Source organism: Aythya marila (genome assembly GCF_965140915.1).
Source record: "Aythya marila genome assembly, chromosome: 12".
In the NCBI taxonomy this organism is placed as follows: Eukaryota; Metazoa; Chordata; class Aves; order Anseriformes; family Anatidae; genus Aythya; species Aythya marila.
In genome coordinates this window covers 9,765,614-9,818,205 of record NC_139053.1, presented here as the reverse complement: position 1 = coordinate 9,818,205, position 52,592 = coordinate 9,765,614, and the positions used below count along the sequence as shown (strand labels likewise).

General features: G+C 59.6%; 4 protein-coding genes across 9 annotated transcripts; 2 read left to right on the top strand and 2 right to left on the bottom strand.

The window, feature by feature from the left end:
* Nucleotides 1-1,289: 1,289 nt before the first annotated feature.
* Nucleotides 1,290-3,556, bottom strand: LOC309882626 (C-signal-like). The gene is made up of 6 exons (XM_082769888.1): nt 3,371-3,556; nt 2,973-3,024; nt 2,642-2,829; nt 2,192-2,350; nt 1,788-1,907; nt 1,290-1,495 (listed from the first exon to the last, which is right to left on the bottom strand). The coding sequence occupies exons 1-6, from the start codon at nt 3,515-3,517 to the stop codon at nt 1,382-1,384; spliced, it is 780 nt and encodes a 259-aa protein (XP_082626014.1). The 5' UTR covers nt 3,518-3,556; the 3' UTR covers nt 1,290-1,381.
* Nucleotides 3,557-3,915: 359 nt separating this feature from the next.
* Nucleotides 3,916-11,327, bottom strand: LOC309882628 (C-signal-like). 2 transcript variants are annotated; one of them, XM_082769891.1, is made up of 7 exons: nt 11,207-11,327; nt 9,272-10,678; nt 8,812-8,863; nt 8,443-8,630; nt 7,648-7,806; nt 7,237-7,356; nt 3,916-4,033 (listed from the first exon to the last, which is right to left on the bottom strand). In XM_082769891.1, exons 2-7 carry the CDS (start codon nt 9,416-9,418, stop codon nt 4,010-4,012), a joined length of 690 nt encoding a protein of 229 aa, XP_082626017.1. In that variant the 5' UTR covers nt 9,419-10,678; nt 11,207-11,327; the 3' UTR covers nt 3,916-4,009. The 2 variants fall into 2 exon arrangements, with proteins under 2 accessions (XP_082626017.1, XP_082626016.1); XM_082769890.1 differs by lacking the exon at nt 3,916-4,033 and adding an exon at nt 6,948-7,136.
* A 6,015-nt stretch (nt 11,328-17,342) lies between these two features.
* LOC309882629 (C-signal-like) lies at nt 17,343-22,593 on the top strand. The gene is made up of 6 exons (XM_082769892.1): nt 17,343-17,602; nt 19,826-19,877; nt 20,768-20,955; nt 21,241-21,399; nt 21,686-21,796; nt 22,346-22,593. The coding sequence occupies exons 1-6, from the start codon at nt 17,456-17,458 to the stop codon at nt 22,457-22,459; spliced, it is 771 nt and encodes a 256-aa protein (XP_082626018.1). The 5' UTR covers nt 17,343-17,455; the 3' UTR covers nt 22,460-22,593.
* Nucleotides 22,594-25,050: 2,457 nt separating this feature from the next.
* On the top strand, nt 25,051-50,946 carry RIPOR1 (RHO family interacting cell polarization regulator 1). 5 transcript variants are annotated; one of them, XM_082769861.1, is made up of 23 exons: nt 25,051-25,198; nt 26,168-26,275; nt 39,280-39,406; nt 41,675-41,824; nt 42,198-42,276; nt 42,563-42,586; nt 42,879-42,932; nt 43,074-43,226; nt 43,310-43,373; nt 43,448-43,491; nt 43,628-43,753; nt 43,939-44,087; nt 44,316-44,445; nt 45,282-46,103; nt 46,256-46,395; nt 46,761-46,935; nt 47,086-47,221; nt 47,301-47,462; nt 47,551-47,709; nt 48,072-48,268; nt 48,351-48,434; nt 48,846-48,936; nt 49,981-50,946. In XM_082769861.1, the coding sequence occupies exons 3-23, from the start codon at nt 39,306-39,308 to the stop codon at nt 50,076-50,078; spliced, it is 3,138 nt and encodes a 1,045-aa protein (XP_082625987.1). In that variant the 5' UTR covers nt 25,051-25,198; nt 26,168-26,275; nt 39,280-39,305; the 3' UTR covers nt 50,079-50,946. The 5 variants fall into 5 exon arrangements, with proteins under 5 accessions (XP_082625987.1, XP_082625986.1, XP_082625984.1 ...); XM_082769860.1 differs by lacking the exons at nt 25,051-25,198; nt 26,168-26,275 and adding exons at nt 31,458-31,653; nt 49,180-49,243; XM_082769858.1 differs by lacking the exons at nt 25,051-25,198; nt 26,168-26,275 and adding an exon at nt 31,459-31,653.
* Nucleotides 50,947-52,592: the final 1,646 nt, after the last annotated feature.

Below are 52,592 nucleotides of genomic sequence, written 5' to 3'. Positions count from 1 at the left end.
TCAAGCTAGTGGACAGTGACAATAAAAGAGTCCTTGAAGGTTTGTGTATAAGCGTGATGAATCCATGTAACATCATCACAAATCAATGATTATTTAAATTAAGCTACTTTTGCAAGCAGGTTTTGTTGCTTAATTCCTTGCTTCTACTCTCATCTTCCATGAGAATCACTGCTCTGCTGTTACTGCAAAAGAAACTCATAATCTAGTGGTGCTTCTCCTTGGGGAGGCAGACTGGTGTTACACAAAACACAAGCCTCTGTTTTCATGGCACACCTGGTATAGATGTATTATAAAGATGCACTCTTGCTAATGTACAGACTGGGCGATGAGACGCTGGAGAGCAGCCTAGAAGAGAGGGATCTGGGGGTCATGGTAGACAGCAAGTTGAATATGAGCCAGCAGTGTGCCCTGGCAGCCAGGAGGGCCAATCGTATCCTGGGGTGCATCAAGAACGGCATCGCTAGTAGGTCAAGGGAGGTGATTGTCCCGCTCTACTCTGCGCTGGTGCGGCCTCACCTCGAGTACTGTGTGCAGTTCTGGGCACCACAGTATAAAAAGGACATGAAACTGTTGGAGAGTGTCCAGAGGAGGGCTACGAAGATGGTGAAAGGCCTTGAGGGGAAGACGTACGAGGAACGGCTGAGGTCACTGGGCCTGTTCAGCCTGGAGAAGAGGAGGCTGAGGGGAGACCTCATCGCAGTCTACAACTTCCTCGTAAGGGGTTGTCAAGAGGCAGGAGACCTTTTCTCCATTAACACTAGTGACAGGACCCGCGGGAACGGGGTTAAGCTGAGGCAGGGGAAATTTAGGCTGGACGTCAGGAGGGGGTTCTTCACAGAGAGGGTGGTTGCACACTGGAACAGGCTCCCCAGGGAAGTGGTCACTGCACCGAGCCTGTCTGAATTTAAGAAGAGATTGGACTGTGAACTTAGGCACATGGTCTGAACTTTTGGGTAGACCCGTGCGGTGTCGAGAGTTGGACTTGATGATCCTTAAGGGTCCCTTCCAACTCAGGATATTCTATGATTCTATGATTCTATAATGTTCCTGCAAGACACCTGGGAGATGAGGGACTATAGAGAACCGAGGGGTAGGACCCTCTGTGTCCAGGCACAAAGCCCTACCAGGATGATGGCCAGGTCCCTAGTAAGAAATCAGCCAATCTGACCAACTGAGCTCAATTAGTTGCAAAATAACTCTGAGGAATTCTCCCAAAGCATTAGTGAAGACTATCGCAATGGTAGTTAAAAGGCAAGCAACAAGAAGGCTCACACAGTGCTGTTATTTCTTACAGATATGAGTTTATTAAGACACAGGCACAACTCAGTGTAGCAGCAAAGGGACCACTGCCAGGATCCGGGCACGAGGCTGTGCCAGCGCCTCACCAGGGCAGAACTTTCCCTTCCCAGTCCAGGAAGGTCCCGGTGTCCTTCTCAGAGAGGGAGGACATCACCTTCAGCATCCCTCGCACACTCACATCCACTGTCACACGGGTCTGTGGGGACAGAAACACAACTGTGTGTGCCCAAGGAGTGGCCAGGGTCTGCCCTGGTGCCTGCTTGGATCACTGCCTCCCTGCACAAGGGCTTGGGGCTCTCTAGGGTGAAGAAGGAAAGGCCAGCACAAAGCAAGAAGAGTCCTTGTCTTGTTATCTCATCCCCTCATATGCCTCAGGGCATCTTCCAAAGAGTTATCCCACAGCCCAGCATGTATGGGAGTGCTGTGGAGCAGGCTCTACATTCCCAAAACAAGAGGTTCTTCCAAACCTTGGTCAGAAACTCTCCTACCTTATCTTCTATTGTGCCTCCCATGTCTGTTATCACCCAGCCAGGATGGAAAGCAGCACAGAGGATGCCGTGTTCCCGGTAGCCCAAGGACTGGCACTTGGTGAGCATGTTCAGAGCAGCCTGCGGGGAGACACCTCAGGGATCAGGGTGGAGAAGAAGACAGGGACACATGCAGACCCCACAGCACTCTCCCCATGCAGATGCCCAGCCCAGGCAAGAACCTGTCCTGACAAGGCTTTCTGTGGCCTGGACAGGGACCAGGCACAGGAATGTGCCATGGCAGGAAAAAGGTGACTGACTGGAGCTCAGCCACAGCGGTGAGAGTTGCAGAGACTGAGGGGAAGGCTGGGAGGTGTGCAAGATCCTTCGGAAGGGAAAACATCCCGGTTCGTGCCCAGCAGTACCTTGCTGCAGCGATATGAAATAGCTTGTCCGTACTCCCAGACATAGACGTCCTGAATGGAGCCAGCATAGCTGGACATGTTGATGATGGCTGCCTTACTGCAGCTCAGCCCCGAGCCTGGGCTCCCCTGGGCAGCCTTCTTCAGCAGGGGCAGGAACGCCTGCGAGGAGAGGAGAAGCGGGGGGTCCACACAGAGGTGATGCAGGGGAGAGGACCGGCTCCTTCTGCAGCGGGCAGCGCTGCCACCAGCACCGCCAGCAGCCGCCTTCCTCTTCCCCCTGCCCCTCAGCACCAGCCCCAGTCGGTTCCACCAGCTTCTTGTGGCAGCTCGGGAGTGCCGGGCCCGTCACCAGCACAAGAGCGGAGCTGGGCCCTGTCCCACCGGCCCTTTCCGTCCCCCTGGGAGATCCAAGGGGCAGGGATGTTCCTGGAGCTGTGGTGGGGGCCTCACCTGGCTCAGCAGCAGGGGCCCAATGGTGTTGGTGGCGTACATCTGGGTCAAGTCCTCCTGTGTCACGTTGTCAAGAGAACTGTTATTTCCAATCCCGGCATTGTTGATGAGGAGGTTGAGACCCGAGTCCTTGAGGCGCTCCCCGACGCTGGCTGCAGCCGCCTTGATGCTGGCGGGATCGGTGACTTCTGTGGGGCCAAGACGGGGAGGTGAGCACCCGATCCCATCAGGGACTGCCACCACACATGGTGCTGGGGGCCACAGTGGTGTGGGCAGAGCAGGGAGCACAGGCAAGGGACCCTCATCTGCAGGGCATAGCTGGAGCATTTACCAAGCGGGACGATGACCAGGTTGGGATGCTTGGAAGCCAAGTTCTGCAGCTCCTGAAAGAGACAGGATGATGTGGGCATGGAGAGGCAGGACCGGCTGCACAGAGGCTCAGCCTTGTCCCAGCACTGCCTCACACCCAGCGTTCTGTTCCCTCCACACACCACATGTTTCTCCCTGCCCACCATGGCCATCACCTGCCCCAGCAGCAGAAGCTCCCCGTCTGGCTCCGAGGAGCCCTGGGCACCCCAGGCACAGCTCATCCCATGGCCATCCTACCCCAGCTTTCTGTGCCCCTGGACTGGGCTCAGGGCTGCAGCCCCATGATGGAGACCCTCACACAATCCTGCCTTGCACCAGGCGCTGCCCTGCCCTGCTGTCCCCCACCGCCACCAGCCTCACCTGTGCTCGCTGTCCCTTGGGGTCCCGGCAGGCTGCAAAGACCCACTCGGGGGGGTTTGGCAGCCCCAGCAGGTGCTGGACTAACCCCAGGCCAATTCCTCGGTTGGCTCCAGTCACCAGAACGGAGCGGACACGAAGCTCTCCCATACTGCTTCTCCTGCCTCTGCTCCAACTTTCATTGTTTGTTCACTTCCCTAATGCTTCTTATAGTGTGTCGAGCTGCCACCCCACCCATACAGGGCTTGCACAAACCTTTGGCTGTGGGTGCAATCTCTCCAGCTCTTTGAACTCTCTAGGACACAGTTTCTGGCTGGGAGCCATCTCTCCTTACTAACAAACAAAAATCGCTTTGCTTTTTATGGCAAACTCTGCTTGTAAGGTGTGCAGAAGGTCAGTGTTTGCTCCAGAGGTATCTGTTCAAGGCCATTTTCCAGTGCAAAACCACATATGGAGAAAGTGAAGAAGCCATGAAGAACACACAGGGACACAGAACTTACCTAAAAAGGATAAGGGTGGGTGACAGAAGACTCAGATGGTGAGGGAGCCAATTGGGGAAGGTGCCCCACTTGACCTGTGGTTCGCAAACAGGCAAGGACTTGTTGGTGATGGGATGGTTGGAGGCTATCTTGGGCACAGTGATCAAAATGACAGTGTCTTTGATCCCTAGTGAAGTTAGGAAGGCAGTTAGAAGAACATAAAATCAGAATGGTTTGGGTTGGAAGGGACCTTAATGATCATTTGATTTCAACCCCCCTGCCATGGGCAGGGACACCTCCCACTAGAACAGGTTGCTCATTTCCAGAAATGGGGCATCCATAGCTTCTCTGGGCAACCTGTTCCAGTGCCTTACCACCCTCATAGTAAAGAATTTCTTCCTTATATCTAATCTAAACCTGTCCTCTTTTAGTTTAAAGCAATTACTCCTTGTCCCATTAAGAGTCCCTCCCCAGCTTTCCTGTAGACCCCTTTTAGGTACTGAAGGCCTCTATAAGGTCTCCTCAGAGCCTTCTCTTCTCTGGGCTGAACAACCCCAACTCCTTCAGCCTGTCTTCATAGGAGAGGTGCCCCAGCTCCTTAATCATCTTTGTGGCCCACCTCTGGACTCGATCTAATACTTCCATGCCCTTCTTGTGCTGGGGGCTCCAGACCTGAATGCAGGGCTCCAGGTGGGGTCTTCACAAGAACAGAATAGAGAGGGAGAATCACCTCCATCTCCCTGCTGGCCATTCTTCTTTTGGTGCAGCCCAGGATATGGTTGGCTTTCTGGGCTGCAAGCGCACATTGCTGGCTCTTGTCACCTGTATTTGTGCTTGGGATTGCTCTTTGATTTCCAGAGGGCAGAATTTGGCCAATTTAGAGACCTGGCTGACAGAGTCCCCTGGGAGGTGGTTCTGAAAGGCAAAGGGGTCCAGGGAGGTTGGACATTCTTCAAGAGTGTAACGTTAAATGCACAGGAGCAGGACATCCCAAAGCACCAACGGTGGAGCCACTGGGGGAGAAGGCCACCCTTGCTGACCAGAGAGCTTCTTCTGGAACTTAGGAAGGAAAAGAGAGTCTATGGACTTCGGAAAAAGGGGCAGGCAACACAGGAGGACTGTCAAACTGTGGTCAGTCTGTGCAGGGAGAAAAATAGCTGATGAGGGCAAAGTTGTGGATGTTGTTTACCTGGATTTTAGTCATGTATTTGCCACCATCTCCCACAGTATTCTCCTGGAGAAGCTGGTGGCTCAGGGCTCAGACAGGTGTATGGCTCGCTGGCTGCAGAACTGGCTCAAAGGCTCCCAGGGAATGGGGTTAAAACTAGCCGGTGGCCGGTCACCACTGGCGTTCCCCAGGGCTCAGTCTTGGGGCCAGTTTTGTTCCACAATTTTAGCAGTGATCAGGAGGAGGGGATGGAGTGCACCCTCACTAAGTTCACCGGTGACACCAAGGTAGGTGGCACTGTCAAACTCCTTGAGGGCAGGAAGGCTCTGCAGAGGGATCCGGACAGGCTGGGTTGATGGACCAAGTCCAACCTCAAGACATCCAACAAGAGCAAGTGCTGGGTGCTGCGTGTGGGTCCCAAAAACCCTGTGCAGTGGTACAGGCCCGGGGAGGAGTGGCTGGGAAGTTGCCCAAGGTTTGAAATGGGCTTCCCAGGGAAGTGGTAGATTTCCCATCCCAGGAGGTATTTAAGAGACATAGGGTCGTGGCATTAAGGATCATGTTTTAGTGATGGGACTTGAATCAGTCAGGTTGTGTCTGGTTGACAGTTGGATGTGATGATCCTGAAGGTCTTTTCCAACCCAGATGACTCCTGGATTGCATGTCCTGAGTCAAAACTCCACTCCACCTCTGATTCTAGGGTGGTAAAACGTGCACAGAAGACAGGGCTGAGCTGCAGCAGGGCCGCGATCGTCAACGTGTCCTCCAAAGTGGGCTCCATTGGGCTGTGCCTCGGGGTGCTGGAGGCCCCCATGTACCCGTACCGTGCCAGCAAGGTGAGGAGCCAGGGGAGATGCTGGGGATGCTTCACCATGGAGGGGAGCTCATGGGACCCCCACAACCTGGTCCTCCAAGGGTGAGCATGCAGAGTGCCAGCCCAGGTTGTGCCCATGCTCCACAGCAGGGCAAAGCCCATTTCCCACTTGCACAGCCCTTCAGCTGCAAAATGTCCCCCTCCCACCCACGTGTACCCAGCTCCCTGAGCCCAGTGTGGTGCTGGCATGGCCGTGCCTCTTCCAGGCTGCCCAGAACATGGTGACCAGGTGTCTGGCTGCAGAGCTCAGGGACAAGGGGATCTTGTGCACGGCGATCCATCCCTGGATCAACAAGGCCTGGAGAACAAGTCCTACGAGGAGCGGCTGAGGGAGCTGGGCTTGTTCAGCCTGGAGAAGAGGAGGCTCAGGGGCGACCTTATCGCTCTTTTTAGGTACCTCAAGGGAGGCTGTAGCGAGGTGGGGGTTGGCCTGTTCTCCCACGTGCCTGGTGACAGGACGAGGGGGAATGGGTTTAAGTTGAGCCAGGGGAGTTTTAGGCTAGATGTTAGGAAGAACTTCTTCACTGAAAGGGTTGTGAGGCATTGGAACAGGCTGCCCAGGGAAGTGGTGGAGTCACCATCCTTGGAAGTCTTCAAAAGACGTTTAGATGTAGAGCTTAGGGATATGGTTTAGTGGAGGGCTGTTAGCGTTAGGTTGGAGGTTGGACTCGATGACCTTGAGGTCTCTTCCAACCTAGAAAATTCTGTGATTCTGTGATCCCGGCTGGGTGAAGACCAAAGTGGGGATAGGGCAGGTACCACCATGCTGTGCAGGGAAGGGGCAGCAATGCTGGGTCCTCTGCTGCTGCGGGCCCCCATCCGATGTGTGGCTGCACAGTGCCCTGCACCCCAACTGCCTGCACTGACCACCAGAATCTCTGTGCCCTCAGCTGCCTGGGCACCCACTGGGACCTTTCGGTGGATGAATCTTGTGCTCCCAAATCACCCATGTGGCCCCCAGCTCTGGGGAGCCCAACTCCACAGACTCGCAATGTGTGGCAGAGCCCATCGAGTGCACAGACAGATACAGCAACACTGCTGTTTTAAGAAAAGGGTTTATTGAGGATGTGGTGGAGGTCGGGCAGCAGCAGAGGGGCCGCTGCCAGGATCTGGGCATGAGGCTGGGCCAGCGTCTCACCAGGGCACTACTTTCCCTTCCCAGTCCAAGAAGGTCCCGGTGTCCTTCTCAGAGAGGGAGGAGATCACCTTCAGCATCCCTCCTACGCTCTCATCTACTGTCACAGGGGGCTGCAGGGGCAGAGAAAAACATGTAGCTCGGGGTGACAACAACCTCCCATGGAAAACCAGCACAGGGGCTTGGATGGACCTGCTGTGGTAAAGCTCCTACCTTGTCTCCAGCTGTGTTCCCCATGTCCGTCTGTACCCAGCCAGGATGAAAAACAGCACAGAGGATGCCGTGTTCCCGATAGCCCAAGGACTGGCACTTGGTGAGCATGTTCAGAGCAGCCTGCAAGGAGACACCACAGGGATCAGGAGAAGGTTCCTGCACAGGGACACGTGCAGACCCCACAGCCGGGGCAGGCAGGACCAGTTCCCTGCAGCAGCTCTGTCCTGTGAAGATCCTCTCGATTAGGTCTGGGACCAGGGACAGGGATGTGCCTTGAGAGGGAACCAGTGACTGACTGTAGCTCAGCCATTCTGGAGGCTGTTGCAGGGACTGCCAGAGATGACTCTGGAGAGCTTATGCAGGCTTTGGTTAAAAAAAGAAGGTTGGGTTCATGCCCAGCACTGCACATACCTTGCTGCAGCGATACGAGACACATTGTGCAGCTTTCCACATATGGACTTCCTTGATAGAGCCGCCAATGCTGGAAATGTTGATGATGGCTGCCTTGCTGCAGCTCAGCCCGGAGCCTGGGCTCCCTTGGGCAGCCTTCTTCAGCAGGGGTAGGAATTCCTGTGAGAAGGGGAAGGAGGAGCATGCACAAAAGAGGTTCATTGAGAGAATTAGTTCCTTACATAGAAGGTCACATCAGAACCCCAGAATCACAGTATTGTTTTGGGAGGCAGAGATCTTTGGAGATCATCTGGACGAATCCTACTACTCAGGCCACCTAAAGCCAGTAGCCCAGGACCATGTCCAAGTGACTTCTGAATATTTCCATGGAGGGATACTCCATAACCTCTTTGGGCAGACCACAATAGCACTTAGTCTCCCATCAGTGCTCAGTACCAAGTCAATGAGTAAATTCTGCTTCCCTCTGGCTCAAAACGTGAGGTTCTGCTCTTTAACATGGTCCCACACCTCTGCACTCTGATCATTCCCAGTGGAGAGGCCTCAGGCTCCAAAGTGCCAGAGCCCTCAGCCTGCTGCCCACCATAGTCAAACCAGAAAGCGTTCACTGTGCTCAGCATTTCCAGGACTACTTTGGGCAGCTGCTTCTTGCATCAGGAGGCCAGAGTAAGACCTGAAGTGTGTTGGGCTTGTCATGAGGTCAAAGACACAGCAGGGACCCTGTCCCACCGGCCCTTTCCATGCTCCTGGGAGATCCAAGGGGCAGGGATGTTCCTGGAGCTGTGGTGAGGGCCTCACCTGGCTCAGCAGCAGGGGCCCAATGGTGTTGGTGGCGTACACCTGGGCCATGTCCTCCTGTGTCTCGGTGTCAAGTGTCTTGTAAACCAGCATGCCAGCATTGTTGATGAGGAGGTTGAGACCCGAGTCCTTGAGGCGCTCCCCGATGCTGGCTGCAGCCGCCTTGATGCTGGCAGGCTTGGTGACTTCTGCAGGGCCAAGGCGGGGAGGTGAGCATCCGATCACCTCGGCAACTGCCACCACACGTGGTGCTGGGAGATGGAGCCCCCACCCCAGGGATGTGGTGGAGAGGGAGAGCAGAGAGCCCAGGCACGAGCATGGAGCCCAGGCAAGGAACCCTCAGCCTCGGGGCACAGCCTGGGCACCTACCGAGTGGGATGATGACCAGGTTGGGGTGCTTGGAAGCCAAGTTCTGCAGCTCCTGCAAGAGACAGCACAACGTGGGCACAAAGAGGCAGGGCTGGCTGCACAGAGGCTCGGCTTTGATCCAGCACTGCCTCACACCCAGCACCCTGCTCTGCCAACCCGCTCCCTGTGGACAGGTCTCTGCGCATCCTGCACACCCCACAAGCCACGCGTCTCGCCCTGCCCACCATGGCCATCACCTGCCCCAGCAGCAGAAGCTCCCCGTCTGGCTCCAAGGAGCCCTGGGCACCCCAGGCACAGCTCATCCCATGGCCATCCTACCCCAGCTTTCTGTGCCCCTGGACTGGGCCCTGGGCTGCAGCCCCATGAAGGAGGCCCCCACACATCCCCAATTCACACCACGGGGCTGCTCCTGCACCGGGCGCTGCCCTGCCCTGCTGTCCCCCACCGCCACCAGCCTCACCTGTGCTCGCTGTCCCTTGGGGTCCCGGCAGGCTGCAAAGACCCACTCGGGGGGGTTTGGCAGCCCCAGCAGGTGCTGGACTAACCCCAGGCCAATTCCTCGGTTGGCTCCAGTCACCAGAACGGAGCGGACACGAAGCTCTCCCATATTGCTTCTCCTGCCTCTACTCCAACGTTCATTGTTTGTTCAGTTCCCTAATGCTTCTTATAGTGTGTTGAGCTGCCACCCCACCCACACGGCGCTTGCACAAACCCTTGGCTCTAGGTGCAATCTCTCCAGCTCTTTGAACTCTATAGGACACAGTTTCTGGCTGGGAGCCATCTCTCCTTACTGAAGGGCAAAAATCACTCAGCTTTTTATGGCAAACTGGTTTTCTGGTGATACGTGGCCCCATAACCCAGTAACTCATGGCCACCCTTTCCAGAAGGGTGGGTGCTGGGTGAGGAGAGAGGAAACAAGTGGGAGGGATACAGGATGGATACCCCACGGGTCAGGTACAGATCATCTTCACGAGCATCCTTCAGGCTAGATGGACTTTCCAGATTGTACCCATGTAACAGCTGAAACAGGCTGGTCTCATTCCCCTTCCCTTGGTTTCCTCTGTCAGGTCATGCCTCACATGGCCATGAGCTGATTTTCACTGCTCTCCTCTGTCTTCCAAGCAAATGCCCCATCACTGATTGTCCCATTCAGGCCCTGTGGAGGAAATTCAGCATGGCCTGCTTGCAGAAGGAGGTGGACCCTGCACAGTCTGCAGGTCACCACTTTGCTCTTCATGCACTTTGGATGCTGCCTCGCAGTGCACTAATCTAAGTGACCATCCCACCACTTCGGCCATGCTGGAGCCATTGCTCTTGTCAGGACTTCCACTCTCAGCCTTGTCACTTTGCAGATTAGATCATGTTATTGCATATTGTGTCCCTGCATTTCACAACTTTTAATTTGTTTTCAGGATTAAAGAGGAAGTCATTGATTAACAGCCTGATTATTGCAAATGCTTGCCCATCTCTCTGCCTCGTGCACTTGTTGGACCTTGCAGTCATCATCCATATCCTGTGTATGGATTCTGTTTCATAAAGCCATTCTCTTCAGATGGTTGTGGAGTAAAAGGCTAACGTCCTGTCAACAGGTGACCTCTTTGGACCTTTCTCTGTGCTTCGTCACCAGTGGCAGCACCCTGGTATTTGGCCTGTGTGAGCATGACCTGCAAAGTTGTGCAGAAGTCCTTCAGACCATCTGGGCTTTCTGAAGTCCTACAGGGCAATGGGTCAGAAGGGGTTAAAAACATTTACTGCTGAATTCTCTAGCGTCTTTTCTTTTTCACTTCCTCTTTCTTTCCATTTTCCACCAGTTGAGCAGATCGTTTGCAACAGGGCTACGAAGGGCTCAGTTGCCGAGAGTATTCTCCTGCAAAGATAAATGTCTTGGACAAAGCCCCTTGGCCTACATCACTCATAGCAGTGGGGCACAGATGGCTCTGCACTACCACCAGTGAAGCCCAGTGCTGCCCGGTTCCTCAAGTGAGGCGTTACAGATTGGCAATTCTGGGACTGGTGTGGGTGCACACCGTGTGTTCCCATCCCCTCCAGTGTCACTGCACCCAGCTCCACTGCAGGTGAAGACATTTCCCGTGGCAGCCCCTTGCTTTCGAGCACTCAGTCCCAGAGCCATGGGCACAGGCTGCTGGGTAGATGGGTAGCATGGGAATCACAAACACTGCTGCCACGTTTTCTTCTCCCACAGGTTTTCTTGGCAGCAGTGTCAACCAGACCCGCTTCCTCCCAGCCTCACTGCCAAAACTACTCCAAAGTTCTGCTGTGCCAACGTTGCACCCCAGGGACCCCTCTGCCCCTTGGGCCGGCTACATGGTGCCACCAAGGCAGGTAGTCCTGCCCTGCCTCATTCATCTCCCACCTCCCCTGTGCCAGCACTCACGTTTGGGCAGCTTAGTGGAGGGCACGATGGTCCAGACGCACAAGAGACTGTATCTTCTGCTCCTAGCCTGCTCTCACCAGGTTTTCCCCCAGGCTTGGCTCAGGCTGTCACAGCATGTTTTAATCCAGAACAAGACAGACGAGTGTTTTTTGTTAAATCAGCTTGGACCTCATCCAGATGTGGACTTCAGGCCATTGAGAAATTCTCTTATTGGCAGTGTGATCAATTATTTCCCGGATGTGTTAAAAATTAATTGTAAATAAAACATTGAGCTTTCCTTTTCCAAAAGGCCTGTTTACCAAGAACCCTTTCCGCAGTAACTGTTTTAAGGACAGGATTAGCAAGTATAGGCATGCCACAAATCACAATGGAAAACTCCACTTAATTTTTGCCAAGCTCAGACAGAAATTCTCAGTTTCTGCTGTGGTGGTGTTGAAATACCATTGCCATGCGCGTGTCTGTGAGAGAACTGAATTTTGCACATCCTACCTCAGCATCTCAGCAGAAGATATTCAGTCCTTTTAATAGGCTTTCTTTTCCAGCTGGATTGGGCATAAACTTCTCTCTGTATCCTGGAACAGCCCCAGTCACCTTCTGCTCCTGCAGCAAGCTCTGTTAGCATACCTGCACCTGCTTCCACCTCCTTTGAGTAAAATTTACTATTTTGCTTGCTTGGGGTAAATCTTGAGATAAAACCCAAACGATATGTAAGAAATGCACACAAATACAGTGTCCTGTGTAGCACATGGAATAAAAAATAATGTTTGTCGTCAGGCAATATCCAACATTTGCTTTTCTGGACCTTGGGACAAATGTTCCCTGATAACTTTTTTTTGTTTAGTTCTGCTGCTGCTGTTCTTTGCATACAGGTACAACACCACCTTGTTAGGCACTCATACCTGGAGAACAAGTCCTACGAGGAGCGGCTGAGGGAGCTGGGCTTGTTCAGCCTGGAGAAGAGGAGGCTCAGGGGTGACCTTATCGCTCTTTTTAGGTACCTCAAGGGAGGCTGTAGCGAGGTGGGGTTGGCCTGTTCTCCCACGTGCCTGGTGACAGGACGAGGGGGAATGGGCTTAAGTTGAGCCAGGGGAGTTTTAGGTTAGATGTTAGGAAGAACTTCTTCACTGAAAGGGTTGTGAGGCACTGGAACAGGCTGCCCAGGGAAGTGGTGGAGTCACCATCCCTGGAAGTCTTCAAAAGACGTTTAGATGTAGAGCTTAGGGATATGGTTTAGTGGAGGGCTGTTAGCGTTAGGTTGGAGGTTGGACTCGATGACCTTGAGGTCTCTTCCAACCTAGAAAATTCTGTGATTCTGTGATTCTGTAATTTCATTCACTTACGAAGACAATCTCATCACTACCAAGACTAGACTTTTACCTTCTCCCTTCTTCTGTTTGTAGCTTTTCTTTCATGATAATTCCCCTTTTTGTAGCCCCATACTACTTTCTGCACCAGCATCCTGTTCCTGCTTTGCTAGCCATCTAGGGCTACACTTGGTGCACCATCTTCTTGGTGCAAAATTCCTCTGCTGTTCACCACCAGCACAAATCTCTGGATTTTCCAGCTGTCTCCCCGCATGAGTTCTGTCTTAGGCTGATCTCTCACTGAAGATTTTGTCAATTCCCCCCTGCCTCAGCACACCTACCAGTTTGTGGGATTGGCTTTCCAGCCCCAATAGTTCTTTTCAATGCCCTTTTCTCTATTTTCACTTTCTTTTTATGACCACAGACCACAGCTATACTTGCTGGTACACACTGTTTGCAGAGGAGTGCAGTGCTCTTCCACTTTGTTTAACAGACTTACTCTGGTTTTCCTCTTCTGCATCATTGCCACACAGCGTGCTAGAAACCTCCATTGTGACTCAGAACTAGATAACACCAGAAATAAAATATAACCTTTTAAATCTCCTATTTCTGCCGTGTCATGTTGTTTTTGAAGCTTTCAGCTGTTTTACAGCTGTTATGTTATAATGTTGACTTTGCTCTGGTGCCCCACACTGGATTGTTGACCACTGAAGTCTAAACAAGCACTGCTTCTCTGGGGGTCAAAGTCCAGCCTGGAGCAAACGTGCACAGAAGAAAAAAAAACCAGCTTTGTCAGGCTGGCAATGGAGCTTCATCACAAGTGCTGCTGTCCCCAAGGCTCAGCTGAGGAAGGGACTTTGACAGGCTCAGGGATTCGGACAGCTTTGTGCTGAGACATTCTTGCATGGTCTGAATCCTACAATGAGCAAAAGCAATTATTTTTAATAAATTGCTTCAGAGTCCAACAGTGCTAGTGGTGGAAGGCCCTGCTGTATAACCTGTCCCATAGACTCTCTGACAGCCGTATATCACATACAGATGCTTTCCATCTTTCTATCTTGGAAGGAGTCAGAGGCAGCTTTCCAGCACATGATCTCAGCTTCTCCACTATCAATGACTGCAGCCTCGGTTGTGTTCACACCCATCCAGATGTTTGTACAAAGGGCAATTACTACACTACTTACAGAAGTATTGGGAAATACACTTTTGTTTGTTAGCCTGGGGAACAGGGCACGGCAGAATTATCTTTATTATGTTTAATCTACCGTGTAAGTAGCAACAAATGTGCTGTTATTTATCAAGCCTTTTTGCTTCGCAATGTGTTCAAGATTGTATAGTGTCATGTCTTCACATATTCTTTACTTGGTGAAGAGTAAATAGATAGCGATGAATGAAAAACTAATCAAGGGGTGGGGTGGGGCTTTCTCCTGCCACTGCCTGTATCCTGAAGCTGGGCAAGGCATGCCTATGTGACTCATTTTCTTGTTGGCTGAAGAGGACTAGTGATACCCCATTGTGAAGAGACTGTGCTTTTAAGCTCGGGATGAGAACCCAAGCTTAAATACAGCTCCCAGGCAAAGTGAGGAGGTCCTGGTAAGGATTCTCATGGCCCTGTTTCATAACCTTGCTGTTTTCCCAGCAGCCAGTATTCTTAAGTGCTGCTGGATTTTAGCAGGGCACAACCACCTCCTGCCCTGAACAGCCATCCCCACCACAGCTGATCTGGCTGTGAGAGGCCTGCTCAACCCCACTGTGATGCTCATCAGGCTGCAGGAAGGCAAAGGCTTGGTTGTGTCTCCCCCCTCTCATCAGAAGGCCATTCACGGACAACCTCTTCCAGGGCTGTGATGTGTCCAGCTGCAAAACTCCATCCTGCACTTTGCTTATGTTGTGTGGAGCCTTTCACATAAATGATCGAGGAAGCACATCTGCAAATATTTGGGAACAGAAGTTTATAGTGAAGGCTTCCCTCCCAGAGCCATGGCAAATATGCCTGTGGAACTGTGTGGACATTGCCAAACACTTGCTGGAATGAAGCTTGAATAGATGCCTAGGAGAAGACAAGTGCTTGGGCTCCTGGGACAGAATATGGAAGATGGGGTTGTGCAAAAGTACACAAGCATGGCTAGCTGCAAGACAGACCTTCGGGCACAGAATCATAGATTCTCCTAAGTGGGAAAGGACTCACGACGATCATCAAGTCCAACTCCTGACTCCACACAGGGCAACCTAAGAGATAACCAAATATCCAAGAACATTGTCCAAATGCTTATTGAACACGGACAAGCTTGGGGTCATGACTGCTTCCCCAGGGAGCCAGTTCCAGTGCCCAACCACCATCTTGGTGAAGAACCTTTTCCTAATATTGGATCTGACTGTCCCCTGTCCTAGCTCCATGCCGTCCCCTTGGGTCCTGTCGCTGTCCCCAGAGAGCAGAGCTCAGCGCCTGCCCCTCTGCTCCCTCATGAGGCCATGAGGCCTCCCCTCAGTCTGCTCTGCTTTGGGCTGAGCAAACCAAGGCACCTCAGCTGCTCCTCATACATCTTCCACTATAGACCTTTTACCATCTTTGTTGTCCTCCAGTGGGCACATTGTAATATGTTTATGTCCTTCTTACACTGTGGAGCCCCAGACTGTGCACAGTACCTGAAGTGAGGCCACAGCAATGCTGAGCACAGTAGGACAATCCCATCTTTTAGCCAGACTGTGTTTAATGCAGCCCAGAATATGGTCGGATCTATGGCCACCAGAGCCTATTGTTGACTCATCAATCAAACCGCCTAGATCCTATTCTGCAGGGCTGCAGTCCAGCTACTTGTCCCCCAGTCTATATGTACATTCAGGATTACACCTTCCCTGGTGCAGAATCCAGCATTTGTTCTTGTTAAATTTTACACAGCCGGTGATTGCCCAGAGCTCTAATCCATCAATATCTCTCTGTAAGGCCTCTCACCCCTTGAGGAAATTCATTTTTTTTTTTATCATCTACAGACTTACTTAGGGTGCGCTCAACTCCTGTGTCGTTGACAAAAAAACATTGATGAGAATTCCTTTCTCTGTAGGGGGTGGCTTGGTTTTCTGGCCTGTTTGTGAGGGATGTCTCTCCCAGCAGCAGGATGGGACATTCCTTGTGGACACCACGTGGACAATATTAAGGGCTGCTGGAATGCAGAAAACAGGAATATGTTCCAAAATGGTCCCAGAATCTCTCCAAGCTATTGTAAAATGTAAGTGCCGTCAGCAAGTCTGGATGTTATTGTTTAATTAGCAGACAATGGGTGCACATGCCGTAACCTCTCTGCAAGACTTCTCTGTGCAGGTGGGCCCATGGAAAGGCACAAGACAAAACCCATGCTTGGAGTCTGGGAGGTCTGGGGCAGAGTGGAAGGTAATTCTATGGTTCTTGATGAATAAAAGAACAAAGAAACAAGCTTTGACATAAGAAAGAAAAGTGAAGTTGTAACACAGATTGTAACGCAGATGCTGTAACAGCTACCCCATAATGATTGCCATTTCATTCAAATCAGGAGACTTGTGTGGGCTTTAAAGATCCTTCTGGTACGCTTCCCACCACTTTTTTGCAACAGTCGTCTTGTTGATTGCTTCTTGACTCCTCCTCAAGCTTTGCTTGAGTATGCAAAAAGCTGTAGTCCTACTTGCTACTACCACCTATAAAGCACACTCAAGCCACAGGCTTCAACACGGGTGGAAGTTACAGATAAAACCACTGCACTTGAAAATGTGTTACCAAAAAAAAAAGTTACCAAAAGTTCTTTTCCTTCCTTCCTTCCTTCCTTCCTTCCTTCCTTCCTTCCTTCCTTCCTTCCTTCCTTCCTTCCTTCCTTCCTTCCTTCCTTCCTTCCTTCCTTCCTTTTTCTTTTTTTCTTTCTTTCTTTTTTCTTTCTCTTTCTTTCTTTTTCTTTCTTTCTTTCTTTCTTTCTTTCTTTCTTTCTTTCTTTCTTTCTTTCTTTCTTTCTTTCTTTCTTTCTTTCTTTCTTTCTTTCTTTCTTTCTTTTCTTTCTTTTCTTTCTCTCTCTCTCTCTTTCTCTCTCTCTCTCTCTCTTTCTCTCTCTCTCTTTCTCTCTTTCTTTCTCTCTTTCTTTCTCTCTTTCTTTCTCTCTTTCTCTCTTTCTCTCTCTTTCTCTCTTTCTCTCTTTCTCCCTCTCTCTTTCTCTCTTTCTTTTCCTTCCTCCCTCCCTCCATCTCTCCCTCCCTTCTTTTCTTTGCTTTACTTGCTTTCTTTCCTTTCTTTTAGTTCTTTTTCTCTTTACAACCTCGTGGAAGCCTCACAGCATTTAACTGACAAAGTTGCCTAAAATCACAAAGCTTTGAAGCCCAGAATTGGGGCAAGCAACGCCCACGCTGGGAAGCGTTCAATGAGAGCTGCTTGCAGCTTGCCACTTCTCAGGCTTCAGTTCCTTGGATTCAGGACGAGCTCCTGCGGGGCCCGGCACACTAACCCTTTAATGGCATGCATGTGGGGACCCAGGAGGAGCTGAGCAGTCCCAATGGGACGGGACGCTGAAGTCCTGCTCACCGGTGTGGCTCTCCGTGACCGGGTGTCTGCACCCCTCTGTCCTTAACCCCAGCCTGTGCGGAGGAGGCGGGTAAACCTGCTCCCAGCCTGAGGCAGCAAAAGGGAGAACGGGACCTTTGGTTACACAACGTCCTTAGCGAGGCTTTCTGCTTCTTACTTTTTATTACCGATTCTCTGGTGCATTCACTGGCGCCAGAGGCGTTTTGCATACCGTTTGTGGGGAAGAAAAAAAAAAAAAAAAGGAACAAAAACCAGTACCGCAAGGGTGCTCTCACGCACGGCAGCTCGCTCCCGGTCACCGGGGGCCCAAGCAGCCTCGGCTGGGCCCCAGGAGGGAGGCGCCAGGCCTGGCCCTCCCCGGCCAGCACCAGCGGCCCGCAGCGGGCTCGGGGGGCCAGTGTGGTGGCCATGGCAGCGCTGCGGGCGCGCACCGTGCTGCTGACCGGCTCCAACAGGGGAATCGGGCTGGAGCTGGTGAAGCAGCTGCTCGGGGGCCCTCGGCCGCCCACATGGATCTTTGCGACGTGCCGGGACCCTGAGGGGCCGCGGGCGCAGGTCAGTGCGTGGCCGGCCAAGGGACACGGCGGGTGGGACACGCTGCGGGTAGGGCTGGGTTCAGGGGTTGCACCGCAGCCTGAAGTGTGGTGGGTGGAGGTGAAGGTGGTGGAAAACCCCCCTGTGCCACGGGGGGCCGTGGGCATGAGCGGCCGCCGTGCTGCTGGACTCGGTGGAGGGCAAGGTTGGTGGTCCCTGGGGTCCGAAAGCAGCCATGGGACCCTCCTGCCCTGGTTTTGCAATTTGCTAAAATGCAAGTCAGACGCATCGTTTCGTCAGGAAGTCACGGGAGCATCTGTAAACACACAGCTTTCCTTCTAACAACAACATCAGCGCTTGTTTTCCTCCCCTTGCTGTCCATGCCGAAATACCGGAGGGGAGGTGTTTGCTCCGCTGGTTTGTTTCGCTGCCCCTCCTCACCGCCTGGCTGCCTGCAGGGCTTGGTGCAGGAATCCCACCCCAAAAAGCCCCCGAGGTGGTCGGGATCCCCCTGCCCATGCTGTTCAGGCTCATGGGCAATGGCAGGGGAGAAGGCACCCTGCTGCAGGTGCAGAGCTCCTGCTGCTGGTGCCCAAGCGAGATGCATCAGAGCCAGGTCAGCGCTTCCCTTTTCACCCTGTTCTCCTCCCTACACCTGCTGGGCTCGGGCAGTGCTGAGATCAGAGGACTTTTTGCAGGGCAGACTGGAGCATGTTTCTCCCAGGTGGTCAGGGTGCTGTGGAAAGCCTTGTGGCAGATGTTGGGGGTGAGAAGCTGCTGAAGCCAGCAGCTGAGCAAAGCAGCAGGGGAAGGAAAAATGCCCATCGCCATCACAAATCACTGAGAAGTATCTTCCATCATTTTCTGTGCTCAGAGGGAATGTGGGAACATGGAGTCTGATGGTGACACTCGGGTCAGTGACTCCCACTCCACAGCAGTGGGATGTGGTCCCAGGATGAGTCCCAGGGAAGTGTCCCCTCACAAGGAGCTGCCAGTCTGTGTTTTCCCTGCAACATTCTCTATGGGCTTGTTTGTGAGAGTTTTTTAATAGCTCTAAAAGTAATCATTTTGGACATGTTGAATGTGCTTTGATTTCTGTTGTCTAGAACCTGCTATAGTTGAAGAAAGCTCAGAGCAAAGAGCTGCTAAGAAGTGTAAAGCTGAACATTTCACTTGGGATTTTATTCTTTTTGAAAAGTGATTCTGAATCCTCTACATTTGGTGGCAGTAATCAATAAAAATTTGCAGAAGGTTTCCTTTCAGTTGAGCAGGTGAGATGCAGAGTCTGGAGCAATGGTGCTGTTTGGCTCCAGATAAGGCTGGATAAAAATTCTAGCTGTCGTAGTCTGTTGTGGCACTCAGGACATGCTCTGACCTTCTTTGAGAGATGCTGGACATGGCAAGATGCAGGGGCTGGGGGCCAGGGAGCTCTTGGACCCCTCTTAGTGCAAGGAGAAGTGTCTGGAGATCCTGCCTCGTTCTACACCTCCCTGGTTTAAACCTGTTTTCTCAGGTGTTTGAAATAACCTCTATTAAACGACTTAGAAGTAAAAAGACAGAGCCATCTGCCAGGTTTTTGTAGGGGGGAGGAGATGCTGATCGTTGTGTAGTTCTTCTTCGCTCCTCATCTTCACATAGGGCTGTGTGTACTTGTGTGAAGGTGCTTTAGGTGCGTGCTCCAAGGTTTGCCTGCCTTTGTGTTCATCAGCCAGGCCTGGATGTTCAGCTGGGCCCTAAGGAGACTCAGCCCCGCTGAAAGCACCTGGAAAACCAGGGAAAGCCAAAGATGGGGCTTTGTGGGGCTGGTGACCCACAGCAATGAGGATGCTGCCAGGTCAGGAATGGCAGGTATGCGCTCCCAGTCATCCCCACACCTCTAACACTTCCAGCAGCCTCTGGGAGATGCTTCTGGCCTTGCCTGTTCGCTGTGCATCACTTCCTGGGTGAGCTGGTCCCTAATAATAAATGTGCAGTCATCCTGTACTGTGGCTTTGGCTGGGTTCTTGCATGCAGATGCAGCAGGCTTTGGGAGGGTGGCCACAGTACCTTGCAGGCGTGCTTGTGTTGTGCACTGAGTAAATGGTTACAGCTTTGTGGAGCTTGGAAAAACCCTGGGTGCCTTATTCAACTGTCCACAAGTGCTCAGTAATGTCCTGAAGATGTTTCCCTTGAGATGTCTCATTGCTGGTGCCCCGGGATTGTGCTTGGCATCACATCTAGCTGTTCCCACGTTTCTTTTCACAGGAGCTGAGAGATCTGGCGTCCAGACACCCAAACCTGGTTCTTGTGAAGCTGGGTAGGTGTGCTCTGCCTCTGCCATTTGTGTCCACCAGCCACAGCGGCTCCGTTTCTCCTCCCCTCGCTGCCACCAGGCTCTACATTTGCCTCCATCTCTTCAGAGCTGCCCAACGTTTGGCTCCAAGTGCTGCCGCCCCTGAAGGCCCAGCTTCTCCAAGCCCATCTCACCCTGTAGGGTCATCCTGCAGCGGGTCCTGCCACAGCCCCTCTGGGGACAGCCCCTCTGGGGACTGTCACAGCAGCTCTTTGCCACCACGGGGCTGTCTGCAATACCCTGGCCGGGTCCTCGAGCTGCCTGAAGCAGGGCACCCTACATTGCTGAGGAGACTCTTTGGGGTTTGTGGGTGCTGGGGTGCTCTGGGCTGGGTGCACAGCACCATCTGGTGCCCACAAATGGAAAAGACTGTGTAAGTCAGGGTGCCCCGCTCTTCCTCAGCAGCTTAACCTCTATCCTCTCCCCTCAGCCCCTTGGGTGGACCCCGGACACAAAGATTTCAAGGATGCTGAGCATTCAGAAATAAATCCAGCTGTCCTGTTATCTTGAGGAAAGATGGACCTGCCTGTGGCCGGCTGTGAGCTGTCCCGGCAGCAGAGCATTTGTCAGGCTGATGTACTGCAAGTGAGAGCGACTGCAGCAGGATGGGCACTGCTTTAGGACTGCAGCCTGTAGAGTAAACCCAGGGCAGCTGGAGAGTGCCGAGATCTGGTCGTCCACTGCCACCTGGGTCAAGGCTGGTCACCCGTCCTGCCCCAGCACCTCCAGTCTGAGCTGCCCACAGGAGTACCCACCCCAAGGCTGCTCTGGCCCAAAAGGAACTGGAAAAAAAAAAAAAAAATGGGGAAACGGGGTCAGCCCTGGCTCTGAAAGCCCTTTCTGTGTCACCGCAGATGTTGCGAATCCCTCAGCTATTGCCGATGCAGCGAAGATTGTGGAGGGGAAGCTGAACGGGGCGGGCCTGAACCTGCTGATAAACAACGCGGGCATCTATGCCCAGGTGTCGCTGGAGACGGTGGACTCTGAGGAGATGATAAGGACGTACAGGACCAACGCCGTGGGGCCGCTGCTGATGGCCCAGGTAACGCTCGGGGCAGAGCCCACCTCGGAGGGGGAGTTTGTCGCAGCCTCTCCTCCTCCTGTTCCTTGTGCCACGTGCCTCGTTGCTGTCTGTGGTCATGGTGGAGGTCCCAGAGCGCTTCCCAAAATTTCCCAAGGCTGTGGGAGGGAGGGGACGGCTCCAGCCTGTGCTCCCACCCCACGCTGTCTTGGCTTCCCACTGCTCCTCCTCACCTGCTGTAGACAGGCTGGGTTGCAGTGGGGCTAGCAGGAGGCACAGACATCCCAGCAGGCTGCTTCTCCCCAGGCTTTCCTGCCCTTGTTGAAGAAGGCTGCCCGGAACAGCACGGAGAAGGGACTGAGTTGCAGCAAGGCAGCCATCATCAACATCTCCACCGTCATGGGATCCATCGAGAAAACTTCCGAGTCCTTCTTCAAGCCCGTCATCTCCTACCGCTGCAGCAAGGTAGGGAGACGGGGCCTGGGAGCTGAGTGGGAGTCCGAGCTGCCCTTTGCCAGCCTGCTCTTAGGGCAGCACCCAAGGCTGAGAGATGGAGGGACGTGTGCTGGTTGCTGCCCGAGTTCTCCAGGCACCTCCACGTCCAGTCCCTGCCCACCTTGGGGATGCACACGCTGTGCTCCACCTCCTGCAGACCTGGCACTGGGTTTTTCTCCCTCACCTTGAGGCAGAGATGGGGGTGGAGGCCGGTGTGGGGTGCTTTCTGCTGCTCAGTGCTCCCTTCCTCCTCCAGGCTGCCCTCAACATGCTCACCAAGTGCCAGGCTCTGACCTACGGGGAGGCCGGGATCCTCTGCGTGGCGCTTCACCCCGGCTGGGTGAAAACCGACATGGGCACCCAGGAGGTGGGTGCTGGCTGAGCAGGGCCACTGGGACGTGTGGGCACTGCTCGAGGAATAATCTCCCTGCAGGGTACACATGGGAAGTAGCACATGCTCTGTGCCAGAGGCACACACCCAGGGCTAGAGGGAGGCTGGTTTGGGGGAGTAAAGACTTTAGGCAGTCCTGGAGGTGTGCAGAGAGCCCAAATATAATAGAACAGGGAGGGGAGGAGCAGCATCTTCCCACAATGGCCCCCTTCCTTGGAGAGCTGCGGGCTCACCCATCGGTGAGAAGCCTGCATGGAGCATTCTGCTTGCAGCAGGACCTTCAGCACTGCCTGTTTGTGTGCGTGGTTCCTGCAGCTGCTCACAAAGCCTGTCGCTGGCTTCCTAGCCCAAGCCACCTCCACCCAAGCCATGCAGATACCCAACTGGTCCATCCTGCCTCCCGCAGCTCTCTCCCCCCAGTCTGGGTGGAAGGAGCCTTGCTGGGGATGTGCAGGAGCTGCCTGGGGGCTGGTGGGTGACCAGCTGTGGGGTCCCAGCCCTGCTCCTCACTTGTGCCCGTTGCAGGCTGACCTGACGGTGGACACGAGTGTGCGGGGGCTGCTCTCCGTGCTGCCCGTCCTCTCCGAGAAGCACAGCGGGAATCTGCTCAACTGGGAAGGCAAAGTGATTCCTTGGTGATCCCCTGCGAGGGACCGTGCAGCGCCAGGAGGTCTCTGGGTGCCCCGAATCACCAGGGTGCTCAGCCCCCTGTGGCCTACTTAGGACTCTGCCACCAGGCGTGCCGGGCAGTCTGTGATCCCTGCACCCGAGTCGCTAATAAATACAGTCACAAGTCGATTAGTGCCTCTGCCTTCACCTGGCTGCGGTGCCCTCGCTGAGACTGTCTCTGCCCTGGCCTGAAGCTGTCCTCTGCAAAAAATAACCTGGCATTACAGCAGTCTGCCTGCCTTGCCTTCGGCTGCTCTGAGCAGAAGGCAAGCCCCAGGGGGCATTTTGCCAGCCCAGAGCCCTGCTGCCTTCCCAGGCTGCTGAGTGTGCGTGGATCTGATCTGCCTGCTCCCTGCTGTACTTGTGCCCATCTCTGGCAGGCTCTTTGCTGCAGGCATCCTGGTGGCACTTTGTGCTGGGCACCGTGTCCTTGTGAGCAGCTTTGGGGCAGGGCTGAGAGGTCCAGCAGTGCCACAGCCCAGTTTTGTTCCCATTCCGGAGCTGCCACTGGGCACAGGAGCCCTGGGTGTGGGAAATCCAGCCCCATGGGGAGCAGGGCATGGGACTGGCACTTCTGCTGGATGGAGAGGCTGAGAATATCAATAGCTGGGCTTCTGCAGCAGACAGGGCTTCTGCATGGGTCAGGCAATGCTGGGCTGCATGGTTTTGCTTGAGGGTGGTAACAGCCCTGAAAGAAAGGGCTTTGGGGTGCTGCTGGGTTTTCCCGGCTTCAAAAAGCTGGAGGTTTCCACCCATACCTGCCCCTCCTGGAAGGAGCTTCCCCTTAGGGGACGATGGAGAAAAGCAGCCAGGGGCTCCTTCAAAAGCAGCTGAACAGAGCAACCTGGCTTGCAGAAGGGGAAACCCCAGAGCTTTCCCCTGAGCCCCCCGTTTCCCAGCCGAGCTCCCTTTCCCCTTTTGTTTCCCCCCATGGGCAGGCAGAGCCCCGCTGGAGCCACCACTCAGCCCCACCGAGCTGAGCTGTGCCCCTGTGAGCTGCAGCAAACCCTGGCACCAGCCTGCCCGCCCCAGCAGCCTGCTGAGTCACGGGCAGCAGCGTTTTCCTCACTGGCTCCAGGTTCCTCCCAAGCCAGTGGCATTTTGGTAGCCCAGCCTTCGGAGGGGTCAGGAAAGGTGAGAGCGGGGAGCATCTGCCAGCTGCGTGCAGCTCGGGACAGGTTCCCGTGGCTGCAGGTGGCAGAGCTGCCCCTGCAAAATTCAGGGAGCAGTGCAGGGGACAGGGAACAACACCGCTGTCCCCAGCTGAGGGCTGCTTCGTGCTCCGGAAACCCGGAGCTGGGTTCTCTCCAGCCACCCGACTTCCCATGCAGGTGCTCGCTCCTCTTTGCTCTTTTCTTTCCCAGCCCCACCTCACATCTGCGGCTGGGGGAGCTGGCATCCCCTGGCCACATTCCTTGAGGAGCAAAGCAGCACAGAGCAGGGAGAGAAATCCCTTGGGAGGTGTGAGAAGGCTGCGGGACGGGAGCTGGTGAATCCGTGAGCATCCCTCTCTCGGAGGGGCCCTATGGGCAGGTCTCTCTGCTCCAACACTTGCCAAGCGGTGTCGGCTTTTCTTTTGCTCAAGTTCCGGGTGTTTGTGCTCCTGCGGCTGATTATCTCCACGCTTCCTCTCCAGCCTGATGTTTCCTGCCCTGCTCGCTCCCTTTCGCTGGCGTTGCCCTTTGTGTCAGGCTTATCTCCCGGTGCTGGGCAGCGTCAGGCCTCCGCGCTCCCCCTGCTCGCCGTGACAGAGGCTGGTCGCACCCGTCGCCTCTCTGCTCGCCGGGGAACAGATTTCTTGCTTTCTTTGATTTCTTCATTCTTCCAGTTTTCTCTTCCTTCCGTGCCTTGCCCTTTCCTGCCACCGCTGTCCTGGGGGAGGACGGCTGGCAGTGAGAGATGGGGAGGCTGCAGCAGAGCACCCTAGGAGAGCCCACCCTGTGCCTTCAAGAGGGCTGCAGCAAGGGGCAGCTGAAATTCTGGCTCCGTCTGGCACCTAGCAGCTCCCTGGGAGCACAGGCAAGCTGGGACAGAGCAAGGAGGATTTAGGATCCACCTGCATTTAGCAGCTTAAAGTGGGATGTCCTTGATCCATCTCTACCCTGAAGCTGTAGGACAGGTGCACACTGGGCTGGAGCACATCCGCAGAGGACCCGTCCCCAAAGAAATTAAGGGATTTGTCCTTGCAGGTGGTGGCACTGCAGGGCCGGGTTAGAAGAGTGGGATGCTGAGGCAGCCTCTGAAAAGCACACCCTGGGGCAGCAAGGACCCGCTTCCCAGGGTCTCCCACCCACTCTGAAAGACCAAAAGACACCAGGAGCTGGGGCCAAACATGTCCATGGGGAGTCCCGGGGGGACTGTCCGTGACGGGGATCCACGGGCAGGTTCTGCACCAGGGCAGGGAAAGGATCAGGGCAGATCCCGCAGCCAGGTGGGGCGAAAGAGAGGGGCAGGGCTGCTCCTGCGGCGGGTCCGATGGCCCCAGCTCTGGGAGGTGGAGCAGCAGGAGGCAGCTCAGGGACAGCAGCACACGAGGAAGCGCCGGGACAGCCAGCGCAGCCGGTCTCAGCAGCTCCAGACCTTGGCCGGTGGGGGGAGGACCAGGAGCAGAAGCAGCCGGAGCTGCATGGACCTCAGCCAGCACCTGGAGATCCCGTCGGAGTGAGTCTGCGTCTCCTTCCAGCCCGAAGAGCTCTTTGCCCTGCCGAGGTGCGGGTGTTGCCCATGGCATGAGGGACGGGGCAGCGGGACGGTCGCAGTGGGGACACCCCATGGCGCTGCGCTCCCAAGGCACGGAGACCCAGTGACCGTCCCCAGCTGGGAGGGCTGGGGATCACCTGGGGGGACCTGGGGGGTGCCAGGACGAGCAGGGGAGGGTGCTGGGTGCAGGAGGAAGGCAGCTTGGCAGGAAGCACGTCCCGAGGAAGCCGAGTGGTGCCAGCAGATAATGCGCCCGGGCTTCCTCCTGCACCACCGCAGCAGCGGGGTTGGGTTTGCCAGCCACTATCTGGCCCTGCAGCCCCACCAGTGTGGCCCCCCTCTTGTTGCATTATTATCAGCAGCTCGCCCATCCCCACCTCGTGCTTAACCCGCTGCTGCCTGTCCCGCTGCCCTCTGTCCCTTTGGCCGGGGGCTGGAGGCTCCGTGGGGGCTCAAGGACGGTGCCAGGAGCTCGCTGCTGGCTTTGCCTGCTTGGGGACCAGCATCTCCCCCGGCCACGCTGTGTCCCAAGGGGACCCCCACCACAGGAGGGTGCTGACTGGCACCAAGGGAAGGACCTGAAGGGCTTAGCTCTGTGGTTGCCTCCCCATTGCCTCTCCTCGCTGTGAGCTGGTCAGATCCTGCCCGGTGTTTCCTTTGGAAGCCCCCTGGGGAGGCTCCATGGGGCAGCCTCGCGACGCTTCCCGCGCCCGGCTTTGCACAGATGTAGCTCAAGCACCTGGTGAGCACTGCGGAGGAAATCCGTCGTGGGGGAACAGAATGACAACATTGCTCCAGCTCCACTTAAAGAGCCAGGACTGAGCTGCGCCGCAGGGGCTCTGGAGGAGATGTTTTTTTTCTACTTGTGGATCCTCGGATAAGCAAAAATTCAGTAATTCCAGTGTTCTCCAGATTACCTTGTTCTCCTGCAACTGAGCTCTGCCCAATTGTCCCCCTCCCCATCTTCTTGTCTGGCAGGGAGAGGACCTCGGTCTCCTATCGGCACAGCCTACCCCTCCATGCTGCAGCTGTGTCCTCCAGTGCTGCGCTGAGCGCTGGTGCCCAGGGGGCCAGGCAGGAGCCGAGGTACGTCACCAGCCACCGGCGGCCCCGGGGACACTGCGGGGACTGCACATCAAGCCAAAGCAAGAGGGCTGCAGGGCCCAGACAGCACCCTGGGGTGCTGGGCAGGGTGGGACCTTTGGGGCGTGCAGGGTGCAGGATGGACATGTAGTGCAGGAAAGGTCTGGGGAAGCTGGGCAGGGTCCTGTTGGGGCACAAGCACTGCTGGGATCTTCCATGTGCTGGGGGCTATGGGGCAGCGCCGTGCTCAGCCCCGGGCAGGAGGTGGTTTGCTGGAGCCCCCAGTCCCCTGCATGTCACCACCCAAACACATCAGGGCGACCCCTCTGCAAACCCAGGGGACGGGGACTGGTGCAGGGACTTCAGGGATGTCCCCGGAGAGCAGCGGGTGCCCATCCCGTGGTTTCTGTCACAGCTTTTGCTGGAGACATGGAGCAGAATGGCCAAGGAGCCAGGAAGCTCCGGGGTTGGTGTCACCCGTCCCAGCACCTCCTGCTGCCCCCTCGCCTCCATCAGCATCTCCCACCCTGCGCCCTTCCCTTCCACCCCACAACGTGCCCCACGGGTTGGCCCCGCTGGCGCAGGGACGTCCGTGCCAGTGATGTTCTCACGTCGCCTCCCTGCCCCTGGACTGGGTTTTCATCCCCACCAGCACCGTGTTTTGGCAGCTCAGCTCGTCTTTCTCTCCAGTGACCCCCTCCTTGGAGCCAGGGAAGTGGCGCTGGGGAGGAGCTTGGCTTCTCCTGTTTGTTATTACAGGATAAAGTTACCCTTTAAAGCAGAGCCAGCGCTGTCAGGGCTGCATACCATCCGGGAACATCTCTTGTTCCCAGCGGCTCCAATTCTCTTCTTGTGCTCGCTCGGAGCCACCACGCTCCCAGCTCCGGGCACAGAGAGGGGGGCACGGGTGGGGGGATCTGAGAAGGTGCTTGGAGGCTTCTCCTCCCACCCTGTGGGGACCGAGAGCAAGGAAGGCGGCCTCTCCATGAGCAGGAGAGCTCTCCTGGCTCTGGGGCGCATGGGGGAACAGGAACAAAAAAGCAAGAGCCGGGGGCAGTGGAAGGGCAGGAGCAGCGTGTCCTCGCTCAGCATGCAACTGGGAGGGCTGGTGCCGGATCCAGAGGTGTCCTTTGCTGGGGCCTGGCAGGGGTCGGTGTTTTTGGGGGCTTGAGCTGGGGGCCGGCCCCTTGGAGCTCAGCAGTGACGTGTGTGCGGGGTGGAGGGGAAGGAAACGGAGCTGGGGGGGTTTCCTGCAGAGCTCCTGCACCTTCTGTGCTGCCGCAGATGTCTCCAAGCCGGGCGGGGAGCCGAGACCCCGTGCAACCCAAGCAACCCGCTGCTGGCAGGGTGACACCAGCCCTGACGCGGAGTCGTCCCCGGCAGGACGATGAGAGGCAGCACGTGCCAACAGCCAGCGTGTGGCAGATAAAGGAGCTGGGACCTGGTGGCACCAAAATGTGTGTCGCAGGCGTGTGAGGCCCCTGGAGCTGCAGGGAGCCAGGGGGTCCCCGGGGAGCAGGGGAGCATCGAGTGCAATGGGAGGGCAGGGTCCGTGCTGGTGGCACGTGTCCCCACGCTGCCCCTGCCCCACCGTAAGGACAGTGAAGCAATGGGGCAGAATCGCCCAGAAGTTTGGGTGATTTCCAGCGCTGGAGGTTTTCAAGACTGGACCAAGCTCAGAGCAGGGAGATGTGGGCCAGCCCTGGCCACTACCACATGGCTCATGTGCTTTTTCCAAGGAACTTTTGTACCGGGCAGCTGTGGCTGTGTGAGTGTGGGTGGTGGAGATGGGGCTGCCTTCACCAGGCTCCTTGCATCTGTGAAGGGCTGGCATGAGCCTGGAAGCATCCATGAAGCCGGGGGTAGCCCGATGCCTGTCCCTGCCGCGTGCTGGGATCACTCAGAAGCCTCCTTGCTCCATGACGTGCTCTCACTCGCATCAGGAACACAAAAATTCGGGTGTTTATGTGCCTTGCTGCATGATCCGGGCTGGTGGAGCCGTAGTCCAGCAGGGACAGGAGATGGTTACAGCCGCTTCCTATTGCCCTGCAGCTTGCTCATCCGTTCTCATTTCCTTAACCCATGTCCCAGTGCTTTGTTATTTCATTCGGAGGGCAGGGATTATTTGCTGAAGCCTGGGGGTTGCTGCTGGGGGTGCTCTCACATATCTCCGGCCACTCTGGGAGACCAAAGCGGGGCTGCCTGAGCTGTGCCTGGGTTCTCAGCGACCCAGAGCTGAGCCCAGCACGATGCCAAGTGCCTGGGCTTGCAGGAGAGCGCGCTGCTCCGCTGCCCGGCCGTGCCAGCGCCCCGCTGAGCCGCGTGCCGGTCTTGTGCATGAGCTCAGCCTTCCTGCTCGGTGCGGGACAGGCCCTCAGGGGCTGCAGGAATCCTCTGAATCACAAATACTTTCGGCGTGATTACGCCAGGGCGTGAGACGTTTCCTACGGCGCCGAGGTGGGGACGGCGTGCGGGAGACATCACGGAGCTGGCGTCTGGTCAGCTCTGTGCCTGTCCCCTCCAGTGTGCCTGTCCCCTGGAGATGCTGCTTGCTGTCCTCCTGGGGTGGATCTGCTGCAGATCTGCCAGCTCTGGGTTTTCTGTTTTTGCTGCAGGGCCCTGCTTTGGGTGCCAGCTTGCCCGGCACAGTCTGGCCGAGCTGGCCGGGTTTCCAGCAGGGCTCGGAGGAGCTCGGCCAGCCGTGAGTCAGCCAGGGCCGTGGAGCTGGTTGCTCACACTGCCTCAGCGCCGTCCTGCCTCCGTTAACTCCTTCCCAGGTCAGGCTCCTCCACCACCACGCACCCAGAGGAGCCGGGAGCCTGCAGTGGTGCTGGCTCAGCTCGCAGTGTGGGGCTCGTGGACGAGGCACCTTGCTCTGGGGCATGGCCGAGGTGAACCGTGGCTGCCCTGCACGAGCAGCTGGACGTCCCGGTGTGAAGTTTCGGGTGCTGGAGGCTCTGTCCTGCACCGCTCCAGCGCAGAGCAAGAATGCAGAGCATGCAGCTGCTCCGGGGCGTACGTGGAGCGAGGCATGGAGCCAAGCCCTGGCCTCATGCCCTCTGGAGAGAGGGGAGAGGAGGACGTGGCTCGAGGCCCAGCCTCCAGTGAGAAGAGTGATTCGGGGGGAAGAAAGCCTCCACGTATTTGTCCGTGCCATGGATGCGGCTCGGAGGGCTCGCCGCTGGCTGGTGGACGCCGTGCCTCCTTAAAGCCAGGGCTGGTGCTTGGAGGAGCAGCCAGGATGAGGTTGAGGTTGACCGGGACCTCCGGAGGCCACTTGGTCGAGCCCCCTGCTAAAACAGGGCCACCTCGTGCTGTGAGGGTGTGGGTGAGCTGTGCTGTGCTGGGCAGCCCTCTGAGCCAGCTGCTGACCTGCGGGGACAACTGGAGGTGCCGTGCAGAGCAGCTGCGGGGGGCAGTTGCAGACCGAATTCACAGCTGCCGTGCCGGGGCGGTGGCAGCTGCCTGAGTTTGCAGCGAGCCTGGAAATCCATGGGCCAAAGTGCTGACCCGGTGCTGGCACTGCTGGGACTGGAAGCACTCTGAGGATGACCCATGTGTGCTGAGAGCTTCCTCCAAGTGTTCTTTCCCCTGGTGTTTTTTTTGGTGAGGACCCCAGCAGGGAGGCCAGCAGAGCGTCTGCCAGGGGCAGGTTTCCTGAGCTTAGCAGGGCACCTGTGCTTGCACTTTGAAGGTTCACACATCCCTCTGAGCTGTGTCAGAAGGGGACAGCAGTTTCCTGCCTTCCCCTGATTAAATTTGCTCCCCCAAGCACGTGGCTGCCCTTGGAGAGCTTTCGGAGGTGGGCAAGGCAGCGACACCATCTGCAAAGTGTGGATGGGATCCACGTGGGATGCGACCCATCCCAGATGCTGTCACAGCTGGCGAGGAGGTGCTCAGCGTGCCAGGCACGTGTTGGACCATCCTGGAGGGACAGACACCGCATGGCACCGGGGCTTTCAGGTGGGTTGATTGATCCCCATGCTTCCGCCCAGTTCTCTCCATGCCTGGTTTGGTTTTTCCTTTTATCCAAGGGTCCCGCTGTCCTCTCTGCCACATTTTCTCCGCCGCTCCTTCCACACAACCTTGAGAGCTGGGACACCTGGCTTCCCGCAGGCTGTCCTCAGCAGAGCCCCCCCCGGCTCCACGTCTCCGCTCTGCGGCACTGCTCCGCTCCTCGGCGGCCCCAGGAGAGCGGTGGTGGCGCAGCGATTTCCCTGTCGCAGATATTGCCCTGCTCTGCTGAGCTCCGCGACGTGGCAAGGAGCTCATTAGCGCTTTTGGGTTGCAGGGCTCGCTGGAGCACTGCGCTGTCTTGTCCTTGCTCCGCGGATGTCTCACCGGGGCCCGAAAGGCAGCAGTCCCACTTAAAAGTGGGTCGGTTTGGGTGGATCTAGGACAAGCAGAGAACGGTGGCCTTGGGAGACGGGGGGGAGTGGGGTGCGTCTGCCCTGCAGATGTTCCTGGGGGCGGATGGAGGAGGTGGAGGAGATGCCACTGTGGAGATGGCAGTGGCATTTAGGGCTCCAGGGCACAACACGGAGTGCAGGGTACAGCCTGCAGCATCCATCGGGACGGCAAAGTGCACCCACGGCGGGGCTGCCTTCCTCAGGGTGCTGGGGGGCTCCTGCCCTGCGCAGGCTGGTGGAGATGGAGGCTGTGGGTCCGTGCCTGTGCTGTCCCCTGGCAGAAGGGGATTGCTCTGTGGTCTGTGGGTGGGCAGGAAGGCAGTGAGATCCCCAGGCAGCAGCAGAGCTGGGCTCAGCGATGCTCAGGTCTCCGCCACCGACTGACCGTGCAGGTCACATCCCTTCCCCTCCCCGAGGTGCTGTCCCCTTGGCCTGCACGTGCTTGGAGCTGGAGCCCAGGGGGCTGTGGTGGCCCGACCGTGGTGGCAGGGGGCTCCATCCACTGGTGGGGACACGCCGGGTGCGGGTGCCAGCAGCAGCACGCAGGGCCACCAACACCAGCACCGTGCGGGCTGTCCCCGGGCTCCTCGGTGGGCACAGGCTGGTGGGGGCCCATCAGGGTCCGTGGGGACGCTCGTCCTCACCCTGTCGCAGTGCCGGTGGCGGTGGCGGTCACGGTGGTGGCAGTGTCACCGGTGGTGGTGTCACCGGTGGCGTTGACGGCGGCGGCTCCTCGGGGAGGGCCGGCGGGGGAGGCGCTCGGTGGCTCCGCCATTGGCGCCGTCCGTGCCGTGGTTTCCTGCCGAAATCACATGGCTCTCGCGTTTCCATGGAGAGTGGCCGGGGTGGGCGCTGCCAAGCGCCTCTGAGCCTTCCCTGCCTGCTCCCCGTCCATGGGAGAGGAACAAAGGCGATGCGCCCAGCCAGGCCTGCTCTCGCCGCCCGCGCCGTCCCCCGCCTCTCCTGGGACATGTGAGTGCCACCCGGCCCCGTGGCGGGGGGCTCCGTGGCGGGGTCTTGCCGTCAGCTGGTCCCCGTTGGGGTGGGGACAAGGACAGGGCTCGGGGGCTCCGTCCCCGGGTCCGGACGGAGGCGCTGAGGGTGGGCTGGGGGCTCCACCGCCACCGGGCGCGTGGGCCGAGCGCTCGGGGACAAGGGGACAAGGGGACGGCGGTGACAGCGGTGACACCGGCTGCCCACGTTGGGGCGGGGGTCTGGGGCTGAGGGGACGAGGGGCTGAGGGGCTGAGGTCCCGTCCTGCCCCACGGGGCTGCGGCAGAGCCCGGTGCTGGGTCCTGGGGTGCCGGGTGCCGGCCATGGCTGGGGGCTGCTTCCTCCTCCTCCTCCTCCTCCTCCTCCTCTGGGCAATGGAGGGAGGAATGCTCGGAGGAATTAATGAGACAGATCTGGCTTTGTTGCGGGCCCCATCCTCCTATCTCCCGGCCCTGCCAAGAAATCCTTTGGGAAGCCAAGCGCCGTTAACCCCTTCCCTGCTGCGGCACAGGGCTGGGCTGTGCCCCGGCCCCATATGGATCCGGACACGGCACCCTCGTGGCCGTCAAGGGGACCTGGTGTGTCCCACCACCCCTTATTCCCGGCCGTGGTGGCTGGTGGAGGTCCCCGAGGCTTTGCCACGTTCCCGGGGCTGGGGACAGCTCGGTGGGGTGGGAGCTGAGGTGCCCGGTGCTGTCCCCACAGCGGAGCCGAGCAGGGGCGCGGGGACCTGCGGGAGCTGACGCGTGGCTCTGGGCTGTGTCCTCGCCGTGCTCCTGAGGGGGACATCCCAATGGGGTGCCTGGGGGGACCTGGGGTTGCGTGTCCCCCAAAATGCCCTTGTGTCGGGCTCCAGCTCCGCTGGTGCAGGCTGTGACGGGCACGCTGCCATGCCCCGCAACGGAGAACCAGGTTTTGGGGCCCCAGTAAGGGCAGGGCAGTTGTCCCCGCCGTCCCCAGGGGGGACATGGAGCGGTGGAGCCCCAGCTTGGTGTGGGTGGAGGCCGCTGCAGGGCTGCTCCCACCGCCCATCTCCCCGGCTTGTGCTTTGGGGCTATTTATAGGGCTGCCGTTTATATCTGCGCTATTTCTGCCCCGCATGGGGAAGGCGCGAGGAAGTGACGGAGAGGGCTCCAGCCTGCTCTGCCCAACCCACCGGGGACGATTTTGTCACCAGCATTGTCACCCCCTGCCCCCTCCCCGGGTCTCCCCCATGTCCACCAGCTCGGGTGGCAGCAGCTCCTTCCCCAGCCCCTTGCCGTGCCCGTGCTGTCCCCAGGAAGGGGCTGAAATATCTCCTCCATCACCTCGGCCTTTGTCTAATTGCTGCTGGTGCCAGCGGGGGACCCCGCTCCCTGGGCAGGTGGCCTCGGAGCTGGCTCCTCTGTCACACGCTGCGGTGGTGCTGGGGGCAGCAGGGAGCCGCCTGGGGATGTCCCCGTGTTTGGTGCAGCTTCCTCGGCCTGCCAGGACCCAGCCCGTGGCCGTGCCTCCACTGCTTGGGATTTAAGGCTGCATCTGGATGCCCCTGCACCCTTGAGGGGGTGACATTTACCCCGTGGCTCTTGCCATGGCCTGATCCAGGGGCTCTCCCATCTCGATCCCTGCACCTTGTGTTTGGAGACGCCTCGTTTGGGATGGGGGAGGCTCGGGGCAGCTCTCCATGCCCAGCAGAGGAGCAGACAGAGGGGACACCCCACGGAAATCATCCGTGCGGGGTGCCGTACCCACATCCCGGGGGTCTTTTGGTGGTCTCCCAGCGGGTGCTGTGCCTTCGCTGCCTGCGTTACCGGCCGCCCACCCTCCGCAGGGAGTCGGCGTTGAGCTTTAATGAGGACAAACGAGCTGGCACGGGCCGGGGCTGCGGGCGCGCTGCCTGGGTGTGTGCCGGGCACCAGCCCCGTGCGGCTGCCAGTGAGGCCGTGCAGGAGGTCGGCCTCGATGATGCTGCAGCCTCCCTGCTCCGTGGGGAGCTCCGTGGGGGTGAAGGGTGCCGCGTGGCCTCCTGGTGCATCCTTTTCGGGGGGTCTGCAGGGCCGGGGGAGATGGGGGGATCTGGCCATGCCTCGGGGCTGGGCTCTGCTCCGTGCCCGTGTCACTGGAGCGGAGGCTGCGGGCAGGAGGGTGACAAGACATTTCTGTTGCCAGCTCCCTGGCGTGGAGGCCTTCCCCTGCAGCAAGCACCAGGATGTTTTCGGCAGGCTGCTGGGGGAAACATCCCCCAAATGCCACCTCCCCGCAATTCTGTGTGGCACGGGGGTGGCAGGGGGCACCGGTAGCGCCCCAGTGCTGTGAGCACCCCGTAAAGGCTCTGCCCTGATGCTTTTCATCCTGAACCTTGCCTGACCTCCCTCTAAAAGCAGCAGCAAACAGGAAGGGAGCCGGGGAGGGAGGCGTCTCTTCCTGCCGTGGTGACGGCAGCCTTTTCCAGCCGGGATGGGGCCGGGCTGCTCCAGCCTCCTCCTTCGGAGCTGGGGCTACGGCCAGACAAAGGCCAGGACCCAGGCAGGGACCCGTGGCCCCAAAGTGGGTCACATCTGTGCCACGGGCAGGCTGCAGGGTCCCCTTGCTGTGGGGATGCTCTCCAGGGACAGAGACTCGGGTTCCTCTTGCCCTTAGGCTCAGCACTGCTCCGCAAAGGACTTTTCCCTGTCCTTGCACCTCTCCTGCCCCTTGGGACCTGGAGACCCGTGGGAACGTAGCCTGTTCTGGCTCACCGTTCATGCCCTGCTGATTTTAGTGCCGAATTCCTATGCGGAGTAAAGTGCCTGGGGAGAAACCCCACGTTGTTACGGGTACCACAGCCATGCCCTTTGGTCCCCACGTGGGAATTGCACCCAGCATTTTCCAGAGCCCTGCAAGGAGCTCCTTGCTGAAGCCAGCTTCTCCGAGACACGGGCTAGGAAAGCCTGGGCCGGGAAATCCTTTCCCCTGGCAGCTGCTGCGTGTGGTGTCCACGTAGGGCGCACAGGGGGCATGCTGTGGGACACCCACAGAAAGCTTCAAAATTAAACAAAACAAAACAAAGCAAACAGAACAGCCATCCAGGAGAGAGCAGCAGCGACGTGCGCGCTGCGCCGGGCTTATCAAAGGGGCCCCTTCCCCGCGGAGGGGACGGACGGACGGACGGACAGGCGGACGTCCTCCCTTCCCCGGACCTTGAGTCACGGCCGGGGGCCGCGGCAGGGCCGTGATGTCAGCCCGTGGGCAGGGGAAGCGTGGGAGGGGACAGCCAAACGGGGCAGCCCTCGCCGCGGCCCCGCGCACCCCAGCGGCATGAGAGGCAGCCCCACGCCGCCGCCCGCAGCGCCCCGCCGGACGGGGGACGCATCCCACCATGAACGGCAAGCAGAAAGGTACCGAGCGCCCGCCGAGGGCTTGGCGGAGCTTTCGCCCAGCTCTCAAATCACCTGGGGAGCCTTGAGCCTCCCAGACACCAAAACGTGGCCGGAGAGGGGCGAGGGGGACGTGGCTCAGGGCTTGGGTTGTGAGCGTCTTTCTGGGTTGGGGAGGTTTAGGATAAGGTGCTCCGTGCCGTGGGGGGGAGATGTGGGGCTGTGGGGACTCTGGCTCCCCATAGCCCTGGCCAAAGCGGTGGCCCCGCAGAGAGCTCAGAGCTGATGTGCAGCAGATGTGGTGCTCGGGAGCTCGAGTGTCCCCACCGCTAACTTGGGGGGTGGCGAGATGGGGGGGGCCCTGAGGTTTGCAGGGCAATGTGGCCGGGCTTTTGGGGTCTTTTTTGGGTGAGGCACTGCACCCTGCTTGCCCTGGGGAGGAGAGCTGTCCCTGCTGGGGTAGCAGGGATGGGTGTCTGTGACCTGAGGGGTGGCTGTCACGACATGTGGCATCGTGCTAGGTATGTGGTGGTCTAGGACCTGCCAGCCCCCCAGCGCGGGGGTCCTTGGGCTCCTTCCCTACACAGGGACCACGTTTCCCTGGCAGGATTTGGTGGGGAGCTGCTGGTGCCCAACACGGCACCCTGGAGGGGGGCAGGTTGGGGTGAAGGAGGCGTTTGGGACCTTCGCAAGGTTCTGCCAACCCCACCAGCATCCTTCCAGAGGCACTCGGGGAGCAGAGCCCCGTGAGCTCTGCTCAGTGCCTCCGAGAAGGCTCACAGCCCTCTCCAGAGCAGGAGCAGGGGCTGGTGCCCCTTGGAGGGGCCACGTCCCCATTTGGGGGGCACAGAGGCGATCTGCAGCCCCTCCACCTCCAAAGAGACAGGGATCCTGCTGGGCGCTTGGTCTGTGCCCTGTCCTCCTGCAGGGGATCCAGCTTGCCCAGTGCAGCCACCTTCACCGGGTGGCCCAGGGCCACAGCACAGATACCCCAGGAAACACCTTGTGCGTCGGGGACACCCCCTGGGTGCCACTTTGGGGCTTGCACCCCCCTCGAGGAGCCCGTGGGTGCCCCGGGATGTCACCGTGTCCCCCCCGCAGTGAGCCCTGCCCTTCCTTGGGGACGCTCCGAGGGGTAAATAAGCACTTCCTCCAATTCTTCCCATTCGCAGCTCCTTCCCTTTCCTGCCTCCCTCCCGCTCAAGGAGCCGGCCAGCGAGGGCGGACGCCGGCTCCGCGCTCAGGGCTCTGCGGGTGCCAGCGGGGTCTGCGGCTCCGGCGGGGGGCTGTGACCCGTAGCACCGGGATTTTCTCTCCTGGCTGAGTCCCAGGGGGGCTACGGTGCCGCTCACGGTTTCTGACTCATCCCGTTCCCAAAGCTGATCCCCGCCTTGGCGTGCCACGGGCTGGGCTGGGGGCAGGCGGGGAAGGGGCCCCGGAGAGGCAGAGCGCGGAGGAGGTCAGAGCAGAGGCGGCTCCCAGGCCCTGCGCTGAGCCCCGGATGCTCCCATCCTCCGAGCTGGGGCGGGAAGGAGGAGGCAGAGCATGGCCAAACGCTGTCCCGAGCCGGAAAGGGGCTGGCGGGGGGCTGGGGCGTGCGTGTGGGTTCAGGCAGCAGGGACGCAGCTGTGCAAACAAGGGCGCAGTGGCTGGAGTGGAGGGAACGGCGCCAAACTCCCGCGTTTGCAGGCTCCAAAGGTTTTCCCTGCGGTGCACCCTGCTAGCAAGGGCGAGCTCGCCCCAAGGTGCCCTTGCTGGGGGGCCCTGCAGTGCCCGGGGAGGTGGGTGCACCCCGCTGGTGCTCCAGCCTGGCTGTGGGTGCCAGCCCTGGGGGTTCAGGGGGACGGAGGGCGCCGCGCTGGCCACCTTTGGGTGCGATGTGTCCGGACGTGGCGGTGGGGCTGGGGGGCTCGGAAGGAGCCGGTTTGTGTTCCTGGGGCGTCTCGAGCTCCCGCGCGGTGTTGATAAACTCGAAAGAGCGACCTGAGGCTGGTGTCTGAGTGTCAGAAACAGAAACCAGCTGGGACCAACCCAGCCGGTTGGACTGCCCCCTCGGTGCGCCGCCGGAGGAAGCTGGTAGCAGCATTCTTGGTGTCCGAATCATCTGGAGAACACCAGGCACCGGGACGGGGGCTGGCGAGCCCGCGGGGAGGGCTCCGGCGCTCCCCGCCGCCCTCGGCACGGCTGGCAGCACCCCGATCCTCGGCCCTGTCGGCCGCCTCCGCGGGCAGGGCTGGACAGAACGACAGGGACAGACAGACAGACGGACGGACGGACAGACGGACAGACAGGCTCCCGGGCTGGTGCTCCGTGGCAGGGGAGAGCTGCGGGCGCTCGGCGACTCGGGCACGGCGGCGAGGTGCGAAAGCTTCGTCAGGAGGCGGCTTCGTTAGCGCTGTAATTAGGGGCAGGGGGCGGGGGCTTTGTGGGGCTGGCAGGGCTCCGTGGGGCCACTCAGCTTCGGGGCTCGTTCTCAGAGGGCTCGTGCAGCGGGCTCGGCTGGTGGCGGGGACACGAGCGGGTCGGTGTCCCCTTGGTGCTGCTCTCCCTGCGCTGAGGGGGCTCCAGACCACCGTGGGCAAGATGCCGGGGCCAGCTGCCCCTTCCGTGCCCCGGGCTCTGCTCTGCGCCGCCGGTACCAGGTACCTCTTATCTCGGTAATGTCAGGAATGCACCGTGCTGGGGCTTCCCCTGCTCCGCAGGAGGAGTGTGCCAGGAACAGACCCCCCCGTGCCCAGCTCGACGCCTGCCTGCGCCAGGCGTGAGCATCCGCTGTGGTCAGGGGGAGGATGGGGTTCATGGGGCATCCCCCTCCTGGCTGTGGGGTACTGCGTGGGGTGCTGGAGGTGCTGGGAGAAGTCCCTGGGATCTTGCAATGCGGGGAGAGTGTTGGGATGGGATGAGGACACCTGGTCCCTGGATGGGATGAGGTCCCTGGGCTGGGGCACAGGGACGTGGTGCTGTCAGTGGCCACAGCTTGTGGCAGCGCTCCTGGTCCTGATGCTCGAAGGCAGGAGCACGTCCCAGCTGCTTGAGGCTCCTTGAGGGATTTGGAGAGATGTCAGGCATCAATCCATCCTGGGGAGTTGTGCTGCTGAAAGGCATTGTCCCTGTGACACCCCCAGCATCCTTCCCCCGTGCAGTACCCGCACACCCTGGTGCCCGATGCCCCTCCTGAGAACCCCCACGCTGTGGGCAGCAGCAGTGCCACAGGCCTTGCTCGCTCAGTGGGGAGCAGATTAAACAGCCCTGCAGAGGGTAATCTGCCCGGGCCCTGCAGGGATTACAGCTCCTCCTAATGAGCTTAATTGGGACAGTGTTGTCCTGGCGACTGCAGGGACCGGCACCAAGGTAACGCCGAGGCTGTGGGACCCGCAGAGCCGCTCGGCTTGGACCGAGCAGCGAGGGGGGGACGTGGATCTCCTGCCTCCTTTCTCTGCTCACCCTGGGAGCTGAGAACACCCCGGCTCACCCTGGTGCTGGAGGAGGTTGGGGCATGGCTTTGCGGCGGCCGAGCAGGTGCGTGGGGACGTTGAGGCCGGGCTGCAGGGCTCTGCGGCACCGGGGGAGGCTTTGCCTGGCCGTGGAGGTGCCCCAGGCCCAGGCTGGTGACACCGGGCTCCCCAGCCTCTGCTTGAGGACTGTCTGTGGTTGTTTACCTCCAGCAGTGGCCAGGGATGCAGCGATGCTCTCCACGGTGCAGGGTGGCAGCGGGGTCCAGGCCCCGGTGCTCAGAAATCTGCTTCGTCCTGCCCAAGGTGCGCATCTGGCATTGCCCTGGGGACAGGAGGCAGTTTTGGGGCTTCTGCGGTGGCTGCAGGGACTTCCCAGGGTCCCAGGAGGGGCAGGGAATGGCTCTGCCTTTCCTTTCCCGATGCAGAGCTCCTGGAAAGGGCCGGGAAGTTTCCAAAGCACTTTGTTGTCCATGGGTTTCCATCCTGCTCGCCGGAGCGAGAGGAAGTCAGCATGGAGACGGCAAAGGGCCGGGCAGCAGGGTCCGGCCCCGCGCCCTTCCTGCCCCGCTGGCGAGGTGGCCGGGGTGGCTGGGGGACAGAGGGACACCTCTGGGGACCAACTGGGGCTCAGGAGGCTGGCCGTGATGTTGGGCACTGGGCATCAGCCTCTTCCCGTGGCTCGCACGGGGCCGTGCGGGGACATATCCAGGTGCCGCGGCCACCCTGCTGCCTGGGTGCCACCGCTGTCCCCAGCCTCGGTGGCACCCTGCCTGTGCGCACTGCTGCTGCTCACCCCGCTGTCTCGTGCCCTGCAGGGAGGCCCTCCAGGTCGCACTCGACGATGTCGCTGTCTGCGCGCCCGCAGCGCCGAGTCCTCGTCGCCAAGATCAATAGGAGCCAGTCGTTTGCCGGAGTGAACTCGACAGCCGACCGGCCCTTCAGGTAGGAGAAGGGTGCTGGCGCTGCGAGGGATGGGGACAGGGACGGGGACAGCACTGGTGGCAGGGCCCGAGGTGCTGCCCCTTCCTGCTGCACCTCCTGCAGGGACCCTCGTGGTGCCCAGGGGATGTTGCGCCGGGGGCTGTGGGGAGCATTGAGGCCAGGTGGGACCCTGAGTCCGTCCCCAACCTTCATCTGTCCCCATCCCAGCCGGGAGGAAGGGCCCTGCTGTTGGAGCACGGCGGGGGCAGGCAGATCACGATGGTCCTCAGGAAGTCCTCGAGGGTTTCCCTGTGACCATCCCGTCATGTTTAATGCCTGCGGTGAAGGAGCTGGTGTGGTTTGGAAGCTTTGTGTCTCGACCGCCTCGACGTCCTGTGGCTGCGAGTTTCTCTGTTTGAGTGCTGGCGTGACTCAGGGCTTCCTCTGGGTCATTGCAAACCCGTTGCTGGAAGGTTTTCCTGGCTGCTCCATCAGCTCTGCTGTGAGGAGCGGTGAGCAGAAGGTCCCTGCTTCACCTCTCTGCTGCTGGTGATTTTATGAGACCCATCGTATGGTTCCCCCTTGGCCGAACCTCACGTCAAGGGGAACCTCCCCAGGTGCTGCTCAGCCCTGCACCCTCTGCTCCTTTCCCAGCTCCTCGCGGGGAGGGAGCTGCGGGTGCGTCTCGGGACAGGCATGCCGTGGGTTTGGGCTGTGGCATTTTAATGCTTTTGATCCCATTTCCATGCTCCTTACCTCCCAGTGCACCCAGCACCTCCCAGCCAGGACAGACAACCGGGTGGCGGGGGGAAGGAGTGCCGAGAGCGAGCCAGGCTCCAGCAGCACCTCCAGGAGCCTTGCCAGGCTGTGGGCACCGCAGCGGGGTGGGCACAGGGCTGGGCAGAGCTTCCCCACGGCTGGGAGCAGACCTCCAGCCCTGCTCAGCTCTCATCCCGAGGAGCTGCTCCCCTTCTGCAGGATGCTCCTGTCTGGAGCCTCCGAGCCTTTTTGTGGGGCTCCAGCAGCTGGCCACCAGCACGCCTCTCTGGATCTGGGGGTGCTGGAGTGGCAAGCAAGCGATGGGGAGACACTCATGGTGCTCAGGGCCCTGGAGGATGGGAATGAGGAGGGATGGCCGTGGAAAACAAGCACTTGCCCGTCATGCTGGCTTGATACGAGGCCAAGACATTCTCTTTCCCCTACCAATGTTTCGGGGAAGTTTTTTGGCCGCTCCTCCGAGGAGCTGCACAGGATGGGAGGTCCGGCCCGGGACGGCGCTGGTGGCACGGCCACGCTGGAGGGCGGAAGGGAAGATCCGGCCCTGGCGCTGCTGGAGGGGCCGGGGAGCGCCTGTTGCACAAGGCAGGAAGGGCGGTGTTGGGGTGGCAGGAGAGATGTCCCTGCTCCCTGTGGCTGTGCCGATGAGGGGGTGACAGGCTCCTCGTCCCCATGTTGCTCCCGTGCTGATACTGGCTGGGGTCCCTCTCTGTAACCCCACAGTGGCAACCTGGGGTGCTGACGAGAGCTTGGTGACCCTCTGGGGGATGGCCAGGGCTGGAGATGCCCCCATAGCTACTCCAGTAGCACAGCTTAGCTCCAGGAGGTGTAAGTTTGCCTTTGCTCCCCCTAAAAGGAGCCTGGGACCCCACAGAGGCATCCCCACGGCCAGCATCTCCAACCTCTCTGAGATGGGGTTAGCTCCCCGCTGTCCTCCACCATGAGCTAAGCAGATGTTTCCTTGTCCTCCGTGTCCACTTTGGGGTGGCCGAATACATCCAGGGGCCATTCTCCCTCCTCGTTCTCCCACCTGCCTTGGCAGTGAGGTCTGGCAGGGCTTCACGGGGAGGCTGAGCAGGCACAGGACCGACCTCGGTGCCTGTGGACCGCGCATCCCAGCTGGCCGCTCTGCAGCAGGGGCGCACGAAGCGCTTCTCCTCCCTGCGTGCGGGGTGCCCGAGCTCCCCACCAAACATCTGCATGGCTCCTTTTGGCCCCGCTGCTTCCTCCAGCAGCCAGAAGGATGCTGTGGGCGCGGGGTGGGAGCCGTCGGGGCGCGGGCGCGTGGGGCAGGCGGCCCCGCAGCCCTGCACAGCCCCGTCTCGCCCGGCCCCGCTGGCCGGTTAGACTGGCTGCCAGCGAGTCGTGGGAGAGGCAGGCAGGTCCGGACGGAGCTCCCGGGACCTGGCCTCTTTTCCAGAGCTCCCTGTCGCGAGACAGAGGGTGCCCAGGGGGACCCCGGCGCTGCGGGCTCACCCTGACCGTGCCGGCTCTGCCTGCCTGTCTCGCCAGGAACCTCTCGCCCTTCACGCCCACCGTCTCCCGCAAGACTGGCTCCAGGGTCAGTAGGATGTTCTCAATGTCCCACAAATCCCCGCCACCCAAGGTGCCTCAGCCCAACCGCCTGGACGAGGTGTACGAAGCGCTCAAGAAGGGCTTGACGTAAGTGCTGGGCCCCCCCACGGCCGGGTGGTTGGAGTCAGGGAGCACCCACGGGTGTCCGTGGGCCCCCCGAATCAAGCTGGGTGTGGGTTTGGGGTGGCAGCTACCCAGCAGGGACACGCCAGCTCTCCTGCTCCTGCACAAGAATTGTGTGGGGAATGGGAGTGTGAGTCCCAGTGTCCCAGAGCATGAGGGATGCAGTGGCATCACCTCCCTGAGACCATCCCCATCTGGGGTGTGCCCAGTGCTGCAGCAGTGCCCCCGCTCACATCCCACACAGAAGCTCACGTGGGCTCCCTTGCTGGGGTGGGGAACGGAGTGTGGGGCTTGGTGGTGTGGTTCCAGACTGACCCCATGGTGCTGGTGTCCCCAGAGCCTACCTGGAGGTGCACCAGCTGGAACTGGAGAAGCTCAGCACCCAGATCCGCGAGTCCAAGAGGAATTCACGCCTGGTGAGTGACGCTGGGAAGCCTCACGGGGTTGTGGTCACAGCTGGGACTTTGTTTAGCTGTGCCCCAGCGCCCAGTCTGCTTCTGTGGGGACATCAGGGGCCAGCCCGGGCTCTGCTGTCGGGCTGCACGGGGCTCCTGTCCTGCTGCCATGCACTCTCCAGCCCTGGCTGGGTGCTGCATGTCCATGCTGACATGCTATGGGTGACGGGTGCGCCGTGTGCCAGGGCTCTTTGGGTGGGCAGAGCTGGCTTTGTGCTGCGTCTTATCCCTCTCCTCTCTCCTCCAGGGCTTCCTCTACGATCTGGATAAGGTAAGCGGGAGTGGTGCCCCGTCCCCTTGCCTCCCCACATCCCAGTGCCAGGGATGTGCCGCCGCCAGCCCCTTCCCTGCTTGTGCTCCCCCTTCTACTGCCCTCCTTCCCCTGGGTGGCCGGGACTGGGGCTCTGTGGCAGGGTGGCAGGGGACATAACAGAGACCACTGGTGGCTTGTAGCCCTCTTCTTGGGACATGTCCTAGCTGCAGCACGAGCATGGAGCAGGGCCGTGTCCTGTCCTGCAGCTCCTCTTGGGGAGCCTCTCACACCATCTCCTCTGTTTTTCCAGCAAGTGAAGTCAATTGAGCGCTTTCTGCGTCGCCTGGAGTTTCATGCTAGCAAGGTAGGAGATGGGAAGCGGGTTGGGCTTTGGGCTTTTGGCCTCCGTGTGGCACAGGGACTGGGAGACCTCCTCAAGAAGCCGCTATCTCTGCCTGCTGCTTGTCCCCCTTCCCCTCACGGCACCTCTGGCCTGTCCTTGCAGATCGACGAGCTCTACGAAGCCTACTGCATCCAGCGGCGGCTCCGCGATGGGGCCCACAACATGGTCAAGGCTTACAGCACGGGCTCGCCGGGCAGCCGAGAGGCACGCGAGAGCCTGGCTGAGGCCAGCAAAGGCTACAAGGAGTACACGGAGGTCAGGCAGTGGGTGCTGGGTGGGCTGGGAGGGTGCCAACACCATGGGCTGTGGGTGACGGGAGCTCTGTCCCTTGTCCCCAGAACATGTGCCTGCTGGAGAGTGAGCTGGAGAGCCAGCTGGGCGAGTTCCATGTCCGGATGAAAGGTAACTCGTCCCTCCACAGCCCCGGCCCTATGTCCTCACATCTTGTCCTGACGTCCCTCTGCCTTCTCTTGCAGGGCTGGCAGGTTTCGCCCGGCTCTGCGCTGGTGACCAGTATGAGGTGCGTGGGGCTCTGGGCTTACGGACGGGGATCTGCTCTCCTCCCTCCCTGTGGTCCTTGCTGTACCTGGGAGAAATGGGTGGGCTTTGTCCTGGGTGCCGGTGCCCCCATCCCCATGTCTCTGCTCCTTCCCCAGATCTTCATGAAGTACGGGCGGCAGCGGTGGAAGCTGCGGGGGCGCATCGAGGTGAACAGCAAGCAGGTGTGGGACAGCGAGGAGATGGTTTTCTTGCCTCTCATCACCGAGTTCCTCTCCATCAAGGTATGGGGCCCTGCAGGGAGGGCAACACCGGGACCTGGTGGGGGACCAGGACCTCACCCAAATCCAGCCCATGCTGGGGATGGAGGGTGCTGTCTGGTGGTGGTGGCATCCTGGCAGCATCAGGGGTGCTGCGTGCACAGCTGCCAGTGGGCTCATCTCATCCTCTCCTCCTCCTCCTTCTCCAGGTGACGGAGCTTAAGAGCCTGGCCAACCACGTGGTGGTGGGCAATGTGTCCTGTGAGACCAAGGACCTCTTTGCAGCTCTCCCCCAAGTGGTGGCTGTGGATATCAATGACTTGGGTACCCTCAAACTCAGCCTGGAGGTGACCTGGAAGTGAGTACCCCAGCAGGCTTTGCTGGTAGCGCGTGGCAGGGCTGGGGACCCACAGCTGGCCTGCCTTGAGCTTTCACCCATCCCAAAACCTGGCTGCAATTCTGGAAAGCCACACCTGGGCTGAAGAGCACGCTGGTGTGATGTCCAGCACCCTCCCGCTCACTGCAGAGCAGGGTTGAGACCTCCTGGCTTAGGAAGCTCCCCTCACCTCCCTGCTCTCCTCCGCAGCCCCTTCGACAAGGATGACCAGCCCTCGGCAGCCAGCAGCGTCAACAAGGCCTCCACGGTGAACAAGCGCTTCTCCACCTACAACCAGAGCCCTCCTGACACGCCGTCCCTGCGGGAGCAGGCTTTCTACGTAAGTGCAAGGCCACGTGGAGCTGCCTGTGGCTGGGGCGAGGTGGCCCGCGGTGGGATCTGCTTCGTTGAGTCGAGCTTGCCAGGAGAAGTCCCAATGGGTGGCACAGCTTGGGGACAAGGGCAGGCAGACCTGCCCCGGAGCTCTGCTCCATCCGTCCCACCACGGCCCCCGGCACCGGCCCTCCAACCCTCACAGCTCCTCTTCTCTCTGCCCAAGAGCCCGGCGCGGGCAGCCGACAAGCACGGCTGGTCCTTGTTGGATATCTTTCGGGAGACACTCTTGGAGAAGCTGTCTCGGAGCTGCTCCTGCGGCGACGTCTCCTCGGTCGAGCTCAGGAGATGGCCGCGGCCGGGCCGTGTAAGTGCGAGGGCTGGTGCCGGCCTGTAGCGTAGCCCAGTGGCGTGGCCGTCCTGTCCTGCCGTAGCGTAGCCGCTCCTCGTCTCCTACTCGCCCGTGAGCAGAAGGCCTTGGCCGTGTCCCTGCTGGTGGCCGTGCTGTGCCGTGCCATGCTGTGGCGGTGCCGACGCGGCGCTAAGGTGGCGCGGTGCTGGCGTGGCGCTAGCGTGAGGTTGGCTGGGGTGACGCCGGTGCGACGTTGTTGACACTGCCATGATGTCATCGTGGTGTCATGACATCATCATGACATCATCGTGATGGCGGTGCTGCCCCCTGTGGGCTGGTGGCGGGGCTGTCGCTCTCCTCGCAGCCGAGGCCTCCCCGTGGTGTCGCGCCCGCCGCGCTGGGTGCCGCCGGCTGGAAGGGGCAGCAGCGCGCCGAGGGGCGCCCCTTGCATGGCCTCGGCGCCTCCTGACACCTCCTCGTCCCTTCCACAGAACATGCTGCGGCGCCAGGAGGAGCTGGAGAACGGCACGGCCTGGTCCATCTCCTCCGAGTCCTCGGACGACTCCTCCAGCCCCCAGCTGTCGGGCAGCGCCCGCCACGCCGCCAAGCCCATCGTGCAGCCCGAGGTGCAGGCCTCGGCCCCCGCCATCGAGATCTCCTTCTCCCAGCAGCAAGAGGAGGCCGGGGCTGGCGGCGGTGTCCCCGCCGGGCCGGCTCTGCCGGGGCACCCGGAGGAGCAGGGCGGCCGCAAGAAGGACCCAGTGGCCAACGGGCACGTGCCCTACGCCCGGACTCTCAGCCACATCAGTGAAGCCAGCGTGGACGCGAGCATGGAGGCCAAGGCTGCGGAGAGCCCATGGGAGCCCTCTCCCAGCCCAGAGGACCCCGGTGCGGGCGAGCCAGATGCGGACTCCCTCCCTGGCGCCTCAAATTCGGTGCCAGAGGGCTGGGCAGGGCAGGACAGTGGCCCCGAGGCCAAGCCCCGCGCTGTGGTGGCGTGGGCTGAGACTTGCGAGACGGAGGCCGAGCCGGTGGCAAGCCCGGCACCCAGCCCGGCACCGGCACAGGAGGTTTGCGGCAGTGAGGTCCCCACGCCGGCCGCGGTGCTGGCACAAGCCCCCGCCGAGGAGGAGCCCGTCCTCGCCCCACACTTGGCCGCCAGCCCCCCAGCAGTCCCACGGGTGAAGGCCGTGGACTCAGGGCTGGAGGAGGCCATCAACCTCCTGGCCTCAGCGCTGGATGACTATCGGGGGCAGTTCCCAGAGCTGCAGCCGCTGGAACGGGAGCTCAAACACCTGGAGGAGATCCTGCTGGTGAGGAGGCTCAGAAGGAGGCCACAAGAGTGGTTGGGGACAAGGGACAAGGGTGGTGGGGCTGTCCCTGACGGCAGTGACCAGGGATGAGGGTGGTGGGGTCACTTTGGCTGCCTTGCCAAGACCCGTCCGTGCCATCTTTTCCTCCACAGCACAAGCAGGGTGTGTTCCTCAGCCGGGCCTCGAGCATCAGCCTCACGGTGGAGCACGCTCTGGAGAGCTTCAGCTTCCTCAACACCTCAGACATGGAGGACTCAGAGGGCTCCGAGGAGGATGCTCTCCAGGATGAGAGGTGGGCAGCAGGGGGCTCACAGAATGGGGCCTGGGGCAGGATGCGGCCCTGGGGCAGCAGGGATGGGGGTGCCCAGTTCTGGTGGGGTGCCTTCCTGCCCCAGCACATCTCAGTGGGTCCATCTCAGCTGGGGACAGTCCCAGCTCATAAAAGAGAAGGATCTGGCCCTGCTGGGGACACCCCATGTCTCCATGGGGACTGGGTGCCCTGTGCTCCTGGGACTGATTCCTTTGTCCAGTCCTGAGTAGCTGTGTTACTGTAGGTCCTACAAAAACTGCCCAGTGTTGCCCCCGCAGCAGTGGGTGAGGATGGGCTGGATCCAGGCTCCCTGCACTGACCTGGCTCGGTCTCTCCCTGGTTTGCAGGAGGGCCAGCAGAGCCCGGCGTGTGAGCAGGGCCCCCAGCGCCAGTGAGGTGGGAGCAGACGACACCGGGACATGCAGTGGCTCTGACGGCAGTGCCGACCCCATGAGCACCGGCAACGAGTTCCTGGATAAGGCCCTGGTGCTTCACCTCCACAACTGCAACCGCCTGCTGCTGGTGAGAACAGGGGCTGGGGCACGGCGGTGGGGCTGGCCATGGCTCCCTGCAGCTTCTGGCCCCGATAAACCCCCCAGAGATGTCTTGCTGTTCTGGGATATGGGCGCTGCGCTCCGATCCTAAAGTCCTCGGCGTGCCTGTGCCTTGCAGAAGCTGGGCACTTTCGGGCCCCTGCGGTGCCACGAGATGTACGCCCTGGACAGGCTGCTGCGGGAGGCGCAGGTGCTGGAGATCGTGTGCCAGCTGACGGAGGAGCGACTGGAAGCAGCCACCTCTGCTGCCGGAGGTAAAGGTGGCGCGGGGCCGGGAGGGCAGGAGGTGGCAGCCCCCCACCAGAGGAGGCTTGACAGCGCCTGTCCCCGCAGTGGTGCAGTTCTCCACGCGGAAGGACGGGGTGCTGCCCCTTTGGGACCGCTGCGTGGAGCTGCCCAACGTCTACACCTGCCCCGTGGAGCGGTTCCTGCAGGTGCTCAGCGCCCAGTACGCAGCGCCCGTCAACGAGAGGCACCCAGGGCTGGCTGATGCAGGTGAGCCCGTGGGATTTGGGGAGGGAGCCGCCGGCACTACAAGGTGCCTGCGACTGCTGCACAGCCTGACCCCGTCCCTGCCCTGCAGTGTGTGTGAAGCTGGTGGAGGATGTGCTGAACCGGCGGCTGCCCCGGCGGCCCGGCGGTACCCAAGGCGAGCAGGTCACCATCTTCCAGTACTGGAGCCACTTTGAGTCCCTTGGCGCCCTGGTGCTCGACACCTACGTGATGGAGCTGGCGGAGGAAGGTGGGTGCCCTCCTGCCCTCTCAAAACCCTGGCTTGGGGTTCCCAGCCCTGAGTATGGGGTGCCAGAGGCCATGCTGTAGGGTGTGCAGCACCTCCACACGCCATGAGCCACCACCCAAACGCTCCCCCATTGCTGGGGTGGACCCAATCCATTACTGGTGCACAGCCCCCTCCCACGCTGCCTCCCTGGGCACCCTCTGGACCTTACAGGTCCCCAGCATCGCAGCTCGGTGCCCCAGCAGCAGGGCACTGCCCCTGGTCACCCTGTGTGAGGTCCCTGTGCCTGCTGTGGGTGCAGGCTGAGCATGGGGAGGGAGGCAGGGGCGAGCGGGCTGGCGGTGCTCACCCGGCCGTCCCCGCAGTGCTGCTGGCGCAGAACCTCAACTCGGACGACCAGGACGTGGTGCTTCGGGCGCTGAAGCGCGTGCCCGAGGGCCGCCTGAAGAAGGAAGGGCTGAAGGCGCTGAGCCTGCTCCTCGTGGAGGGCAACAGCAAGGTGGTGAGCGCCGTGTCGGCCCAGCTCCGCAGCCTGGCGGAAAACCCCCGCTTTCGCCAGCGGGTATGTCGCGGCCGGGAGGGGAGGAGGTGGGCTCCAGGGACGCTGCCCCGAGCGGTGGCACTGACCCTTTGCTGTACCCCAGGCCCTGGTGTGCTACCTGGACCAGCTGGAGGATGAGGAGGTGCAGACACGCGTGGCCGGGTGCGCGGCGCTGGGCTGCCTCAAGGTGAGAGGGGTGTGGGGAGGAGCAGCAGAGCCCGTGGGCCATTCATTTTCAAAGCTGGGCTGGCCACGGGGTGGATGAAGAGGAATCTATGTGCCCAGGGCAGCCCAGCAGTGCCCCAGTGGTCTCTGCACGCCCTCTTGCTGCTGGGAGAAAGGAGCTGGTGGTGCCCAAAACTTGCCAGAGAACCAGGCAGGGGCACCGGGAAAGGAAAAAGGGAAGGGACACAGTCAAGGGATTTTGCTTCCCAGGGCTGGGCTGGAGGAAGGAGAGCTCCATGGGGACTTGGGGACTTGCCGTGCCAGCCTGGGTCCTGCCATGGGGACCTGGGAACCTGTGCTGCCTTCCCCTCTGGTCCATGTCCACGTGGATGGTGCTGCCAGCAGTGCTCAGCCCTTTGCCCCTCTCCCGCAGGCCAAGGAGAGCATCGAGCAGCTGGTTTACCTGTGCCAAACCGACAAGGAGCCCGTGCGGGAGGCAGCCAAGCAGAGCCTGATGCTGTGCGGTGAGTGTCCTGCGGCTCCCTGCTCCCTCCACGCTCACGGCTCCCTCCATGCCCCCAAGGGGCACCTCCAAGCCCCACGCTGCCCGCGGGAGAAGGCGACCTGCGCTGGTCCCTGCCTACCCCACGCTCTGGCTCATGGTGCCCCAAGCTCTGCGGGGCGAGAGCAGGCTGGCGGTGGGCAGCGAGGGCCAGGAGTCTTGCGGCCACAAGTGCTAAGCGTGGTTGTTATTTATTATTTGCTAGATGGCACTGAGAGAACCATCTGAGTGGGTTTCTAGGCCTCCAGGTCGCGGCAGCTGCTGCACAGGTTGGGACACGTGAGCCGTCCTCGTCCCCCAAGTCCCCGCTCCTGCCGCTTTGCTCACGAATGTCTCCGTCTTAGAGCCTGTCAGCCGTGTCACGTTTTGGAGTCTGTGTGTCTTGGTTGTCCGTAGCGCCCACCCCCGTGGCACCGCCGGCACACGTAGGTGCCCCGTGTCCTGTGTCCCAGCAGACTGTCCACGTCACCAGCTCCTGTTGGGGCTGGCCGCTGTGTGCAGATTTGTGTGCGGGGCTGCCCGGCAAAGATCCCCGAGCCGGCTTGTGGTGTGGACGTGTGCATCCCTGTGTTTATGTGGGGGTCCTGGCGAGCCCTCGGGGGTCCCCGTGTGAGTGCATGCAGATGTGCACAGCTGTTTGGGGTGCTGTTTGGCACAGCCCCGAGCCCTGGCTGTCCGCGAGCATGTGGGGCCAGCAGCCAGTGCTCCTGGAGCTGAGCTGCGGGTGATCCCTGCCCCGTGTGGGCATGGGCGTGGCAGGCAGGTGAAGAACAGGACTTGCAGCATCAGAATCCGGGGCTCTGAGGGCTTTTAGAGCCTGATTCTGTCTGGGACCCATCCAAGGAGAACAGGAAAAGTCTCTGCTCTGTGTCTGAACCACACTGGCTCAGCTCTGCCGGGCACTAGCCACATTTTCCTTAAAGGCCGGGGAGGGCAGATGGGGACAAGCAATGTCCAGAGCTTCTGCAGTTTGCTTTGCTTCACTGACCACAGCGTGTGCTTGCAGGGGAAGATGGCAAATCAGCCCATCGGCGGCTGGAGGAGACCCTGGACAGCCTCCCGAGGATCTTCGCGCCAGCCAGCATGGCCAGTACAGCTTTCTGAGACGCCGCATGAAGCCACCCGCCACCCCTCGAGGCCAAAGGCACCGCTGGGCTACCTGGGCTTGCACGGACTGGGCCCAGCCGGGAGCCAGCAGCCCCCAGCTCGCGGCAGCACAGCGCAGTATTACCCCCGCCGGCAGCTGGCCGCGGCCGCACACTGCCTTACGGAGCACCGCTTCCCCTGCCCCCAAAACGCTGGCCGTGCGGGGTGCCACGTAGGCACCCCCAGGCGAGGAAGGAGGGGGGGGGCTCGCCGCACGTCCCACCCTTCGATTGCTATTTAAAATACACGAGGAAACCGCCCTTCCTGCCCCGGCAGGGAGACGTACTGGATTTCTCTGCCTCCTGCCTTCCCGTCGCGCGAGGGCACGTGCCCTCTCCCGGGAGGAGCTGCACTTTGGAAACGACGCCGTTTCTTTCCAGGAGTCGCCTGGGCTGTGGGGACTGCTGCCCTTCGCCTCCTGGAAGTCCCCAGGACTTAAATAAAAATGAAAGATGAGATATTAATATATTCTGCTGGCGTTTCTTCTTTCCAGCTCCACGTGCTCCTGTCCCTCTCCCCGGTGGCGGCTGCAGGGAGCGTAGCGAGGTAACGGCCCCAGCCCAGAGCCCTTCCTGCCCTGCTGGGAAGCGCTGTGGAGGGCAGGGGCAGGAGGAGTGACAGAGGGACAGACGGACGGACGGACAGAAGCTGCCACCTTTTTTTTTTTTTTTTGGTTTTATTTTATTTTTTATTTACAGATTTTTGCAGAAAAACGAAAGCAAAAAATCCTTTTCTATAATGTCTCTATAAATCTATATATAATGTAATTACAGAGAATGACTAATTTTGATTTTAAACCAGAAATAAAAACAAACCTTTAATGAGCCGTGGTGTCGCTGCGTGGGTGTTTCTCCGGCCCCGATGCCACGGGGCAGTGAGAGCTACTGCCGGGCCGGGAGGGGTTTCGGGGGATGATTGGGATTTCTGCCCGCTCCCACGGTGTGCCGTGCCGTCCTGCCCTCCAGGGATCCCGTCACGGTGGTGATTTAAACACTGCTTCCAGTGTCATCTTTGCAAACGCACCTTGGTTCAGCTGTCTGTCAGGGGATTGCTTCTGGGCCGGCTCAGCTGGGCTCAGCTGGGTGTTTCTCCAGTGTTTGGCAAGCTGAGGATTGACACTGGCCTTTGGCCTCACCCAGAGGAGGGCAGGTGTCTCTTTTCAAGCAGTGGAAGGAGTTTCCACACTGCCTGAGCTTTGCAGGAGTTCCCGAGATGCTGCAAAACCTTGGCTGCTGGGCATGGGAAGCAGAGGCAGAGCAGGGTTGTGGCAGAGCTGGTGCCCAGCACAGGGAGCCACGATCTGCCCTCAGAGAAGGGAGGTGGCTGCTGGCACGGTGGACGTGGGGACATCCCAGAAATCAGGGTGACATCCCCCCGGAGCACTGCCACTATTCCTGGGGCAGCCCTGGTTTCTACTCTGTTTTGTGCCTGTGGCAGGATCCCAGGTAATGGAGCCAGGGTCAGAGCTCGCCCAGCTGAGCTAGGTTCTGAAATCCATCCCCACCAGGGATTTGGGACCTCTTGGGTTTCCTCTGATAGCTGCAGAGGCAGGAACCACCATGGCCAGCTCCATCAGCACCTCCCTGGGTTTCTCAGCAAGCCCCAGCCTCCGGGCCCTCTGTCCTCACTAACAACCCTTTGCTAGGCTGCCTCAGACCCCGGCACTGCTGAGGACAAGAGCATCCTGGAGGTGGAAAGTGGCCCAGACTACTTCTATCTTTGGTGTTGTTTCTTTCTCCCCTGAGCAACTCCTCGGAATAAGAACAGCCCCGTGCTGCAGTGGCCAGGGCCATGCATTCACTTCACTCATCTACGGGGGTGTTCTCCGTGCCCTGCCAAGCCCTTCCAGGATAAGCTGCACCTTGGCTGCAGAGACCTGAGCAGGAAAGCAGCCTTCTGTCAGGGCCGGCAGGGTGCTGCACGTCAGGACAAAATGACTCTGGAGCTCCTAGGAAGAACCTCTTGTATGTATTTCTGGGGCTATAAGAATATTTGGGGAAAAAAAATGTAATTTATGGGATGTATTTCCCAGCCCCTTGCTCTGAATGGGTCCATTCCAGCACCCAAGGACCTACTGGTGATGTCCATCCCCACGGACACTGCCAAGTCACCTGGAAACACAAAACCACCACTTCAGCTGGAATAAACTCCTAAGACTCTTCTCCTTTGGGCAGCACTCACATAAAGCACTCACTGCAGTTTGCATCCTGCTCATCTATTTTTTTTTTTTTTTTTTTTTTTTGAGGACTGCCGAGGAGCAGGACAGCCATCACAAGGAACAGCGGCCTGAGAGGAGGGGGAGCACCGAACTTCTCCCTCCAGGACTCCATGTGTCCTCCAGCCCTCGTGCAGGAACCTCACCGCTTCGTGGGACGAGCTCGCCGGGATGGATGCTGCGCCGCAGAGCACATTTTGCAGCAGCACGTTTGCTCTTTCAAAGGAGACAGTGTTCCAGCACCACATTTGTCAGCC

Bases quoted from the DNA above. Each gene is read 5' to 3' on its own strand.
- LOC309882626 (XM_082769888.1), bottom strand. From the start codon at position 3,517: ATGGGAGAGCTTCGTGTCCGCTCCGTTCTGGTGACTGGAGCCAACCGA. The intron at 3,025-3,370 runs GTGAGGCTGGTG...TGTCTCTTTCAG, and splicing joins CCAAGGGACAGCGAGCACAG to GAGCTGCAGAACTTGGCTTC. The intron at 2,830-2,972 runs GTAAATGCTCCA...TTGGCCCCACAG, and splicing joins CCTGGTCATCGTCCCGCTTG to AAGTCACCGATCCCGCCAGC.
- LOC309882628 (XM_082769890.1), bottom strand. From the start codon at position 9,418: ATGGGAGAGCTTCGTGTCCGCTCCGTTCTGGTGACTGGAGCCAACCGA. The intron at 8,631-8,811 runs GTAGGTGCCCAG...TTGGCCCTGCAG, and splicing joins CCTGGTCATCATCCCACTCG to AAGTCACCAAGCCTGCCAGC. The intron at 7,807-8,442 runs GTGAGGCCCTCA...CCCTTCTCACAG, and splicing joins GGCCCCTGCTGCTGAGCCAG to GAATTCCTACCCCTGCTGAA.
- LOC309882629 (XM_082769892.1), top strand. From the start codon at position 17,456: ATGGCAGCGCTGCGGGCGCGCACCGTGCTGCTGACCGGCTCCAACAGG. The intron at 17,603-19,825 runs GTCAGTGCGTGG...TTCTTTTCACAG, and splicing joins CTGAGGGGCCGCGGGCGCAG to GAGCTGAGAGATCTGGCGTC. The intron at 21,400-21,685 runs GTAGGGAGACGG...TTCCTCCTCCAG, and splicing joins TCTCCTACCGCTGCAGCAAG to GCTGCCCTCAACATGCTCAC.
- RIPOR1 (XM_082769858.1), top strand. From the start codon at position 31,575: ATGGGAGAGGAACAAAGGCGATGCGCCCAGCCAGGCCTGCTCTCGCCG. The intron at 42,587-42,878 runs GTAAGCGGGAGT...CTGTTTTTCCAG, and splicing joins TCCTCTACGATCTGGATAAG to CAAGTGAAGTCAATTGAGCG. The intron at 46,104-46,255 runs GTGAGGAGGCTC...TTTCCTCCACAG, and splicing joins ACCTGGAGGAGATCCTGCTG to CACAAGCAGGGTGTGTTCCT.